At 40.4% G+C, this 72,089-nt stretch overlaps 2 protein-coding genes and 1 long non-coding RNA gene across 3 annotated transcripts in view; 2 read left to right on the top strand and 1 right to left on the bottom strand.

Annotated features, from left to right (window-relative positions):
* Positions 1–3,536, top strand: part of LOC309503809 (uncharacterized protein) — an 8,618-nt gene extending 5,082 nt beyond the window's left edge. Inside the window, exons 3-6 of the mRNA XM_082176619.1 lie at positions 1–1,131; positions 1,235–1,349; positions 2,962–3,001; positions 3,215–3,536. The exon at positions 1–1,131 is cut by the window's left edge and continues 89 nt beyond it. Coding sequence (XP_082032745.1) covers positions 921–1,131; positions 1,235–1,349; positions 2,962–3,001; positions 3,215–3,277 — 429 coding nt within the window. The 5' untranslated portion in view covers positions 1–920 and the 3' untranslated portion in view covers positions 3,278–3,536. The remainder of the gene's footprint in view (positions 1,132–1,234; positions 1,350–2,961; positions 3,002–3,214) is intronic.
* A 5,908-nt stretch (positions 3,537–9,444) lies between these two features.
* LOC309503539 lies at positions 9,445–10,568 on the top strand. Its single transcript, XR_014207707.1, has 4 exons — positions 9,445–9,574; positions 9,679–9,858; positions 10,033–10,174; positions 10,459–10,568. It is a non-coding gene; the product is annotated as an uncharacterized lncRNA (long non-coding RNA).
* Positions 10,569–15,578: 5,010 nt separating this feature from the next.
* Positions 15,579–66,554, bottom strand: LOC309503495 (integrin alpha-6-like). Its single transcript, XM_082176335.1, has 25 exons — positions 66,272–66,554; positions 48,595–48,722; positions 48,299–48,378; positions 47,897–48,158; positions 46,381–46,512; positions 45,927–46,140; positions 33,231–33,424; positions 33,056–33,150; positions 32,600–32,727; positions 32,429–32,518; positions 32,265–32,326; positions 31,278–31,447; positions 29,607–29,750; positions 28,155–28,270; positions 27,749–27,908; positions 27,385–27,468; positions 27,230–27,309; positions 27,048–27,125; positions 20,518–20,620; positions 20,231–20,407; positions 19,183–19,284; positions 18,981–19,091; positions 18,792–18,890; positions 18,583–18,708; positions 15,579–16,268 (listed from the first exon to the last, which is right to left on the bottom strand). The coding sequence occupies exons 1-25, from the start codon at positions 66,451–66,453 to the stop codon at positions 16,104–16,106; spliced, it is 3,282 nt and encodes a 1,093-aa protein (XP_082032461.1). The 5' UTR covers positions 66,454–66,554; the 3' UTR covers positions 15,579–16,103.
* Positions 66,555–72,089: the final 5,535 nt, after the last annotated feature.

Raw genomic sequence — 72,089 nt, 5'->3', positions numbered from 1 at the left:
TTTACAATGCTTCTTCATGCTTCGATCATCCATGACCTTATCATTGGCTGCTGTCTACCTATATCAATCGTGGAAAATGAACATTTCAGACATTTTTTACACACCATGGATGAAAGATACACCCCAATCTCCAGAACAACAATAACCAGCAAACAGATACCTCAACTAGTGATGAGAGTGAAAGAGTGCATCAAGTCCAGTCTGGTAGATCAGAAATCAATCTCTGTAACTGCTGATATATGGTCAGATCTTACCTGGGAGTCACAGCTCATGTTCTCAACTCTTCAGCCAGTGGGTACTCTCTGAACGCCTACCTGCTGGACTGCAGGAGATTCAAAGGGCGTCACAGCTCTGAAAACATTTCAGCTGCATTTGATGAAATACTAGATGACTACAATATCAGTGATAAGGTAGATTTTATCATCACTGATAATGCAGCTAACACCAAGAAGGCTTTTAAAGTCATTATGGCAGACCACTCAGATGACAGTGAGGATGAGGAGGACATGGTTGGGGAACAGTTAGATACAGACTTTCTTCTTGGTTCCCGTCAACGGCTATCCTGCTTTGCCCACAGTCTTCAACTGGTTATCGGGGATGGGATGAAAGAAGTAAAAGTGATGTCTCGGGCAATCTCAAAAATGGCCAAACTTGCCAGTCTGCTGCACAGTGGCACGATTTGAGGCTGTTTTTGGAAGTGGTAAAAGCATTCCAGTCTCAAATGTCACGAGGTGGAATTCGCAATTCAGACAAATACAAGCAGTCATCGAATTAGATCATACTGCACTAACTCAGATGTGCTCAGTGGACTTTGAGAATGTTGTCCTCAGCTCACGTGAATGGGCCCAGTGTAGAGAACTTACACAAATTCTTGGACCGTTCGCTGAGGCCACTGAATTGACCGAAATTGTTACATCAGCATGGTTGTCCCTACTGTCCTCGAGCTACATTCTCATTTAACAGAAATGGATAGTGAAAAGAGACTCTGTAGGCCACTGACCAACATATACATGCTGGGAGCGATGCTGGACCCCCAGTTCGGGATGAACTGGGCTGAGATGGATGTCAGAACCAGTGGCAGTGCTACCACCATACAAAATACTAAGAAGGAACTGCAGAAGTCACTAACAGGTATTTATTTCAAAATCCCCCCTTTAAAGTACAGTGTATTTGCAAGGTTATTGAAGTGGAAGAAGAAGTGAGTCAAATTTACTTCTGTTTTCTTTTTTTCCAGACAGCTTGATCGCTCAGGCTAAGAAAGTGGACCTGGACATCTGTGAGGAACCCACAGAACCAACCCAGGATTCTCCCCCAAACGCCAAGAGTCCACGGCTCCTGGCAAAAGTGAGGTACATACATACCTGGAGGATATTCAGAGCTGTCCGGCAGAGCAGGATGCCCTTGTATTTTGGTTGAAAAACAAGGACAAAAACCGTCATTTGCATGCCCTAGCTGTCAACGTGCTTTCTGTACCTGCTTCTTCAGGACCAGTTGAAAGAGTGTTCAGTGCTGGAGGGCTCATTATGAGGCCCCATAGAGCCAGTTTAGGAGCGGAAATGCTCTCCTTCCCTCATATTTCTCAAGTGTAACAAAACACTTTTGTAAAACTGAATAGTTGTACTTACCTCACCTGCAGACAGAATGCTACACTCTAAAAGTCGATAATTTACTCAGATTTGTTTTTCCTGTTATAGTTCATGTTAAAAAAGCTTTTGAAGAATACACCGTTGTACAAATGCTTGTACAGTTAAGTATAGACCTTATGTAGCCCCGCCCCTTTTCAGCGCTGCGCTCATTGTCTTTTGACTTCCGGTCTGTATTTTCACAGTGATATTGCGTATTTATGGATGAACGGCTCGTTTTAAAATCTTCCCGGTCTACTGACATTTGTTAAGACATCTGCTTTAAACATTACAATCCTCATGATAACTTTCATTAACTTTACATTAAGTAAATCCACTTCAAAAGCTAATTACTCCTGGACAGCAATGCCATAGAAATATACAGAGCGACCGCAAAAACAGAAGTTAAAAGACAATATTCTAAAGATGGCGGCGTCCTCGTTTCTCTGGCGCATAAGGTCTATACTGTGAAAAATTATTCTTATGAATTTCTTAAACACCTGATGAATTTATTTTAAAATTCTGCAGTTTGTCCTCAAATAAAAATAACATATGTTAAATTACACTGTGTTCATTGTTGTTTAAAAAAATACAATGTCTTTCCTATTAACCCACGTCCAAATAACAATATAATACAATACAATATTTTTTTCAGGGAAGGCATAAACCAACCATATATATATATTTATATATACCAACCACAATATAGCTTCACTGCACATGAAGACACTTCTTTTCTACACTACTGTGTACATCTGCAGTGAAGCTATATTGTAATTTAGTTGCTCAAATGCTCAGTACTAGTACCTAGCAGTGGTAACAGTAGTGGGTTGGTGTTTGTATATCAGTTCTAACACTGATATTATGAGGTATCACCATATGTCATCATTCTGTTTTCTTTAGATAAGAAGATTATATGATATCAAGGGGAATTTCTATACTTAAAAATCCTGGGTGTTGTGACACTGTTTTTGCTTTTAGATCAACAAATAATAACCCAAAATGATTGTCTTGATAATGTCATGCATAAGACTTTTTTTTCCTGTCCTGGACTCGGCCTTGACTTGGACTCGAACCTCTTTGGACTCGGTCTTGACTCGGACTCGAACCTCTTTGGACTCGGTCTTGATTTGGCTCGAACCTCTTTGGACTCGGTCTTGACTTGGACTCGACTAGTCCTGGTCTTGGACTCGACAAAGGTGGTCTTGACTACAGCCCTACCAAGAGGCATTTCAAAGATGGCCACTGAGTGAAATGACTTTGGCTAAAGCCAGTACAATGAGCAAGGAACAATGTGAACTTGAACTAAGGCTAAAAAAAGTTTTGTTTTACTTCACAGCAAGTCAGCTGTCAACATGGCAGCAAAGAGAAAGACACAGGTATAAAATGTTATACAATACAGTTAGCTCTTTGCTAGTCTATTACACATTGTCATCCATTTGGAAAGTTCTCATAATACTGATGTTTATATTTGTTTCAGTGCTGTTTAGATTTTTAGATGTTTAAAAATTGTTTTGCATTTGAACTTTTAGACATTCTCTGTCCAAGTTAAGTAATTAATTCATTTCTAACCAGATTTTACATTTGTACAGAATGTCCATTCCATGCGTCTCTGGACGTATTTCCAGTGGAATTTGTACCCAAGATGCGTCTGAGAAAGGTTGGCATTAATCTGTATTTCAATCTGTTAATGTTGTGTGTTAATAATACCGGTGAAGTTTTCATGTACAGAACATTAATTTAAATAATTTATTAAATGTCGGCGCCAATGGCCTCGTGGTCAGTGCAGACATGTAGCGCCTTTGCGCTCGGGCGGCCCGGAGTCCCGGCTCGTGGACCTTTCCCGATCCCATCCCCCGTCTCTCTCCCACCTCGTTTCCTGTCATCTCTCTACTGTCCTGTCACAATAAAAGGAAAATCACCCAAAAAAAATTATAAAGTCATTAATTTATGTTTTTGCTCAAACTATGAATGGATCAGTATCCCAAAAATATTTAGCTCTGTTGTAATGTTAAGAACTCCACATTCAGTGTATGCTAATGTCTAGGGTACTTTATTGCAAAAAATAAACATCTGGAATGGAATTCATATTTGCTTACTGATTACAGTATGAGTACAGGCAGTGCAAAAGAGCATACGGTTAGAAGATCACACACCAATACACAAACAATGATTAATAAGGTGAAGAATTGTAAATTCATATTTTAATATAAAATATTCTGTACATTACTACTGTGAATATAACATATAATCTAACTATATAACATGTAGAGTTCAGGTGTATATTTCCATTACTTCTGAATATGTTAACAGCAGTTGTTGAAGTTGCTCTTCAGTCTGAGTGGCATTTATGGGTCAGTTTTGGTTAAGATGATAAGAATCCTAAATGATGAATTGGAATTCAAATTTCAGATTTCATGCTTTGATGACAAAACCTGCTGTAGTGCGGATATGCTGGAGCTTTGCTTGTGGAGAAAGGTCTTTTTAACTGGTGGTGAAAGCTGTCTGTTAAGGTTAGGGGTTAGTTTCTGTTGTAGTAGCATTCACCTTTCAGCACGCCACCTTTCGTTACGTACATCCCTCGACCTGCAGCTTCCCCTGTCTCTGTCTCTGTGCTGGGGGTGTTGCTGGACCACAGTAATGACACATGAGGATGGAGGCTTTCCGTGGTGCTTTGTTAAAAGTTTTTGATGAGTTACGTTAAATGCTTTAAAAAATGTAGTAATGATATGTAATGATATGTAGTGATATGTAAAAATTGAAATGTAATGATGATTTGTTTAGTAATTGGCTCTTTATTTTTACCTAATTCAGAGGGACATAAAGAGGTGTTGGTGCATTGGTTGTCTTGTCCATCCTGGTAAGAATAAGTAAACCGACATGGCAACTTAATTCACCTCTGTACATTTCTCATTTATTGATTGTTGTTTTTACTTTTTTCCCAGTAAGAGGACATGGCCACACACCCGGCAGCCTGAAGATCATGTTCAAATTACTCTCACTCAATGTTAAGTACATTACCGGTACATGAAGACAGTCTTTTGTTTGTTTGTTTGTTTTTGAACCACAGTTTCTGTTATAGTGGACAAATAAAGGTTTGTGTTTTCACTATGTCCAATTACATCTTTTGACCTTTAAAAAAACACCACATTTGTATGCCTGAAATATCCAGGAGCTGGAGCTAATCCCAGCTAGCACAGGCCAAAGGTAGAAAATCCCCCTGAACAGGTGACCAGTCTGTCACAGAGATGACACACACAATATAGCCTCTAGTTCCTGATTAACTATACCTGCATGTGCGGAGGACACTGGTGAAACCCACAGCAACACTGGGGAAACTAGCAATCAGGAAATATGAAGTCATTTTTTAGTCTTACATAGTCATTTTTGAATGTAAGCCCATTGTGTGTGTACAGTATAATATATATATACTGTATATACTTGTCTATTCAGTAAATGTATGGATATGAACAACCATATTCTCTCTAGACTAGAGGCTAGATGTATATTATATTAGCACATAGACACAGATTGCTCCAAATGGGCCCAGTGAGTTGAGTCTAGAGAAAGTGAAGAACCACTACTGCATTAATGCATAAGAACATTTGGTAAATACCATAGTAGAATGATCAAATATTTACCCTTGTATAGTCAAACAATGCTTTTAATAATACAAAACAGAGAAGTTTTTCAAATAATAGTGCTTACACATCCCTTCTGATCAAATTCAATTGGGTGAGAAAAAGTTATAATATATATTTAAGATGAGAGAAATTGTGGGAGGAAATATTATTTGCAGTCTTATAACATTGTATATATGTTATTATAGTTTTTATATATGCTCATTACATATATGCTCATTATAGTTCAGCTGGTGAGATAATAATGGACAGGTTGAAGGGTCCATTTCCAGGAAACACAGAAGTGATTAAATGTATACCTTTAATACACTATAGATACACTAAATATTACAGAAGCACTTTGGTCAAGAAATACTGCAACGCTTTAATAATTATCAGACTTTTTTTTGTAAGCAAAGAAAAAAAAAGTTTCACTGTAATCAACAAATCTTTTGCTGCATCGAGGTTAAACCCACAATGCAATCTGTCGTTTTAGTTTGATATTTAATGGGGGCAAATTTAGTAAGTTTATATTTAACAGGGTAGCAATTGTGAACAATTTTAATAGAGAATTAATTTGGATTTCTTCACCACTACTACTAACCGGTTGGATGACGCATTAGTGATACTGAAAGCTGATTGGCCTTGATGGTTATATATGCGGAAAGGGGCCAATTTAATTAATTTATATGATGTCCGATTTATTCTCCCTTGTGGCTTTTTCCACGGGTTTTAATAATAAAACTGGTCTGAAAGAATGAATATCATATTAAAGAAAACGTCAACATTAAATTTTAATAAATCAGAGTCGATGTGCGCGTGCGTGATTCGAATTTTAGTTGCTAATAGTAACGCATTTTATGAATTCTGCAATCTGCATGTATCCGCACTTCACGATCGACCGCTGTCTGTTGATTGAGAGACGAGGAGAATTAACAGACTTTTTGCTGAGACTTTGCTGACACAAAACTTGATCTTTCAAAGCTATTTTCTGGATTTCTGAGGAGACTTTTATTGTAGAAGGACATCGGGGGATATATCCTTTATATAGAGTTACATTTTTGAAAGCGTTATATAATTTCGGAGAATATTTTTATTTGTTTGTTTAATATTTTTTTCAGGGGTGAAAATTTTTATTTCTGAGGAGATTTCTATTGTGTTGTGTTGTGTTGTGTTGTGTTGTGTTGTGTTGTGTTGTGTTGTATTGCAGTTTGGAGGATATACGTTAACTTAGATGGCTCACATGATGGGCGAAGGAGGTGAGTGCTTTAATTGTTCATTTATGGTTTATGGTATGATGTTGTACAATGACTGACGTTACATTAATTTGAAGAACCCATTTGATCACATTTATCTGATTCCTTGCATGCGAAATAAAGTTTTGAATTTGAGTAACTTAACTGAAGTAAAAATTTGTAATTGACCACAGACATTGATTACTGATTATTATTATTAAAATATAACTAACTATGTGATATGTGAAATATCCATCCTAAGATCACTCCAGATCCAGGAGAGCTGCTTTCCCTCAGACGGCTGGTGGTCAGGAGGTTTGGAGACCCGATTCTGATGACCGTGATGATCAGGATCCGCTGCCCCGGGATGGACAAAGTAAGTTACACAATTTCCTTACTTGAGTGAAAGTAATATTACTCAGTTACAAGTAAAAGTTGAAAAGACTGATTTTTACTCAAGTAAAAGTACAGAAGTACTTGTTTTTAAAAGTACTTAAGTAGCAAAAGTAAAAAGTAAATGTCAATGCATTGTTTTATTATTGTTGTTTGTAATACTTACAGTACCTTATGCCTCTGAATCTATGCCTGCCTGCCCTCATATCAATATGAAATGTATTTCTAGAACACAGTTCCTGTAGTGGGATTGAATGAGAGATTGAATAAGTGCTCTCAATAACGTCCACAATAGTTTCGGACACCCAGTTTCGGGCTGTTCCCTCAAATAGTGCCCTATTTAAAGTTTTTGGGCTTTTAGTATGAATATGTCAGCCACTGTTATAAGCTAGTGTGCTCCAAAACAATGACATTTAGAAGACCAAACCCAACGTTGAAAATGAAAATCAGATTGATGTCAGAATCCAACTACTTTCTACTCAAGGACCTTGACAGAAATGTAGTGGAGTAAAAAGTACGATACTTGACTTTCAAGTGTAGTGAAGTTAAAGTAAAATGTTTCCAGGAAAAATAATACTCAAGTAAAGTACAGATGCTCAAAAAGTGTACTTAAGTACAGTACTCAAATAAATGTGCTTTGTTACTGTCCACCTCTGTCAGACCCGACCCAGACACAGAGTCAGGATCTTCCTGGATATCTGAGTTTTCTGTTTCTGTGTCCACAGGTCAGGCTCACGGGACGAAGGCGAAGGGGAACCCAGATGATGGACGTCCGTCCACTTCATCTAAACACACTCGCAGAGGTCAGAATAGGCTTTTAATAAAGAAGTTTAATGGCTTAGTTTGTATTTCTATTTTCAATGTCTGATTTGTCAACTAAAGTAACGGTAACACTTTATTTTGATGGTCCCTTTTGAACATTCTGTCGACTATAAGTAACTTTGCAACTACAGACGGGTCTAATAGTTGTTTTCATTTGTTTTTTCTTCATTTCACCAGGACGTTGGAAGAGGCCTGATTGTTTCCTCAGGTTCTGGAAGGCTTTTAAGGCTGTTTTCTGCTGCTGTTCCAGGAATGTTGTGGAGCCTTTTATTCCTCCAGCTGATCCTGTTCCTGAACCATCATCACCCTCTCCAGATCATAATGGTAAATCATTATTTCTCCAACATTATTTTAAACAGTATTATCTTGTTTTCCACTCAAAATAAGGCTTGTTTTTACAGAATATTAAAATGATTTCCCCCATTATAATATTATTTTCTCGACCTGCGCTGACAATTTTTAAATAAAACAATGGATCTAGCAACAGTTTTTGATGTCTGAAATGTTCCATCCTCAGGCTGGTCCAGATCCTGGAGAACTGCTTCCAGAGATTCTTCTCCGTGTTTCACGTCATCCTCAGCTTGGACCTCACCCTGGTCCTCACCCCGCCCTGAGACCCATGTTGAGAGGATGTGTAGAGAGTCGCTGAGTCTGAGCAGCCGAGGCTCGTACTGCTCCGAGTGGAGGTGGAGTGGCGATGGATCGGAGAGCCCAAAGCAACAGGGTTTGTCCAGGTCCGACAGCCTCGAAGGGTTTCTGTGTCCTCCGCTGCCGGGTCAAGTTCCTGTCGAGCCAACAGGGTGCCGAACTGCTCAGGGTGCCGTGGAGGCTTCTCCAGTGAACAAGAGCTCAATAGGTGAGACTGAAATAAGGCCGGGCAGTGTAAAGTCTACAGATAGAGATTTTGCTATTTCATGCATAACTGAGTCAAGTTAAAACAATACAAATAACAATAAAACAATGGATCTAGCAAGCTAATAATTGTCTCACATTTTTCTGTTTGTTTTTCAGAGTCCTTTGAGTCTTTCTATAACGTGGAAAAGATGATTGGATCCGGAGGATATGGCAAGGTGTTCCTGGGAACACGCAAATTTGATGGCAAAAAGGTAAATCTTACTGAATTGTACAAACATTTTGCTCTTGCATGCATCAAAACACATTTAAAACAATTTACAGATGGTTTAATAAGATGTTTTTTTTGTGTGTGCAGGTTGCCATCAAGCGGATGCGCAAGATTGACAACGATCTTTATCTTAATATTGTAAGTTGGCCAAAACCTGAATGTGTATGGAGTTGTTTAAGTGCAGATTACTGTAGTTAATACACCCGTAGGAAGCATTAGGTATAAATGTGATCAACAAATAAGCCTAGAGGCACCAAATAACTTTGAGCTGAAAAGGCTCTTTTGAACGCATCTAAAAAGATCAAAGAAAAGTACATTTCAAAATGATGTTTTCTTCAGATTTTTACCCAGCTAACCTTCTGTCTGCTTCTTCTCTTTAGCCTGGGAATCCCGAACCTCTCGTTACAGAAGTGGCGCTGCTGATGATGATGAGGCGAGAATCCATAAGCCCCTTCGTCATACAACTGTACCAGTGGTTTGAAGAGCCTAGAGGATTCACTCTGGTTATGGAGTATCCGGAGCCCTGCGAGAGATTGCTGGACTCAATCACTCGTGATCCTTGGAATGACAGGTTCTCACAGGTCGTCATGAAACAGGCTGTGCAAGCAGTGCAACACTGCATCCATCATGGTGTTTTCCATAATGACATTCATTCACAGAATTTCCTGTTGAAGAAAGACACGCTAGAACTCAAGCTGATAGACTTCGGCTGCGGTCAGCTATTTAGTAGTGAAGGCTACGAGAGCAACATATACAAGGGTGAGCATTTTGGGAGTGTGGAAACCTGAAGCTAGTGACTTACTAATTATTTGATGATGCTTAAAAAAAAAAAGCTCAACGATGTGCAAATGTGTTTCTTACAGGAGTTCCGGATTACTGCCCACCTGAAGTCTTGACAGAACCTCGATTCCACGCCGTCCCTGCAAATGTCTGGTCTCTAGGAGTGTTGATGTACGAGGTGTCGAACGCATGTCTTCCTTTTCTTAATACAACGGAAATCATACAAGCCAAAGTAACATTTGAGAACCGCAACTTTTCCAAATGTGAGTGAATAATGATGAGAACATTGATAAACACACACATAAAGCAAACAATTTGTATAGAAAGTTTAACGGTTGAAGTGTGTCAGAATTTTTATATATAGCTCAACGTATAGCGAAAATGCCAGGTCACATGGTCATGACTAACCAGCTCTCTCCTTATTAAAATGTGTACAGACTGCAGGGATTTGATTGGACAGTGTCTATCCCGGGATCCAACAAAACGCCCCAGCTTAGAGCAGATGTTACAACATCAGTGGTTTGATCGTGATCTACACTAGATTGGAGAAGCTGAGGAGATTCACTCGATCAGTTTCAGGTGTGTGGAAGTGTAACAGGCAGAGTAGGATTATTATCTTTTGTCTTAGATTCTGGATTATTTGTAGTGAGATTTTCAAATTTGTGTTCATTGTAATGTTCTTGTTATAGTCAAATCACCTTCATTTATATAGCGCTTGATACTATACAGATTGTTTTAAAGCCGCATCCCTGTAGTAAACAGGAAAATAACAGAATCAGTAAACCAAACAGAATTCAATTCTGTTCTAGCTCTAAAAAAACATTCATGAGTTGACTTGTTCTTATAATCTTTGTTTTGGATAGGAAATAACACACTTGCTGAGAGCTCTGAGCTGGAGACTTGACCCGAAGCCAGAAGTCCAACACCAACCTGACAGAAACTCAGAGCCTGTCCACGTCTGAGCAAGAATGTGTTTATTTTGTTTATATTTTATTTCACATTTGTATCTCTTGAATTGGAAATGTTGCATGTATATTTGTAATAAATGTTAAAGAAAATTGTAAATGGGCTTTTTCAGTTGGACTTGTTTTGGGATCCTCTATTAATTTGGATGTATTTTTTTTATTATTAATATGGATTTATTATTATGCAACAATAACAAATACAAAACAGTAACAAACAATAATAGACAAAATAGATACAAATTAAATGAAAACAATATCACAGGCAGAAAAATGGCACATCTTTCACACTGTTTACATGTCTGACATTTATGTATATTGTGACATTTGTTAAACATTTATGATGGTTTATTTGTCCATCCTTGTGATATATTGACTCACTCACTCATCGCCATCTACTGGTGTAATGATGGAACAGAGAGGAGAGGAGGAATCAGGAAAGGACTCTGAAATATGAGTGTTTTTGGTGCTAAACAGACACTGAAGAGGACATAACTGGACAACACTATTATATCACATAATAAACTATTATCTTAAGTCATTAGTGCAGTTCATGATAAGAATCATATTAATAAAAATAAGCGTTACACAACTGGCTACTCGTGCCCACACACAGATTGGCATTGGATGAGTTTCACTTTTATATTTTATACACTTTTTTTATATTTAGTTTCAACAAAATATCCCTACAAAGATGACAGTTTCGGAAATCCTTTTCCTTCTAGAACCATTTTTTGGTCCCCATGAGGAAAACAGCTTAAAGGCGTGGTATAATGGCCTTTTCACAAGATGTAAAATAAGTCTCTGATGTCCCCAGAGTGTGTATGTGACGTTTTAGCTCAAAATACCCCACAGATATATTTATATAGCATGTTAAAGTCAAAAACCAAGCGGCAACCTCCCTGTCCCAATTCGCCTACTTATACTCCGCCCTAAAAGTATGTACTCTTTTTGTGAAGAAAAAGTGCATACTTTTGAGTGTGTAGCAAAAGAGTAGGCAAGCTTTGGGACATACTACTTCGTCATCTTTAACGGACAGACCTGTGTCGCGTGCGTCCTGTCACCGTAAACTGCCCTGTCAATCATCTTGTCACAGTTAAAATCCTCCATTCAATCTAATTTAATTTCTTATCGTTTCGGAGAGAAATGTAGTTGCACGTTGATCTGCCAGTCGTGGGTCTTTCATGCGGAGACTCTCCTCGTGTGTTTGCAATTTGAATATAATGATGCATTTAAAAGTTATGGCTAAACATATCTTTACAAAAGTTCACAATGCCGCTGCAGATGCAATATAATGTGGACAACATTGAAAAAATACATTTTCGTCAGGTTAGATACTGATCTTTAATCACTCAAACCCCTTTATCTAAACCTCTCTACATAAACGCCGGACTCGCGCGTCCTCCATGTCTGTAGTTTTTTAACACTTTTCACTCGTGTTTGTAGTTCTAACTGAATCCTCGTCCAACGCGCGATGGGTTGTGGGCAATATTAGCCGTGCGCATCGATCAAAAAAAATATCAAAAAGTAGTCTTTTAGAATATCTAAATATATATCTAAATAAAAAAAACGAGATAGAGAAATCATGTCTAAAAAAACAATGGGAATCAAAAAGCCTCTCTATGTATTTAAATAGGGAGCTGTAGTATAGCCTACAGGCGCTTACAGGACATTACACACATTTATATTTTTTAAAGCCACTGGATGGCGCTTTTCTCACTTGAAAATTTATTTTTTAAAGGCCTGCACTCTATTTTAGTGTGAAATGTTGCATTTATAAAATAAATACAAATTATATATATATATATTATTTATATTATGTAGTATTTATGCGTATTTGGCTTGCTGTCCAGGGGAGGGCTCGGAATTTTGCCCGAACCCAGAGTACTCCCCCCTATACTGGGGTAGACCCAGCCGAGTGTGAGGTGATGGGGTGGTGGAGGGATGCTGAGAAACTTGTCGTGAGACAGAAGGTGAGGAAAAGCTTTATTTATACCGGCTTCCTCTTGAGCTGATTGGTTGATTACCTGAACGTGCTCCTCCGGAACTTTGTTACATAAAACTTCATTTAGGATGCAGGCGTTCATGTTTTTGAATGAGCCGGAATTGGATATTTCTTTCAGAGTATGGCATGAAGGAAAGGCGTACATGGTGTATGCAAACTCTGGAAGTATGAAGTGTTTTGAGTGTGGAGATGTGAGCGATAAAAGGATGGCGTGTCCACATAAAGCTCAGAACAGTGAGGAGGCTGCAGGCCATGGCCGCCTGAAGGTCCTGCTCCGCCATGCCGCCTGAACCAGCACTGCCCTGGAGGCTACATGCTCCATATGGGCCACGACCTCATCAGCCTCCAGGACGCCCCCCCTCCCAGACACTTTTACATTTACGGATTTGGCAGACACTTTTATCCAAAATGCACTTATTAGATTGATGACCCTCCTGGAGCAACCTGGAGAAAAAGTGCCTTGCTCAAGGACACACTGTGTCACAGATCACCCTAGCCACCATCCTCTTCACTACACTTTCCAGCATCCCTCCTGATCCCCACCTGCACATCATCTACAATCACACACACCTGCACCTCATCATCACCCTTATCACTCCCACTGTAAAGGCACACTCCTCACCACAGCTCCTTTTCCGACCTTGTTTGTTTGTGTTATGTAGACTCATCTCCCTGTCTCCAGCGATCTACCTCGATCACACTTTGGACTTTCCCTACCTGCTCACCTCATCCCTGCACCTTTATTGTCAATAAATTCACTATTCACCATCATTCTTCCTCTCCTGTGTCTGTATCCGTAACACACTGGTGGTGGCGACTGCGGAGATCGAACCAGCAACCTTCTCCTCACCAGTTCAGAGGTTTAACCCACTACACCTGTGAAGGCCCTTGAGGTTAGCGGAGAAGTCTCTCCCTATACACATTTCCATAAAGCACACACGGAGATGCAGTTGTAACAACAACAAAAAACGTGGTTTATTAATCACAATCTCAGGTTTACATTCTTGGAAGTTTAATTTTGTATTTTTGTTTGGAAAACTGCCACTGTGAAATGCGATACCATTGCATGCAATTGAAGAAATGTCTAATTTCTGTAAGAGGGAACGGAGACGTTATGTCAGAGCGACTGATGAATTGGGATCTAGCCAATGCACACTGGTGTGCGAGATTTGCATCACCCACTCTGCCCTGCGATCCCACTTCAAGTTTTCCGCTGAGGAGCCGAGACGGTGTGTCCCGGCCGTTCAGCGGTGGTACAACAATTGTGGCAACGGGACGTAATGTCTCCGTTCCCTCCTTCAGGGAACGAGGGTAACAATAGTAACCTAGATGTTCCCTTTCAGTCAGTCACGTTTGACGTTATGTCAGAACGACTGACGAATTGGGATCCCAACTAAAGCGCCACTATTGCTGCCTCTTCCAGCGCTCTGCATAAGCCACCTGATACCCCGCACCTACTGGGGGGGAAGATGGGCCGGGGCTTTACGCATAGAAGATCGAACACTGCTGCTCCTCTGAGACTATTGGATAACACTGGGAAAGCCTGCCTCTTCCAAGCGGAAAGGAACGCTACAGAGACTACATCTGCCCGCAGGGAGGTAACATGTGGAGATTAGGGGGATTCAAGAGATGGCAGAGTGGACTCTGCTAGGGAAAGACACAGGCTTGCCGACAGGGAAGACATACCGTGGAAGAATACACATTTGTGCACCGCTAGCTGTGGGTCCAGTGACGGAACAGAAAGAAAACTAAACAAAGAATTCTCCGCCCGGCCCTCAACCGGGGAATACTAGGGAATACCAATATGGCGGCTTCAGTTTTTATGATTTCATGAGCTATCCTGTCATTTATATAGATCAGTTATCAATATACATGTTAGAAGACCATATCATTAAAAGATGATAGAATTGCTTATGAGTTCCTGTGAATACATTTATCAATTGTGACAACTGGTGAGATATGCATATTTAATAAATATAAAAAATTACTGTGAATCAATGTTTGTGTAAGATGGTTTAATTTACTATGCAATGAGTATTTTAAATATAAAAAAAGAAATAAATATATGAATAATACAAATTTAAAATTATTTTTTCTCGTTTGTAGAGCCAACAGAGAAACAGAACATGAGCACAGCTATGAGGGAATCACAGTTAATTTTGTTTTAAAAGTTTTTTTCAAGGGAGAACTTCAGGACGTTCAGTAAAATACATCTGTGTGTGAATTTCATCGTTGCACAAGGTTTCATCTTTGAACAAGATTTTTTTTTAAATAACTCTAAAAAAAATAATGTTACACCTAGGATGGTTTGAAGGTGAGTAAATTATGGGCTAATGTTCATTTTTGGGTGAACTATCCCCTTAATACATTTTTAGCTAACTGTGATTTTGTATATGTACATTTCTGAAATACATAATTTGGACAGTTACCTCTGAGAACAGATCACTCTAAATTTGAATGTGGACTCATGTATGTTCCGTAAAGCTGCTTTGAAACAATGTGTATTGTAAAAAGCGCTATACAAATAAATGTAAATTGAATTGAATTGAATTATGCAAGCATAGTCAATTGAGCTAGCTGAGCCATCACTCACAATGCACTCTTGCAGTAAGGCACACTCTTGTGTGTGTGTGTGTGTGTGTGTGTGTGTGTGTGTGTGTGTGTGTGTGTGTGTGTGTGTCATTAGGTGGGAAAATGTGTGCACTTTAGCATTTAAGCTGACTTTTGCTAAAAGTCGTCAATCAAATTTTAAAAGTAGCTAAAACATTTTCTAGGTGCTTTTTAAAAAATCAGTTGATAGTCTGAAAAGTTGATAGCAATTTTGTTAAATTTAGCAACTTTTCAGACTAAGTTGGCATCACTGCTTTCACGTTTAACGCCAACCAGCAGGGGGCAACAAAGCTAAAACATGCTGATTAGCAAGAAAATGGTTAGTTTTGTGAGCATTCTAGAGTTGAGAAATGACATGATAATAGTCATCATCCCATGCTGATATGTTGTCATGGGTTTTATTATGTGTGTCTGCTCATATCTATAACTGCTCCAGTGGCATAACTGATACATTCGGTCATCAACATTTTTCAGTAGTAATCGTTTATTTTCCCGCCTGAGATTCATCTGACAGACCTCAAAACATTCAATCTAATTTACAGTTACCGAAAGACATGAAAAATGATCTTTGGGCAGTTCATGCACAGTAGGCATCTTAGTACAAAATTACAAGACAAAATAAATAAACTGCATTGTAAAATATTTACAAAGAAAATCAAGACAATCCATTCTTGGCATCTCATGCATCTTCCAAAAATATACAAACGCTTTTTTTAAGGGGTGTCATTGCAAACAAAAAGCCCAGAGATATCCAGGCGTTAACAGTCAGTCTTTACCCTTTAGTTACCAGAAACACACGGATGTGTAAAGGCATCTTCATGTCAAACGCCTCACGGCTCACAGACCGTATAGAGTTAGACTTCCTCTGAAACTTTTCACAACCGAAGACGCCCGATGGTGCAGATTGTCCACATCAGATGCAGAGACAGTCTCATGAGTAGCTCTCGTTCTCATCCCATGTGGTCATCCATTGCTTCTTCTCAAAGGGATCTAACATGACCTTTCCGTCTTTCAAGAGACGCGTCTCCTTACGAATCCTCACCGCATGATATTTCGGAACGCTGTCCTCATATTTGGAACGTTTGAAAAATCCACACTGACAGAGAAAGAAGAAAACCTCATTAAGAATAATAAAAAAAATGGGTACATTTAAAAAAAAAAATCACTCTGAGTGTGTATGCTTTGGAGAACACTGAGAGACGGGACATGCTTGACAAAACAGGACACGTAGAAGCACATCCATCGACACAATACGAAACAAAACTGAGCTTCACACGGAAAGAGCGAAGCACGCTGAGCAACATGAGTCTTTCCCTTGCTTTGGTCAGAGCAAAGGATGAGTTAGTGAGTTAGGCCACACGTCATGCAGACACCAATCTGCTGCAGCGATCGTGTTTTACCCGGGTAAGGAGAGCTAGGCCTCAGTGGACAGTTTGTCTGAGGGCTGAGTGTGAATCTCAGCTTTGTGAATTGCGGCATCATACTCGTCCTTCTTGGCCCGCTTGAAGAAACCGCACTACAGAGGGGGCAAATTCACGGGTCATTGCAAACATGTCATGAGAAGGTTTGTACTACATTTGTACTAACACAAATGTTCATGGAATTAATATGCAGTGGCCACAAAAAGCATTTGGGCAGTAAAACCTGAATAAAAATGTGTGAATGTCATTGAAATTAAAATATTAAAGCCAGTGTCATCTGCGTCTCACTCATCATTTTTCCTTCATGTCTTTAATTGTGTGATTTTTTGTAGATGTAAGAAGATCGTTCTCAAGTTTACACACTATCAGCATGATCCACAACTAACCCCTTGTGAAAAAGAAGTGCATTTAATTGTTTTAAATGTGCACTTGTGACGTACTTCAAATCCTAAAAGTAAAAAAAACTTGCAGATAATACAAAATTAGTTAAATAAAAGGTCAATTACATTTTAATAATGTCAAAGTAAACCTTTTACTTTAAAATAATTTGTTGTCATGTTTTAAAGAAGTATATATTTTGATGTGTTGACTAAAGCACATGTAAGGAACTTGATTATATATATTTTTAACTGTAGTGTTATTTGATATTACAAATGTACTACATTGCAACATCATCATTGCAAATGTCTAATTGTAAATATATTTAAATATGACCAGTTTCAATAGAAAGGGCATTAAAGTATGACATGCAAATAACATACAACTGGCAATAAAGTATAGGCCTATTTTAGTTTAGATGTTTGGCAGTACACTTTACCATATTTCAAAGACAGTATTACAAATATAAAGATGTACTTTATGTCTTACTTAAGTGGCTCAAAAGCAGTCTAAAGTTCAGCTAACTGCATCTAATATAAATTTAAACTATAACGCATTTTGATATAATTGCAATTAACGTGCAATTAAGTGTCCGAAAACATTACATTGCATTTTTTTTAAGTATATTCTTTTAAAGTATATTATTTCTGTAATAAGTAGCCTCCTCTTTTAAAAGTATGTGATACTTCTTTTTCACAAAGGACACCTGATAAATCAATGTCACAATATGATTTATATCCATTGTTTTGTCTTTTAAAACTTTATCTATCTCCTACCTTCCTACCTATCTTGGAACATGACCATGACTATATATATATATATATATATATAAGTAGATAGATAAGATAGATAGATATCAAGGCCATAAATTAAGAATTATTTATCTTGTTTTAAGTAAATATTGCACACGATACAATATGTTGTTCCCTCGATTTTATACATCGTTTTTTCACGCATGTCTTGTGCGGTGCTACGTATTTTTAGGTATCTTTCTTGAATAAAAATAAATATATATATATATTCTATTTGATTTTAGTTTTATTTAATGAAATGACATTCATTCAAGTGTACAGTACAGGCCCGTTCGCACCAAGAGCGATAACTATAGAGATAACTATATTAGCGTCCACACCTGTGATGATATCATTGTGTTTTTCGTGTGTGCTTGTCTGTCACTTTAAATGCTCGAGCTAATTACATCAGGATGGATTCTGATTGGCTGTCAATTATGTTTTTATAATTCATGAGCTGGGTAACATCATTCTGAAAGTGATTCCAACGATATTGTTTCTCTTTGCCGTTATCGTTATAGTTGTGCTGTGAACTCTGCTATTCTTTAATATTGAGAACTATATCTTTATCGTTCTCTTTATAGTTATCATCCTTGGTGTGAACGGGTCTTAAGTCTCCAAATTCTTTTTAGGGCCATGAAAATAGTAAATACCAGAATAAATAACATTTATTAGAAAACAAAAACAAATTCAGAACAGAGAAGTCCACATACAATATGAGCTTTCTACCAGAAATACTCCTTAAGGAACTCTTGTCCATGTGGCTGATGCCCTTGGGTTTTTGTTAGCTTTATGTTTGGGTGTGTGAGTGTTTTATTACCTTCCAGAGTAACAGAACTAGGAGAGCCAGCATCAGAATCCCAGCTAAAACCGCCACAAGAATGATCCACCAGGGAACTCCTCCGAACGGAGTCGCTGTCGTCTCTGGGAACACGGTCAGCCTCACCTGGGCATCAGACGTACAGGTGTTCAACAAATGTCTTTAATGTCACAGACTTAAATGTGTTACACTTTAGGAAACTGTGTTACCTGGGTCTCAGCATTTTTAAGGACAATGTTATTGGCGGAGACATCCAGACTTATGGAGGCTTTCACTATTATATCAAGGTAATTGTAGGACGCATAATCCTGTTGTTGAGAGGAAAACAAAACAGATTGCTTTAACAACCTCAGGCATTATTTCAAGGGAACAAAATAAGCCCTCGTCATTGTCCTTACTTCAAGGAAAGTGGAATTCCACAGCCGGGATTTTAAAACGATGACTGCAGTGCTGTCCAAGCCCTGAAGGGGGCACTTCATCTCCACACATCTGGCATCGCCACTGCATGACTATGAGAAATAATAAACTTCACGTTGTTTTGGTCCAATCATTCCTAAAAATTAAAGTTCACTACAAATATAAATAACTAAATCTCATTACCAGAATCTTGTGCTTGCGTTTGTCAGTGAAGAGGGATACTTTACTCCCGTCAGATGGTCTCCTCTCCTCCAGCTCACGCTTTCTCCTGGTTGACGTCGACTCCTAAAAGAGTCACAGATGTGTCTACTTTTTGTCCATGTTTTCAGCATCAATCTCAGCCAGAAGGGTTAACACTTAAAAATGTTTTCTTGATCTAGCATTATTTTTTATCAGGGGTCATTTTGACCCGAAACAAATTTTTTAACATTTGTTTAAAATTGAGAGGGGTCCAAGACCTTAGGACTTTTGTCGCACTTCAACCACGAAAACACACAGAAAAAAAATAATATTTTTTTTACAATAATAATTGAATGGATTCGAGGAGTTTTGCGGAGGAGAATTAAAAAAAGTAACAAATCCTTCCCCCATGGGTCAATTTGACCCCCTTAGGAATTAATGGAATGCGAGGAATGCTTCTGTACACATAGAAAAAAAATGCTTAAAATTCAAACTAAAAATGCTAAAACTTTACCAAAAATAATTGTATAATATCTGTATCTGAATGCATACTGAAGAAATTGACTTTAGGACCCAGCGGAACAGCTCATTCCCTCCATATAGAGCTATAAGGCCGTCAAGTCAAGTCATCTTCATTTGTATAGCTCTTTTAACAATGTAGATTGTTCCAAAGCGGCTTTACATTAATAGTGGCAAGAGTCATGAAATATCATGTTACATATATTTTTGTTCCACAAGAGGTCGGCAAAGACAAAGACCCAATGTAAGATATTTTGAGCTGAATTAAAAAGGTCATGCATGAAATTGTGAGTTATTTTGAATTCAGGTTGAAATATTGTGGGGAATGTGTTTAAATTGCCATTTATTTATTATGTATTGATCAAATCTAGTAATTTAAAGGTAAATAAAAAAATTAAAAATCTCCCACAAAATTACATTAAATAATAGAAAATATGTGGAATCTATGTGTACCAGATGTGGGCCGGATCTGGGCCGACGTTATGTTGGTGTCTAAGTCAGATGTAAACTAAGACAGGAATATATCTGGTACCTCACTCAGTCTGAGAGGGTTTATCTCTCTCTCAGGTGAACAGGTGACTAACTGCAGGCCCTTGGTGTTGATCTTCATCAGATACAGCAGCCATTTTCCCACAGAACTTTCTTTAGGCCACTGGATGTTTAGGGATGCAGTGCCAAAAGACTTCAGAGGCTTTCCCAAATTAATCACCTGCAAAAAAATTCATAAAAAAATCTTAGGCTAGAAGTAGTGCTTTGCAAAAATGGCTGAAGTGATATCTATAAATGTGTATAATTCTTTAAAGTTATTTTGGCATTTACTCTGAATTCATATTCGATCAAGCTGCCGACTTCCTCCTCTGTCTTCATGGCACTCATGCCTCTGATTCGACCTCCAAAATAGACCTGAGACGGCTTGGCAACCCTGATACACAACAATCAGCAATCAGACACTGTATAAACATATCGGCTGACATGTGACAGGACGTTACACAACTAAGACTGAAAAAGAAGGGTGCTTAATTGTGTTGAATGTGCACTTACATTTTTTAAGTATATTTAAAAAAAAAACACTTGCATGAAATAAAAGGACACTTAAGTGTACACTTTCATGATTGTTTCTTAACAATTAAGTACACTTTTAAAAAGTGTGCTTTGTAATATTGTCAAATTCAATGTTTTATTTTAAAGTGCATTTTAAATCATTGTTTTACTGATCTTTTGTTAAGCTTTAAAGTGCACTTATTTTGATGAGTTGACTAACATACTAAAGCACATGTAAGGTACTTGATTATAATTTTAACCTTAGTGTGTTATTTGATTTTACATTTAAAGTCAATATATTTTAAATGTATTAAATTGCAATTTCATCATTACAGATGTGTTTTCAAATATATAAAAATATGACAACTTTCAATAGAAAGGACATACTTTGCCATAAATGCCTGTCAGCCATACACTTTAACCATATTAAATACTGTATTTCACAAAAGTAATTATGAAATTACATAAATATATATTTAAGTCCAAGCACTCTAAAATCCAGCTAATTATATGTAATACAAATATAAATTCAGTTTGCACTTTTCTTTTATATTCTTTTAAAGTATATTATTTCCGTAATAAGTGCGCTTTTTATCAGTATCCTAATGTGTTCTTTTTCAAAGGGGAGTCATTCTACTAAGTTTATGGTGGCAGAGATACAGTACACTAGTAGTTCCCTTTCAAGGGAACTCCCGTTGCGTCGAAAACTGACGCTATGGGAACGCTTTGCGTGATGACGTCTTGAAGCACATGTAAAATCAGTCCAATGGTGTGGCGGAACGTCAGAGGCGGGTGACGTCACGTACCAGGAAACTATAAAAGCCGGCCCAAAACAGAAAACGAAAGCTTTCTGAGTCTTCAGTTGCGCTCTGTGTGAAATCTGTCTGTATATTTGGTGTTGTCTGTCTATATCACATATATATATTCAGTATGGCGAGCAAGCAGCAGTTTAGAGTGTGTGTCCATCCCTGCCCGCGTTATTTAACGGGAGGTGATACTCACACTCTTTGTGTTGTTTGTTTGGGTGAGGAGCATGCCCAGTCAGCACTCGAGGGTGGTGACTGTGTGCATTGCGACGCGCTTCCATTGCGTTCGCTCCGATCCCGCTTGGCTCGGTTCACGATCGCGATCCCGCGATCGTGATCCGATCCCGATCGCGTTCCCCAGGGCTCTGGTCCCGCCGCTGCCGAGGCACGGCGGCAATCACAGACCTGGGGTTCGCAAATGGATCTATCAGTGGATGTTGAGACGGGCTCTGCCTTATCTCAGCCTCCTTCTGATAGATCCAGTGCCTCTCATCAGGGTGTGGAAGCACGCGTTGCGGTTTCTTCCCCCCCGATGGAGGCACCAATACTGCAATTGTCCAGCTCTGAGGAGTTGGACGTTGTTAGTATTGACGCTGAGTCTGAGGATTCGCCACCTCAGTATCATGCGTTTGAAGAATTGCTTGATGTTATCACTAGAGCTGTCGAGCGATTATCTATTGAGTGGCCAGAAGATAGGCAGGGCGCTCGTTCGAAAAGCAAGCTCGACGAACGTTTCCTGCCATCTCGTGCACAGCCTCAGTGCAGAAGCCTTCCGTTTTTCCCCGATCTCCACACTGAGGTGTCGAGATCGTGGGGGAAACCAGTGTCATATCGAGTGTATACTGCACAAACATCACACTATTCATCCATTCACAATTATAAAGAGCATGGTTATGGGAAGATGCCGAGGGTGGAAGAGACGCTCGCGAGCTATCTCTCTCCAGCAACGGCATCTTCTCTGAAGGCTCCTGCACTTCCATCCAAGCCAGTAAAAGTTACATCTTCCCTGGTTCATAAAGCTTATGCCGCCGCCGGACAAGCTGCAGCGTGTTTACATACAATGTCCATAATGCAGGCTTACCAGGCTGAGTTATTGGGTGATTCTGAGGATGGCGGGGGTATTAGTGCTGATACGGTGTCTGAACTGCGTAGAGCCACAGATTTGTCTCTCAGGGCCACCAAGGAGACGGCTAAATCCATCGGCCGCTCTATGGCAGCCCTGGTGGCCACTGAGAGGCATCTGTGGCTCAACTTAAGGACAAAGGACATAAAGGACAAAGAAAAACATGTTCTTTTAGATGCACCAGTATCCACGCAAGGGTTATTTGGAGACGCAGTTAATAGTGCTGTAGCGAAGTCACAAGAAGCTTCAAAACAGGCAGCTGCACTTCAGAATCTTCTCCCCCGCCGTTCTTTCTATGAGGCTGCTGAGCGGGAGCAGTCTAAAAAGAGCGCTGAGCACCGCGCCACTCAGAAACAGAGCGTTTCCTCCCGTGCTCCCCCACAAAAATCTCGGGGACACGGAGGGCGCTCTCAAACCCAGCAGTCTTCGAGGGGTAAAACGGATCTGCGGACCGTTATTACCGCCAAGAAGGCTGCTGGGGAAAAGTCCTGATGTCTGAGGGCTCAGGACAAATGAGGGTAGTCCCCCCGAAGCAGAGCGGTTAACACCTCTTTTCACGGTGCCCGTCTCTCTTCGGTGCCCTCAGGGGACCGTTCTGCCAACCCTGCCACCTCTGGTGTTACAGGGCGCAGCGGTCTCCGGCGAGCACATATCTCAAGGTCCACCCGGAAACGTAGTGGCCTCGGGATGCCCGCCCCCTCTGAGGAGGGTGCTAGAGCAGTCTGTTTGGTCGTTCCCTGCCGGTGTGCCGTTACAGGGCGACGAACCGACTACTCAACAGCAGGAGAAAAATACGGTGCCGTCTCTCTTCGGTGCCCTCAGGGGACCGTTCTGCCAACCCTGCCGCCTCCGGTGTTACAGGGCGCAGCGGTCTCCGGCGAGCACATATCTCAAGGTCCACCCGGAAACGTAGTGGCCTCGGGATGCCCGCCCCCTCTGAGGAGGGTGCTGGAGCAGTCTGTTTGGTCGTTCCCTGCCGGTGCGCCGTTACAGGGCGACGAACCGACTACTCAACAGCAACAAAATCCAGAAACCAGTCTCGAGAGACTGGTACCTCTAGTAGAATATTTGACAGCGTGGAAGCTACTGTCAAATGTTTCTCGTTGGGTCCTGCAGACCGTGGAAAAAGGGTATTAGATACAATTCTATTAACGCCCACCGCGGTTTATGGGGGTCCTGCCCACAGTGGTGGGCCCCGAGCAGGTTCTGGTTGTGGAACATGAAGTAAACACTCTGTTAGAGAAAGGGGCCATAGAATATGTACCCCCCTCCAACAGGGAAACCGGGTTTTACAGCCGGTACTTCATAGTTCCAAAAAAGGACGGGGGATTGCGTCCCATTTTAGATCTTCGAGTTCTGTACGAGTCAGCCATGCAGCTCAAGTTCAAAATGTTAACCTTGAGACAAATCGTGCCACAGATCAGGTCCGAGGACTGATTTGTCACGATAGACCTCAAGGAGGCATATTCCATCCGTCCGTGTCATTGGAAGTTCCTGAGGTTTGCTTTCGGGGGCAAAGCATACCAATATCGAGTTCTTCCATTCGGCCTGGCTTTATCACCCCGCACTTTCACCAAATGCGTGGATGCAGCTCTGGCGCCTCTGCGCCTCCGGGGTATTCGCATCACAAACTACATCGACGATTGGTTGATTTTAGCTCAGTCGCATTAGATGGCGGTTCAACATCGAGATGTTGTTCTCGCCCATATGAAAGAGTTGGGGTTACGGCTGAACGCCAAGAAGAGTGTGCTTTCTCCATTTTAGAGGACCACTTTTTTAGGCATGGTTTGGGATTCAGTGTCGATGCAGGCGCGCCTGTCATCGCCACGCTTCGATTCCATCCTGGCAGCTGTGAGAAGTGTAAAGCTAGGCCAGCTACTCACTGTCAAACAGTTCCAGAGACTGTTGGGTTTCATGGCAGCAGCTTCCAACGGGATACCTTTTGGACTGCTGCACATGAGGCCCCTGCAGTGGTGGCTCAGGACCAGAGGGTTTTTCCCCGAGGGGCAACCCATTTCGCACAATCAAGGTCACGCGGTGATGCCTACGTGCCTTGGTTATGTGGAAGAAACCTTGGTTCCTGTCCCAGGGCCCAGTGCTGGGAGCTCCTTGTCGTCGCAAACTGCTAACGACGGATGCTTCCCTCACGGGTTGGGGAGCGATCCTGTGGGTCGCTCATCTCAAGGTCTGTGGGAAGACCATCATCGTTCCTGGCATTCTATAGCCTAGAGATGTTAGCTGTCTTCCGGGCTCTGAGGAGCTTTATCACAGGTCTCAGGGGACACCATGTGTAGTACATACGGACAACACGTCGGTAGTCACCTATATCAAGGGGGTTTGCGCTGGCATGCCATATCCTCTTGTGGTCCCAGGGGAAGTTTCTGTCACTCAAGGCAGCCTACATCCCCGGGGTCCAGAATATAGGAGCAGACACTCTGTCGAGACAGGGGCCGAGGCCCGGGGAATGGTGGCTCCACCCCCGAGGTGGTGGAGCTGATATGGAAATTATAAGTGGATCTGTTTGCGTCTCGAGAGACGTCTCACTGTCCACTTTGGTTCTCCTTCACGCATCCAGCTCCTCTGGGACTGGATGCTATGGTACAGACGTGGCCGAGGCTACGTCTGTACGCCTTTCCCCCAGTTGCTCTGCTCCCGGGAGTTCTGGAAAGAGTTCGCAGGGACCGGGTTTGCCTGCTTTTTATAGCCCCGCGCTGGCCGGGCAGAGTATGGTTTCCCAATCTTGTGTCCCTCCTCGACGGGCATCCTCTGGAGCTACCCGTCAGGAGGGACCTTCTGTCCCAAGCAGGGGGCTCAATATTTCACCCCCGCCCAGAACTGTGGAACCTGTGGGCTTGGCCTCTGAGGGGGCCCAGCTCATAGAGTCAGGTCTCTCAACTGAGGTTGTTGAGACCATTCTACAGTCCAAGCTCCCTCCACGAGGAAACTTTATGCCCTGAACTGAAGAGTATTCACCTCTTTGTGTAGTGACCGTCGGTTGGATCCAGTCAACTGCCCAATTGGTACAGTTCTGGAGTTCCTGCAGGACCGGTTCACTGCAGGTCTGACCCCGTCCACTTTAAAGGTTTATGTGGCGGCCGTAGGTGCTTACCACAGTCCTTTGGGTGGAATGTCTGTGGGGAAAGACCCTTTGGTATCTCGTTTCCCTCGTGGCACTTGGAGGTCCTCCTCCCTTTCGAAATCGGACCAGGAGGCGAATAATTTGCTTTGCCCTGTTCGGGCGTTAGACGCGTATGTCCACAGAGCTGCCCTGTGGCGTAAAAGTGACTTTTGCTCCCCTAACAAGGGAGGTCCAGTGTCTAAGCAAAGGATGAGCAAGTGGGTGGTTGAGACTATCTCACTGGCTTATGAGGCGGCCGGACAGCCTTCTCCTTTGGCTGTCCGGTCGCTCTCTACTAGGAGTATGGCGGCCTCTAAGGCCCTTATATCAGGAGTATCGTTACAGGACGTCTGTGATGCGGCAGGCTGGTCCTCACCGCACACCTTCGTCAGGTTCTACTCTCTGGATTTAGACTCTACTCCAGGGTCTCATGTTTTGTCTTCTTAGTGCTGCTCACATGATTACACACAGGACAGACATTTGTAGCTATGGAGGCGTTGGTATAGACGTTCCCATAGCGTCAGTTTTCGACGCAACGGGAGTTCCCTTGAAAGGGAACGCCTCGGTTACGACTGTAACCTCGGTTCCCTGAAGAGGGAACGAGCGTTGCGTCGCCCTGCCATATCTCCTTCATGCCTGTCAGCTCGACTTCAGACTTTTACGAAGCTTTCGTTTTCTGTTTTGGGCCGGCTTTTATAGTTTCCTGGTACGTGACGTCACCCGCCTCTGACGTTCCGCCACACCATTGGACTGATTTTACATGTGCTTCAAGACGTCATCACGCAAAGCGTTCCCATAGCGTCAGTTTTCGACGCAACGCTCGTTCCCTCTTCAGGGAACCGAGGTTACAGTCGTAACCGAGGCGTTATTAGCAGCTGCTTTTAACCTGGGGTTAAGTGCTTTTCTCAAGCGTACAGTGCTGACATATTGATTTCTGTATTTCTACAGCTTCATGGTAAACCCTGCTTGAGACTTCACCTTTGAATCAGAAGCCTTGACCCTTAAACATAAGAGTCCCAGAGGCTCTGCATGTTCTGCACAAAACCTGATGTTTAATATTACTTTAAAATGCAATGGAAGTCAGAAAAGATCTCCTTAATGTCTCTGCTCACATCTGCAGCTTCTGTTACTGCTGAAAAAAGACCCTACAAATCTTGTGTATCTCCTTTCGAGATTCAAAAGAGATCTCAAAAATGTCTCAAACTGTGCTTAGATATGCAACGATCCCACATGAGATGAGAAATAAAGTGATGATACGCACCCTTGTACAGAAAGAAGAAGTTCAATCACCACTTTGGCTTTGGCTTTCACTTTGGTCAGGCCCTCCTGTGAACTCGTTCTGTATGTGGATGTCATAAACATCATATATACATTAATCATACAATTAGTTCATATAAACATGCTTAAATCAAGAGTGTTTTTGATAGTTTTAATATTTCATACGTTTCCAGCTGAAGGTTGATCTCAACTTCTTTGGTGTCGAGTGATATCTTGCCAGTGCTCAATATAATATAGAATTTTACCTGCAAAACAACCATTTTTATTAAAATGACAATTCATGAAATAGATTAATACGGCATTGTTGAAGTATTACTGACCTCTGAATCCCGTTTAAAAGGGTTTCCCAGCTCACAGTCTGCCAGAGAGCCATTCTGATTGGCAGCACAGATCACATGTTTATCCTATAGGATATAAAGTATGGATCGGTGGTAATTGATTGAATTAGCATTATTATTGAAATGTAAAGTTTATGCATTTAGTTGCTGAATCTCTGACAGAACCAACTGAACAACAATAAGAGAAAAAGAGTTCATAGAAATATAGCAACAACATTTTTGTATCAATGGTGAAATAATGAATAAAACCTTAAAAAATAGTTAAATGAAATTCAGACGAGTGCCACAACGGAAAGGTTCAGGTCACGTGACTCAGATATAGACTTTAGATGTGTGATACACTTACAGTAGTTCTCAGAGATCTGAATCCAGAGTATGAGAGAGATTCATCAAACTGCCCCACCAATTTGGCTTCATGAGCATCATCTCCATTTCTGTTCCTCACTGTGACCTCCAGAGCAATGTCCTTCTGATCACTCAGAGAAATCACCGGCACACCATTCTCCCTGAGAGACGGATTTGAGCATTTAACACACTGCACACCAACAAAGAAACCTTTTATACTGATATATGCTCCTTAAATGACAAGCAATCTAGTCAGTAGTCATTTAATGTAATAAACAATCTAATTATATGTATTGCTATTTGATACATTAAGATTTCTCAATTTCCACTTGTGATCGGCTATATTTATAGATGTAAAGAGAGCTTGTGTGTGTTGGGTTTATGTTGCATGTATTGCTGGTACACACAGAGGTAGAGGAGGGAACACATCTTGTTTGGACTCCCTGTAGCAGAACCTGTACTGCAGATGTAGGTTACTCTGACAGATGTTGTCCGTGCCACAACCCTCCTTCAGGAAGTTCACCTACAGGCCAGGAAACAAGGTTTATTATATCACTTCATTTATCAGCCTTTTACATTTTTTGCCTATGCAAAAATAATTGTTGATATTGATTATATAATATTCCATTTACTATATTGCATTATATTATATAAGTTATAAAAAGTACTGTTTTATAAGGTACTACAATACACTGAGGAGCAAATAATATCTGCCACTAAGTGCAAATATAGTGATAGATCCGATTTACACTAATTGAAAATAGCAGTATTTTATTTGCACTAAGTGTAAATAGTAGTTAGATGCTATTTATACTAATAGCGAATTATACTATTTATACTAATAGCTATTTATGCAAATAGCAAAATATATATTGTATTGTAGTACATTATAAAACAGTATACAATAATAACATATTCAGTGTCTATTAAAATAAAAAAATGGATGCTTTTTTATTGGGACATTATTTACTTTATTCCCTTCCACTTTTTGAACATTTTCTTTATTTTTATTTAAAATCAACACCTCTCTGAACTGATTTATGATGGGAAAAAGGAAGAATGAGTTTGGAAAAAGGTGGATTCAAGCTCGGTTCGGTCAGCACATCCTGATTTTGCAGAGTTAGACGCGTTCCTGGGTCAACATATTTTGTTGATCCTAGTCCTAACCCTATCCCTACACTAACCTAACCTAACCCTACCCATAACTTATCCCTAAAATCAGAGGGAAATGATAGGTGAATAACACTGATGTAGAAGCACCTAACTGTGGTTGTAAGCCTAAATTTGACATAAACTATAAACTTGTCCCTCAAACCTGATTGGTTGATTGGATTGTTGTTCCAGGATCAACAAAGATGTTGACCAAGGAGATCACTGTGATTTTGCCAAGTAAGACATGTTCCTGGATTGACATATTTTGTTGATCCTGGAACATTATTGTCCGAAAAATGTAGTCCTAACCCTATCCCTAACTGAGGGAAATTATAGGTTAATAACACTGATGTAGAAGCACCTAACCCTGGTTGTAAGCGTAAACTTGTCCCTCAAATCTGACTGGATGATTGGAATGTTGTTACAGGATCAACAAAGAGGTTGATCCAGGAACATGCTGTACTTGTTCTGCGGTTGGTTGCACCAAAAGCTAAGGCCACTTGCCTTACTCTTCACGACAGTGATCTGTTATCAGACAGGTTTCTTTTGTAATCTTGTCAGGCTCATCTAGACAATGCTGTGCAGAGTGAGTGTAAAAGCCTCTGCCAACAAGGCAAGTAAATAGACACTCCGTTATGTTTACAGTGAAGGATCTAAAGATGCATTGACTCTTCATTAGATTTCTGTGTAGTAAACTGTGAGTATACCTCAGTGATGGTCTTGTTGGGTACAGTGGAGTCCAGTATTGGCACTAGTTGTGGCAGCGAGCTCTGCCGTTTGCCTCTCTTAGCACTCTGAATGGCCACAGACACCTCGATAGGAATCGCTCTGAGCTTATCCCTGATGCCTTCCTGAAAACCAGAGCACAGCAGATCCCACTCAGTCAGTGTATCGACATAACATTTCATTCATGAGAGCTTAGACAGAGGCTGAATGTCATAATAAAAGTCCCTAAATCCAACAGGAGAATTATAGGAATAGTGCATCCAGAAATTCTAATCTTTTTACAATACTTTTATGGTGTAACTTTTGAAGCTTGAAAAATCCAGTCTCACATTCATTGTAGTTGCACAGAAAAGCACAACCATTACAAAATCCATTATAATTTCTCATTTTGTGTTCCACTGAAGAAAGAAAGTCATATGGGTTTGGAACAACATGAGGGTGAGTGACAGAATAAAAAAATTTGGACAAATTGTTACTTTAAAGTTGGCATGAAAATTCAAATTCATCCTATCTATTTTCTAAGTGCATGTTATAACATATTGTGAACGATAAATCCGCGCATATGCTTCGTTTTTTAAAAGTGTTTTGACCTTGTAATGTTCAATCAAACTGTCAGACTTCTCTCAGGTGACGTATGCAGAATTTCTATAATCATTTAGTCTGCTTAAAGAGGACCTATCATGCTTTTTTACATGTTCAACTTTCTTTAGTGAGCATAAAAAGATCTGCAAAGGTAAAAAGCACAAAGCCACTCCAAAGGGAGTTATTCTCTATATCAGTGAACACTGTTGAACTCCCTGAAACGTCTTGATTGTTGTCATGAGTTTTCTTCTGAGAACAAACACATCACCATTTAAATAATGCCCCAAGGCATACTCAAAAAAAGGGAGCGAGGCCTGGTTGAGCTAAGCCGTGAGTTAAACTGTGCATCAAATCAAGGTCAAATTTGATAGCAATAGTTACTAATCGGGTGTCGTTGAACATGTCAAACTAGCGATCAAAGACTTCAGATTTTTAGCCTAGGATCAGAAGAATCTTTTAGGAATCAATAAATTAGTCTCAGACAGCTAAATCGTGGCTAAAATCATACAGTGTGCTTAAAACGGAGAAGTTTTTCCTTCGTACAGACGACACCATTGTCAAAATGATCCCCATTCATACGAATCCGTGAAAACAACTAAAAACGCGTAATTCTGCTGCCAGGCCATTAGATGGCGCTGAAACATATAGACTGAACATGTAATACGCATGTGGATGACATCATCGGCTTCAGAGATTTGCGTTTTTGTTGTTTACATGGAGACCGTTTTCAAAAACTTGCACTTTGAAACCCGTTTTCAAAAGTTCGCATTTTCAGGAACCCAAAACTCTGTTGTCGTGTAAATGAATGGCCAAAACGCATTAAAAGTTTTACGTTTTTAGTTGAAAACGGTGTCGTGTAAACCTTAGAAAAAGGGCATAATATGGCCTCTTTAAACTCGCCCCTGCAAGCATCCAATCAACAACCGATGAACCAAGCGCCCTATACCCATATTTTTTGTTTATTGACAAAAAATATGGAATAAAATATGGAATAAAATGGAATAAATATGGAAATTTATTTACAATATGGAATAAAACGTCTATCACTAGGACTTCAAAGCTTTATTTACTTGTAATCTGAGTTTGGTCTTGTAACAAGCTTTTTTGTTTTGTCCTCGTAGCTCCAGAGTGCCGGTCGACTGGAAGTCCTGATCCATCTCGTTCTTCTCCAGAAACACAACTCTAGATGGGAGACCCAGCTTCCTGCGGTGCCACTCTGCCTCCAATGTACAGGAAATGGCTGGAAAACAAACAAAAACTGGTTTAGAATGTGTGAACCTTTAGACCTCAGAACAAAGAAATGCACTCATTTACTCCAGTGAGCATATCTAGTCTTCCGTAACAGAATACAATTGGATTAAATCTTAAAGTCCCCCTGTGGTGAAAATCAAGCTTTTAATGTTGTTTATATGTCTATGTGGTATTTTTAATATGCTTTAAGACAAACCATGTGTAAATTCATAATTCAACACCATTGCTGAGTATTTTCTCCTGCAGTGAACCAAAGACAAAAACACGGTTTGAAACCACTGGTGTTTCTGACGTCACAAACTACCTTGTAACCAATCAGATCAACGTGTGATCGTCAATGAGTGGATCTCTGAGCTGCTGTGAGTGAGTGGAGGCGGGGCTCATTTGCATATTCATAGAGCCACACATTTTTTTCAAGGAAAAAACATTTAAATATGTCATTTTGGTAGATGAGTTTTAAGGGATAAAATGATTGACTACAGGGGGACTTTGAGGCACGCTCACACTACGAACATAAAGAAAATGATAACTATATCAGTGTCCACACCAATAGACGATAAAAATCTATTACAGTATAAGCGCGCTCTACCGCTTTAAATGCTAGAGCTCTTTAAAGTCCCTTTGATTTCTGATCGACTGTCAATGTTTTTATGGTTCATCAGCTAGAAAAAAAACATAGTTGTAGACTGATTCCAACTTTATAGTTACAGTTATCGTCCTTGGTGTGAACGGCCCTTTAGACTAAACAATAAAAAACTGTAATAGATAAGGAAAGTTTCTCATTATAAGAGCATAAACAGACTTACTGATCTTAGGGTTGTAGGTGTGAGGGTTTGCTCTATATGTGAAACAAGCTTCCACAGTCAAGCTGTGAAGAAACACAAAATTATCTTCACACAGAACAGAGTTCAAAATGTCAAGCACATCTATGAGCGATGCTTTCTAAGTTCTTGTTTGGTCAGTATCTCACCAAATACTGTTGCCACACGTTTTCTTCATCAAGTCAATTTCCTTCGGTGTCACCTTGATGTCTTGCTTGATACTAATAACCGCTTTGGACCTGAACACAAGACGGATGTTGTTATAGCATCTCAAAAATCTCCAGGTAACAACTTTGATATTAGAAGTGACCTATCAGCACCTGTAAATAAAAACTGTGTCAGAGAGCGACCCAACGGCGAGATCAGGGTAAGAGTTCTGATCCAGGTCCATATTTCCGGCCAGAGAATAGCCAAACATCTTAATATTGTGCTGTTTGCCCTCCAGTATCTGCAAGATAACATTGGATGTCTTAGTGTTTGTTGATAAAGGCTTTATTAATTTGTAGAACACACTGTGTATAGACTAAAACCATATTTTGTTTTAAAGGTCACAGAGTTAGTACAAAGTTACATCAGAAGAATGTCAAAACTAAAGTACAATCAGATGTTAAAATATGTAAGTATCAATTTTTTTTCACCAATGTTTTATCCTGAAAATGGAAAACCTTTTAAACTGAATAACACTGGAAAATGAATCAATTTCTCACTGATGTGTTCCATTAAAATGGCAGACAGAAGAGAAAACGGAGAGAGACAGAAATTGGAGAGTGTCTAACCTGAGCTGGTTTGGTATTGATGCCGTCAGCAGACCCGTGGTAGATGTACACGCTACCAAACCCTGAGTCTGCATATGGAGCTCCTACTGCAATATCTGAGAAGCAAGCAGGAAGAATATTAAACAACCTTGAACCTGAACAAACCAAAACTATAAAATCAACTCCTGCATCCAACCTTCAAAAGAATCCAGATTGATGTCTCCAATGTTCTCCACAGCCAGTCCAAACATGGAGTCTTTGGTTCCGTTCAGGCGAGTCGGAGTGACGTCCTTCCACCTTCCAGCTTTATTGATGTAAACGTACACAGCTCCACCCACCTCCTCGTCTCTCTGGTAGAACTGGGGTGCACCAACCACAACATCCTGCCAACTGGAGGGACAATACACATGATTTAGCTGCCCACCCTTGTGAAAAAGTACAGAGCCCCTAAATGTCAAGTCAAGTCACCTTCATTTATATAGCGCTTTTAACAATATAGATTGTTTTTATAAAGCAGCTTTACAGTGATAATAGGAAATTAAAGTAACAGAGATTGTTTTGGTTTTACAGCAGCTCTAGAATAAAGTTATTGTCCAGATAAAGTTAGTTTTTGATTGATTCACTTCCATTGCAAAGATCATTAGTTATTAACTTAGGGTCCGCTTACACAACACCGTTTTAACTGAAAACAGAAAACGCCTCGGTTACGACTGTAACCTCGGTTCCCTGAAGAGGGAACGAGCGTTGCGTCGAGAAAATGACGCTGTGGGAACGCTTTGCGTGATGACGTCTTGAAGCACATGTAAAATCAGTCCAATGGTGTGGCGGAACGTCAGAGGCGGGTGACGTCACGTACCAGGAAACTATAAAAGCCGGCCCAAAACAGAAAACGAAAGCTTCGTAAAAGTCTGAAGTCGAGCTGACAGGCATGAAGGAGATATGGCAGGGCGACGCAACGCTCGTTCCCTCTTCAGGGAACCGAGGTTACAGTCGTAACCGAGGCGTTCCCTTTCAAGGGAACTCCCGTTGCGTCGAGAAAATGACGCTGTGGGAACGTCTATACCAACGCCTCCATAGCTCCAAATGTCTGTCCTGTGTGAAATCCGTAGAGCAGCACTAGGAAGACAAAACATGAGACCCTGGAGCAGAGTCTAGATCCAGAGAGTAAAACCTGACGAAAGTGTGCGGTGAGGACCAGCCTGCCGCATCACAGACGTCCTGTAAAGAAACTCCTGAAATAAGGGCCTTAGAGGCCGCCATACTCCTCGTCGAGTGCGACCGGACAGCCAAAGGAGAAGGCTGCCCAGCCGCCTCATAAGCAAGTGAGATAGCCTCGACCACCCACTTGCTCATCCTTTGCTTAGACACCGGGCCCCCTTTGTTAGGGGACCCAAAGCACACAAATAATTGATCACTTTTACGCCACAGGGCAGCTCTGTGGACGTAAGCGTCTAACGCCCGCACAGGGCAAAGCAAATTATTAGCCTCCTGGTCAGCATTTTGAAAGGGAGGAGGACAGAAAGCCTGCAGAACAATAGGTCTAGCCACATTAGTGGGGACCTTGGGGACATAACCCGGTCTCGGATGAAGGAACGCTTTAACCATACCCGGAGCAAACTCTAAGCATGACGGAGCCACCGACAATGCTTGAAGATCCCCTATTCTCTTAAGAGAAGAAATAGCCAGAAGGAAAAGAGCTTTCAGAGTAAGAAACTTCTCAGGAACCTCCTCAATGGGCTCAAAGGGGGCCTGGGATAAGCCTTGTAGCACAAAGGACAAATCCCAAGGTGGCACCCTAGAGCGAACTGCAGGCCTCAGCCTCCAAGTGCCACGAAGGAAACGAGATACCAGAGGGTCTTTCCCCACAGACATTCCACCCAAAGGAATGTGGTAAGCACCTATGGCCGCCACATAAACCTTTAAAGTGGACGGGGTCAGACCTGCAGTGAACCGGTCCTGCAGGAACTCCAGCACTGTACCAATTGGGCAGTGGACTGGATCCAACCGACGGTCACTACACCAGGAAGTGAATACTCTCCACTTCAGGGCATAAAGTTTCCTCGTGGAGGGAGCTCTGGATTGTAGAATGGTCTCAACAACCTCGGTTGAGAGACCTGACTCTATGAGCTGGGCCCCCTCAGAGGCCAAGCCCACAGATTCCACAGTTCTGGCCGAGGGTGAAATATCGAGCCCTCTGCCTGGGACAGAAGGTCCCTCCTGACGGGTAACTCCAGAGGATGCCCGTCGAGGAGGGACACAAGATCGGGAAACCATACTCTGCCCGGCCAGCGCGGGGCTATAAGAAGTAGATGGACCCGGTCCCTGCGAACTCTTTCCAGAACTCCCGGGAGCAGAGCAACTGGGGGAAAGGCGTACAGACGTAGCCTCGGCCACGTCTGTACCATAGCATCCAGTCCGAGAGGAGCTGGATGCGTGAGGGAGAACCAAAGTGGACAGTGAGACGTCTCTCGAGACGCAAACAGATCCACTTGTGCTTGGCCAAACTCCCTCCATATCAGCTCCACCACCTCGGGGTGGAGCCTCCATTCCCCGGGCCTCGGCCCCTGCCTCGACAGAGTGTCTGCTCCTATATTCTGTACCCCGGGGATGTAAGCTGCCCTGAGTGACAGTAACTTCCCCTGGGACCACAAGAGGATATGGCGTGCCAAGTTGGATAACGGGCGCGAGCGCAAACCCCCTTGGTGGTTGATATAGGCGACTACCGATGTGTTGTCCGTATGTACTAACACATGGTGCCCCCTGAGATCTGTGATAAAGCTCCTCAGAGCCCGGAAGACAGCTAACATCTCTAGGCGATTGATATGCCAGGAACGATGATGGTCTTCCCACAGACCTTGAGCCGAGCGACCCTCCAGGATCGCTCCCCAGCCCGTGAGGGAAGCATCCGTCGTTAGCAATTTGCGACGACAAGGAGCTCCCAACACTGGGCCCTGGGACAGGAACCAAGGCTTCTTCCACATAACCAAGGCACGTAGGCATCGCCGCGTGACCTTGATTGTGCGAAATGGGTTGCCCCTCGGGGAAAACCCCCTGGTCCTGAGCCACCACTGCAGGGGCCTCATGTGTAGCAGTCCAAAAGGTATCACGTTGGAAGCTGCTGCCATGAGACCCAACAGTCTCTGGAACTGTTTGACAGTGAGTAGCTGGCCTAGCTTTACACTTTTCACAGCTGCAAGGATGGAATCTATCCGTGGCGGTGACAGGCGCGCCTGCATCGACACAGAATCCCAAACCACGCCTAGAAAAGTGGTCCTCTGTAATGGAGAAAGCACACTCTTCTTGGCGTTCAGCCGTAACCCCAACTCTTTCATGTGGGCGAGAACAACATCTCGATGTTGAACCGCCATCTGATGCGAATGAGCTAAAATCAACCAATCGTCGATGTAGTTCATAATGCGAATACCCTGGAGGCGCAGTGGCGCCAGAGCTGCATCCATGCATTTGGTGAAAGTGCGGGGTGATAAAGCTAGGCCGAATGGAAGAACTCGATATTGGTATGCTTTGCCCCCGAAAGCAAACCTCAGGAACTTCCAATGACACGGACGGATGGATATGTGGAAATATGCGTCCTTGAGGTCTATCGTGACAAACCAGTCCTCGGACCTGATCTGTGGCACGATCTGCCTCAATGTTAACATTTTGAACTTGAGCTGCATGACTGACTCGTTCAGAACTCGAAGATCTAAAATGGGACGCAATCCCCCGTCCTTTTTTGGAACTATGAAGTACCGGCTGTAAAACCCGGTTTCCCTGCTGGAGAGAGGTACATATTCTATGGCCCCTTTCTCTAACAGAGTGTTCACTTCCTGTTCCATAACCAGAACCTGCTCGGGGCCCACCACTGTGGGCAGGACCCCCATAAACCGAGGTGGGCGTTTCTTGAATTGTATCTGATACCCTTTTTCCACGGTCTGCAGGACCCAACGAGAAACATTTGACAGTAGCTTCCACGCTGTCAAAGATTCTACTAGAGGTACCAGCCTCTCGAGACTGGTTTCTGGATTTTGTTGCTGTTGAGTAGTCGGTTCGACGCCCTGTAACGGCGAACCGGCAGGGAACGACCGAACAGACTGCTCTAGCACCCTCCTCGGAGGGGGCGGGCATCCCGAGGCCACTACGTTTCCGGGTGGACCTTGAGATATGTGCTCGCCGGAGACCGCTGCGCCCTGTAACACCAGAGGTGGCAGGGTTGGCAGAACGGTCCCCTTAGGGCACCGAAGAGAGACGGGCACCGTAAAATGAGGTGTTAACCGCTCTACTTCGGGGGGGACTACCCTCATTTGTCCTGGGTCCTCGGACGTCAGGACTTTTTCCCAGCAGCCTTCTTGGCGGTAATAACGGTCCGCAGATCCGTTCTACCCCTCGAAGACTGCTGGGTTTGAGCGCGCCCTCCGTGTCCCCGAGGTTTTTGTGGGGGAGCACGGGAGGAAACGCTCTGTTTTTGAGTGGCACGGTGCTCAGCGCTCTTTTTAGAGGAGTGAGGCTGCTCCCGCTCAGCAGCCTCATAGAAAGAACGGCGGGGGAGGAGTTTCTGCAATGCAGCTGCCTGTTTAGCAGCTTCCTGAGATTTAGCTACTGCACTGTTTACTGCATCGCCAAATAAACCCACAGTGGAAACCGGAGCATCTAAAAGAACATGTTTTTCTTTCTCTTTTATATCACTCAGGTTGAGCCACAGATGCCTCTCAGTGGCCACCAGGGCTGCCATAGACCGCCCGATTGATTTAGCGGTCTCCTTGGTGGCCCTGAGAGACAAATCTGTGGCTCTGCGTAGTTCAGCCACTGTATCGGGACCAATTCCCCCGCCCTCCTCTAAATCCCCCAATAATTCTGCTTGATATGCTTGCATAATGGACATCGTATGCAGACACGCTGCTGCTTGACCAGCGGCTGCATAAGATTTATGAACCAGGGATGAAGTATATTTTACTGGTTTAGAGGGAAGTGAAGGAGCTTTCAGGGAAGATGCCGTTGCTGGAGAGAGATAGCTCGCAAGCGTCTCCTCCACCTTCGGCATCTCCCCATAACCATAATCTTTATATTTCTGAATAGATGAATAATGAGATGTTTGTGGTGCATATACTCTGTATGAAACCGGTTTTCCCCACGATCTCGACACCTCGGTGTGGAGATCGGGGAAAAACGGCAGGCTTCTTCGCTGAGGCTGAGCACGAGATGGCAGGAAGCGTTCGTCGAGCTTACTTTTCGAGCGAACGTCCTGCCTATCCTCTGGCCACTCAATAGAAAGTCTGTCAACTGCTCTAGTAATAACATCGAGCAGTTCCTCAAATGCATGAGACTGAGGTGGCGAATCCTCAGACTCAGCTTCAACACTCACAACATCCAACTCCTCAGAGCTGGACAATTGCAGTATTGGTGCCTCTATCAGGGGGGAAGAAACCGCAGCGCGTGCTTCCGCACCCTGATGAGAGGCACTGGATCTGTCAGATTGATGCTGAGATAAGGCAGAGCCCGTCTCAACATCCACTGACAGATCCATTTGCGAACCCCAGGTCTGAGATCGCCGCCGAGCCTCAGCCGCGGCGGGACCCGAGCCCTGGGGAACGTGGTCGGGATTGAACCGAGCCAAACGGGATCGGAGCGTACGCAATGGAAGCGCACAGCAATGCTCACAGTCACCACCCTCGAGTGCTGACTGGGCATGCTCCTCTCCCAAACAAACAACACAAAGAGTGTGTGTGTCACCTCCCGTTAAATAACGCGGGCAGGGATGGACACACACTCGATACTGCTGCTTGCTCGCCATAACTGAATCAATATATATATATAGAGACAGACAACACCAAATAACAAGGACAGATTTCAACACAGAGCGCAACTGAAGACTCAGAAAGCTTTCGTTTTCTGTTTTGGGCCGGCTTTTATAGTTTCCTGGTACGTGACGTCACCCGCCTCTGACGTTCCGCCACACCATTGGACTGATTTTACATGTGCTTCAAGACGTCATCACGCAAAGCGTTCCCACAGCGTCATTTTCTCGACGCAACGGGAGTTCCCTTGAAAGGGAACTTTTAATGTGTTCTGGCCACTCAACTACTTACTTGAAATAAGTAATAAAAATTGACCTTTTCAAAAATAAAAATAAATATATACAGACTTTTGTGTGCGCATGAGAAACATTCGCGAATTGTGAAAGAATGGTTGGGAGGAGCATGAAGAATCATTTTCACACATGAATTAGCACCTCTGAATCCAGACCTTAAAATCATTGAAAGTCTTTGTCTATACAAGATAAAAAATTTATTCTTGTCTTGATGGAAATAAATGTTGTGATGTTATTTCCATCAAGAGGTGCATCAGTCTTTGGTCAAGATCTTGTATTGACAATGCAAGAGTCCAGCACTCTGTAAAGTCTCCTCCAGCACATCCCAAAAACTTTTAATGAATTTAAGGTCTGGACTCAGAGGAAATGAGTCATGTCTGATGAATCCTGACATGGTCATCCTGGAATATGGCCATGATGTGTCTTCCTACATGGCTGTTTAAGAAATGAAAAGCTATACACTCCATCAATTAGGGCTAGAAGAACTGTTGCCAAACATATAACATGCTAGAAACTTAATATTCACTGTAATAATGATCCAATCATAGACTGTTAAGCACTTGCCTATTTAAATCCAAACAATTACTTTTTTTGTAAAGAATATACTAAAGTGCAAACTGAGTGCAATGTTTTTAGACACTTAAGTACATGTTATGTACAATTAAATGAAAATGTATTATAGTTTAAATGTATATTAAATTCAATTAGCTGAACTTCAGAGTTCTTTTGAGCCACTTAAGTAGGATTTAAGTACATCTTTTAATAATTTCAATTTAATAAAGTCTTTGAAAAAAGATTAAAGTGTACTGCCAAATGTACTGAGAAGCATTTATGGTAAACTAAGATATAGTTTAAAATACATACTAATTTCTTTTGAAACCTGTAGGTCAAGTATTTAATTATATTTTAGATGAAACATTTATAATCATGAATTTACAATTTAGCACATTTAAAATATATGAACTTTAAATTTTATATAAAACACACACTAGTTAACTTCACACACACATGTGCTTTAGTATGTTAGTCAACACATCAAAATCAGTGTAGTTCTTCTTTAAAACATGACAAAAGATTGATAAAATAAATGATTTAGAATGTGCTTTAATGTAAAACTTTTAATTTGACATGGCACTTAATAAGTCAAGTCAAGTCAAGTCAAGTTTATTTGTATAGCGCTTTTCACAATACAGATTGTATCAAAGCAGCTTCACAGTATTAAATTTAAATAATACAACAAAGTTTGTTTCAAGAGGAATTTATTGATTGATAAAATTAAATTAAGTATCCCCAAAATATCCCCAACTGAGCAAGCCAAAGGCAACAGTGGCAAGGAACCGAAAAACTCCATCAAGTGACCTAATGGTGTCCTAAAACTCCATCAGGTGACCTAATGGAGAAAAAAAACCTTGGGAGAACCCAGGCTCAGTCGGGGGCCAGTTCTCCTCTGGCATTTATGAGCTAGAGGCCGGATTGTAGTTTGAACTGTGGGATTATATGAATGCCTGGCTGAAGAGATGCGACTTTAATCTAGTTTTAAACTGGGAGAGCGAGTCTGAGCAACGAACAGTATCAGGAAGACTATTCCAGAGTTTTGGAGCCAAATGTGAAAATGCTCTCCCTCCTTTGGTGGTTCTGAATATCCTAGGTATGACCAAAAGCCTTGAATTTAGTGATCTTAAAGAGCGCGATGGATTATAGGACGATAGAAGATCCGTTAAATAGACTGGAGCTAAGCCGTTTAGGGCTTTATAAGTCAGTAGCAATACCTTGTAATTAATACGGAACTTTATAGGTAACCAATGCAGTGATGATAAAATCGGTGTTATATGATCATATTTTCTTGATCTCGTAAGAACTCTAGCGGCGGCATTTTGGACTAACTGTAGCTTGTTTATTGAGGATGCAGGACAACCAGCTAATAAGGCATTACAGTAATCCAGTCTCGAGGTCATGAATGCATGAACTAACTTTTCTGCATCAGAAACTGATAGCATATTACGTAGCTTAGCAATGTTTCTAAGGTGGAAAAAGGCTGTTTTTGTAACATATGAAATATGATTTTCAAAAGACAGGTTGCAATCGAGTATAACACCCAGGTCTTTTACTGTAGAGGATAAAGTAACAGGACATCCTATGATGTTAAAGTTGTATTGTGCGAGGTTTTGTGGGTGGTTTTTTTAACCGATAAGTATTACCTCTGTCTTGTCTGGATTTAATAAAAGAAAATTACGCGTCATCCAATCTTTTATATCTTTAACACACTCTGTCAATTTGGAAAATTTAGCGTTTTCATCCGGCCTTGATGAAATATATATTTGAGTGTCATCAGCATAACAATGGAAACTAATTCCATGTTTCCTTATAATATTTCCAAGTGGCATCATATATATTGAAAATAACAGAGGGCCTAATACAGATTCCTGCGGCACTCCATAGTTTACTGGAGTTATGATCGATTTTTCTCCATTTAAATAGACAAAATGGTAGCGGTCAGATAGGTATGATTTGAACCAGCTTAGTGCTTGTCCTTGAACACCAGTATAATTTTGTAGTCGATCTAAGAGTAATGTATGATCTATAGTATCGAACGCAGCACTAAGATCAAGTAAAACTAGTATTGAGATACAGCCTTGGTCAGAAGCTAAAAGTAAATCATTTGTGATTTTAACGAGCGCAGTTTCAGTGCTATGATGCGGTCTGAATCCAGACTGAAACTTTTCATAGATATCATTTTGTTGCAAGAAAGAGCCCAGTTGAGCGGACACCACTTTTTCTAATATTTAAGACATAAATGGAAGATTTGAAATGGGTCTATAATTTGCTAGATTATAATGATCTAATTGTGGTTTCTTAATGAGAGGTTTTATAACTGCCAGTTTAAATGTTCTTGGAACATGACCTAGAGATAAAGACGAGTTAATAATATTGAGGAGAGGCTCTTCCACTACAGGTAACACTTCTTTCAGTAGTTTAGTTGGTATAGGATCTAATAAACATGTTGTTGTTTTAGATGAAGTGATAAGTTTATTTAACTCTTTTTGTTCTATAGTTGTAAAGCACTGTAATTGTTCTTGCGGGGTGATAATTGAAGCTGAATTATAAGGCGCGATTGAAGATTGAACGTTTACAATTGTGGTTCTGATGCTTTCTATTTTCTCAGTGAAGAAGTTCATGAAATCATTACTACTGAACTGTAACGGGATATTTTGTTCGGGTGACGTCTGTTTATTTGTTAGTTTAGCCACGGTGTTAAATAAAAACCTTGGATTATTTTGGTTGTTTTCTATTAGTTTGCGGAGGTGCTCAGCCCTGGCCGCTTTTAGGGCCTTTTTATAACGTGACATACTGTCTTTCCACGCAATTCTAAAGACCTCTAAATTAGTTTGTTTCCATTTACGCTCTAAAATACGGGTTTCTCTCTTTAAAACATGCGTAGTATTGTTATACCATGGTGCTTTATTTTTCTCTCTGACCTTTTTTAATTTAATAGGTGCAACCACATCCAATGTTCTAGAGAGAATGGTGCTCATAGTGCTAGTTAGTTCTTCTAGTTCATCTGTTTGTTTGGGTTCAGGCAGCAGCTGAGACAAATTAGATAAGCAATTTGAGAAATTATCTATGGTGGATGGGAGGATTGTTCTGCCTGGTCGATAACGCGGCGCTGCATGACATATTACAGCAGTACGTAATATGCAAGTTACCATGTAGTGATCAGTGACTTCATCACTTTGTGGAATGATATCTATATCGGTTGGATCGGTTCCATGTGATATAATTAAATCGAGTGTATGATTAAGACGATGTGTTGGTCCGGTGACGTTTTGCTTGACCCCAAATGAATTTAATAAATCTGTAAACGCAGCTCCTAACGCATCATTTGGATTATCTACGTGTATGTTAAAATCTCCAACAATTAATGCTTTATCGACATTGACTAATAGGTCTGAGAGAAAATCTGCAAACTCTTTTAGGAAATCAGCGTAAGGCCCTGGCGGTCTATATACGGTAGCCAAGGCTAGAGATAATAGTGATGTTTTTCTAACATCTAAGAGCGTAACATTTAGTACAAGTACTTCAAATGAAATAAACTTATAACCCGTTTTCTGAGTAACATTTAGAATATCTCTATAAATGGTTGCAACACCTCCGCCACGACCAATCAGACGGGGCTCATGCTTATAACAGTATCCAGGAGGAGTAGACTCATTAATACCGAAATAATCATTTGGTTTAAGCCAGGTTTCAGTAAGGCAAAGTACATCGAAGCTATTATCTGTGACTATTTCATTTACAATAACTGCCTTAGGTGTGAGTGATCTAATGTTTAGAAGACCTAGCTTTAGAAATAGTTTTTGTTTACTAATAGCAACATTTTCTGTTTTAATAACAATTAGATTTTTCCTAGATCCTGCATTAGATTTATTATTTGATCTCACTAAACGAGGAATAGACACGGTTTCTATGCAATGTTCTACACTAGTATTTATATCAGTTGAATTGGTGCAGCAGAGACTATGATTTGGACTTTTGGTTACTAGTCAAAGGGTATTTAACATTTTGGAGATGTTATCTGACAGAAGAGCCGCTCCGAATCTGCTTGGGTGTAAGCCATCAGCACGGAAAAGCCTAGGACGCTCCCAAAACAGATTCCAATTATTTACAAAGAGCAGTTTCTGCTCATTGCACCATGACATTAACCATTCATTTAGCGCAAATAATCTGCTGAACTTTTCATGCCCTAGTCGGTACGTGGGAAGCGGTCCTGACACAATGATCGTTGTTTCAGGCGATGTGCTGCGTACCATATCGAATAGATTCCTGAAGTCTTTCTTCAGAATCTCCGTCTGGCGCAGCCTGATGTCGTTCACTCCCGCGTGCAGGACCACAGTTCCGACGCGCTCGTCACCGTTCAGGATCTCGGGGACGTGAGCAGCGATTTCAGAAACACGAGCACTAGGAAAGCAGTGACTTTGCACCTTACTTTTACCTAACGTAGCGTGTACGTGCCGAACGATGGAATCGCCGATGATCACAGCATCGTGTTCTGTTTCGCGTAGAGGGGAGAAGCGGTTTTGTGTGGATAACTCGAAAACCGGGAGGGTCGGAGAAAGTCTTGGTCTAAACCTGACTCGCGTCTTCCGCTGCGGAACCACCCAGGCTTCGTGGTGGCGTGTTGGAGCCGGAGTGAACGAGACCATGGCTGATTGCGACCGATGCTGAGGAACGCACGGAGTAGACGCAGTCGGAGTCAGCGGGTTAGTAACGTTAAACACTGATTTGTGTGCATCGGCACGTGATGTTTCAAGAGCCAAACACCGGTCTCTCAGCTCGGCCTGTCTCAATAAAAGGTTGTGGATCTGTTTCTCAACAGCTTCCAGCTCAGACTGCAGTGCGTGAAGCTCAAATGTGTCCTCACCTGCACCAAACGGTAGACTGCTTACATCTGATATATTCGCCATTTTAACAGATGGACAGTGAGTTAGCAACGAAGCTACCTGTGATGCTATCAATATTAATACTAATTTATATTATAAGTTTGTTTGTTTGTAAGTGAGTGTGGAGAAGACGCGTTCAGCCGTGATCCACGGACGTAACCTTTAAGAGTATGCAGCGTTGGATCATTAATAGGCTTGAGACGCGTCTGCTCAACAGTCCGCGTTGTAACTATGAGGGTTTTTTTTAGGTTTTTTTAGTGGTAGGGGTGTAGAGTAGACGCACGATAGGCGAAAAAATAAATAAAAAATGTTTGTTTGTAAGTGAGTGTGGAGAAGACGCGTTCAGCCGTGATCCACGGACGTAACCTTTAAGAGTATGCAGCGTTGGATCACTAATAGGCTTGGGACGCGTCTGCTCAACAGTCCGCGTTGTAACTATGAGGTTTGAGCAGTAGTGCTTCTCAGTGAGGAAAAGTAGAAAATCTTCGTTGTAAGCGAGTTTAAAGAGAAAAATCAAAAAATTATAAATCAAATCGATAGAGCTCCAAAAACAACAACGCATTCAGACGCGACGCATGATAATAACAGGACAAGACATTACTCACCGTGTTTGTTGAGTGATTCTTACTCACCTGAGCTTTTATGAACTCAAAGGCGCGAGCGCGCGAGAGAAAATAAATAAATAAAAATAGCTGAGCGCACGGGTGGCGCTAACAGGCTAGCGAATTACCAGCGTGTTGTGTTAGTAGTAACGGAAGCCAGCGATGTTGGGTAAGCTGTATTTAGTAGTAATATAAACAACTAGAAATTGTAGTAAATGATGGTTCAAAACAAGGAAATACGAGGCTAATACGAGGCTAATACGGAGCTTACAGCACCACAGCAGACAGCGAGGCAGACCGTGTGTTAGGAGACACAGTCATGAAAGTGTACTCTCTTTAAGTACACTTAAGTGGCCTTTTATTTGATTAATATTATATTATCTGCAACTATATATATATTTTTAAAACTATACTTTTAAGATTTGAAGAGCACTACAAGTGCACATTCAATACAATTATTGGTAGGATTTTATTTTACAGTCCCGTTTCGCATGAACATATGTACTCATTGTAGTAATGACACTAACCGGGTAATAACTAGGTACTAACCTGGAACCTACACCTAAACCTTAACTTAACCCATGCAATTACCTTATATTACTCAATTCTTTCTTAGGTAAGAACACTGTAAGTACACATACTGTAAAATAAAGTGCAACCCAATTATTGAGATTAAGCAGACTTCTTATTCACAAGGGCACTCACAATCTACCCACTCCTTTTCATAATAAACAACATTTATTTTCTACAGATCTTGTGTCCCTCACCCATCTCCATTTAGGTCCACCACAGCAACATCATATCCAAACGAGGACGCGAGTCCTGGTCCTTCCAGAATGTGTTCAGACATGAGCATGGTGGAGGCTTCTTCTTGCTTGCGCAGAAACACCACTGCACCGCTGTGATTGGCTCTCGGCGCTCCGGACACGATGATGAGTTTCCCTTTTTCTGTGATACTGTGGCCGGAATCCAGAGAGAATCCTGTGCATATGCAAGATTCAGTGTCACAAAAAGCACACACACACACACACACACACACACACACACACACACACACACACACACACACACACACACACACACACACACACACACACACACACACACACACACACACACACACACACACACACACACACACACACACACACACACACACACACACACACACACACACACACACACACACACACACACACACACACACACACACACACTCACCTAAGTAACTGTTGGCTGGTACTGGCACTAGACTTGGATCAAGGCGGTTTTCATCCCCGACCTCATAAGGACCATCATCAAACAAGCCCATTTCCAGCAGAGTGTTGTTCTTCTGCTCGACGCGCACTATACCTAGAGAACAGATGTGATGGGGTGAGTGCTAAACAACAAGATTATTGTGACACAGGAAAACAAATGAGTTCTGGTAATAAGAAACATGTATTTAATTGTGCAAATTCCCAAAAAAAAAAAAAAAAAAGTGGTTAATTGTATTGAATGTGCACTTGTAATACAAATCTTGAAAATATATATTTTTAAAAACTGTAATGTGGATAATATAATATGTATGAAATTAAAGGCCACTTAAGTGTATTGAAAAAGAGAATAGTGTCATGACTGTTTCTTATCACACTTTTTTTTCTTATCACACTTTTAAACAGTGCACTTTGTAATAATGTCAAATTCAAAGTTTTATTTCAAAGTCATTTTTGAAAAGTAATTTTGTCATGCTTTAAAGAAGTACACTTATTTCAATGAGTTGACTAACACTACAGAACATGTTAAATACTTGATTGTAACTGTACAGTGTTATTTGCTATTTTATTAATACATATTTTGAATGTACTAAGTTTTAACTTCATCATTACAAATGTGCAATTACATATATTTTTAAATACATAGCATATACATTTCTATAGAAATGACATGAAAGTATATTTCAGTTAACCTTATAATATATACTGTGCGTATCAAAAGCACTCAAAAGTTCATCTAATTGCATTTAATATAAATTGAAACTACAACACATTTTCATTTAATAGCAATTAACATGCTATTAAGTGTCCAAAAGCATTACATTCAGCTTGCACTAAAGTATATTCTTTAAAAGTGTATTATTTCTGTAATAAGAACTATTTTTTAAAAAGTACGTTACACTGGAATAAAACTGTGAATTAAGAAAGTAGTGAATGAGAAATGTTGCAGTGCTCCTCCTCACCAGTGGGGGTCCCTATGCATTTAGAACATAATGCATATAAATGCATATAAAATGTAAGTAAAGACACTGACTATTTTTATTGATCACTCCATCATAATAAATAAATGGTAGCAATATGATCATGGTCATGAAGTAAGACCATGCAAACAATGACTAGTGAGTCACTTCTGACCTGCTCTCAGCCTCATTCGACACACCCAGACCACACACAGTCTGTTCAATAACGCCTGATGTGTACTCTGCTTTGTTCTGTGAGTATTTCTGTTAGATAACCTGTACCTTTTAACGTTTTGATGGACAGAATGCACGTTATTTTTCAGTTTCACAGTTGACCAGACTTTATGCCTACAAAGTCTGAATACATGAGGCTACTTCTGGTCTTCTATACCTCAAAGTTACCACAGAATCCTATCAAAAGTGTGTGTGTGTGTGTGTGTGTGTGTTTCAACATCGCTCCTAAAGCACACAAAAACACAATTTTGAAACATTTTGAAAAAACACATCAAATGTCATTCCTACCTTTCCAGTTGTACGCCCCTGGCGCTCCAAAGATGACATAATGGTAGTCTTTAGTGAAGGTGGCAGCCAAGCCTTGCTGACAGGCCCCGAATCGTTCATGACCCCGAGTGCGGCCATCACAGAACTTCCAGTTCCCCCCATCCTCGTCTGATTGGCTGTCGATGCTCAGGTCTTGACTGAGCATGTAGCAGCGTCCAGTGATGTCACGCGCCTCCTGGGGTGTGTTCGGGAACAACAGACGCTGGTAGCGATGGGCACATGTCTGACACAGAAAGAAAGATAAAGTACATGTCATTGTGACATTGTGTGACACAAATAATAAATCTAAAATGTCAAAATGATGACAATGTAACTGGAAGTCAATTAATGGTCCATTAGCATTCAACTCTGTTCTTGACGTACCACAATCTTGCCTCCAGGTCCTTGGCTCTGAACCGTTACACCCATCCACTGGTTCTCCTTATTCTCCACAAGAACATCAACTGTGAGAGTCACCGTGAACAGAAACCAAATCACGATTAGAATTTCAAGATCTATCAGAAAATCCTGGCACTGCTGACTAGATGAGCATTTAAACCAATAAAACAACACATTATATTCACGATAGCAGTCATCTACTGCGCCTGGATTCTCATGTGATATTGTTAAATCTCGGGTACACAGATTTTTTGAAGCTATAAGATGATTTTTCTGCTCACCATCATTGTCAAAGTCCACTCGAGTACAGTCATCAGGATGGGTGGTGATGTCACAGCTGTACAACCCACCTGTGATGTTTGCTCCCTGATTGGATAAAGCCCTGGCTGTGGGAGCACCAATCAACAATCTGTGCAAAGAAAGAAAGCAAGAATATATGAATATATATATATTTATTGAAAAATATTGACTATAAAGATAAAAATATAATTAAAACAGACTATTTATGATATGCATTTTTTGCACTTGCTAGAATATTGCATCATGCTAATACAGTATATGTCTACTGGAATTAAGGGTGTTGCAATATACTGGTACTGACAAAAACTGTGATATTTAAAACTTAATTACTGATACATCACATATTCTAATATCATAAATAAACCAGCGACAAGTAACTATCTACTTGATCCTCCAACACAGTAGGTGGCGGTATTGCACATGTCGCTGGTTGTCACTCATCATAAAATAACAAAAAAGTCGACGACGCAGTGGCTGCATCCGAAATCGCACTTCCCTACTTTATAGTAGGTGAAAAACAGTATGTGACAAAATAAGAATGTCAGATTTCACAATACTCACAAAAGAGAAGGAAAAAAGTACCCGGATGACTTACTATTTCGAGTGAGATTCTGAAGTGTGCATACGATGGTCACGTTACTATCCCATGAGGCCACAGGAGAGGATTTATGATTGGAGGTGAGGCGACGCAGCTTAAGGTCTTTGCACACTGAGTCCGAAATGTTTGTATGCGTTTTTTCGTATTCGTCATTCGGTGGCTCTGAATTGTCAAAACACCTCTCAACAAAAATGCAGAGAATCAAACCCGATCTAATTATTTTTTTGATGGACAAAAGTTTCGGAGGCCGTGTATAAAGATGATTGACACAACATCAGGTCGTATTTGTTTTTTAACGTGCAAAAATTTCGGACAAGAATTTCGGCAAAATGACAAATGTGCGTCTGGATAACATTCAGACTATATAGAACGTACTTTTTAGAGATCGTGATGTAAGTACATACTCAAGAGAGTACATTTCAGACGTAAGCCTGTGTGTAGCTACTACCACCGCACAAAACCATGTTGAGAGATGACAGATGAAAGAGAAACACTCTACCCGCCTCCGAAAAAAGTTAGCGCGCCAGTGTGGGAATGTTGTAAATACTGTAAAAAAGACGGATTTAAAGTCCGGCAGATTTAAAGTTTGCATTCTTTTAATTCAACTGAGAAATCACACCGGTCACATGATATGAATTTGCAGGGAAGAGTTCACCAAACTTGAACTTTGGAACGAATGCTGCAAAATTCGCATGAGCTTGTGTTTCCTCCTGAATTTGGATGTGTATGAATGAAAGACAATGTAGTGTGACAACTCCCTAAGTTGAGTAGCAGCACTATTTAAAGTTGTATATTTACTAGTTGAGAAGCGCTATTTGCTTCTATAGATGATTTTGGAACAGAGCCTTAGATTGGTAGAAAGACAAAATACAGGAAAGACCTTGTAATTATGACATGATTATCAGTCTTTCATAAATGAGACTGGTGCTTTCTGATGAAGAGGATCTGACAGATTATTTCATCAGCGGGTGTCTTCCTGTTTCCACGGCCATCAGCCAGCTGCAGAAAATCTATTATTTACACACACACTGCTGTCATCACACCACAACTAAACACACATTCATTAGTGTAGATTTTGGGGGAAACCCTAATCATGTGTCTTTTTATAAATCAAGGTTGAAAAGAACTGAGTATGTGACGCTGGTAAATGAAGCAATGACCTCAATATGGTTTCTCATGAGTCATGCTGCACTCTTAATGAAATTGTGAAAAAGTGCTTGTGAAATCTGAAGAGAAATCACTGAATATACAGGAAATCAGTAACTGTCTCACTCAATGTCTTCATTGTATTACAGCACATACATAAACATTATAATAAATATGATCCATCTGCTGCGTAACCAATCCCTTTTTTTCACAATTCATTCCAGACACACCTTTCCTGAGAGAAGGAAAATTATTTCCCTGCCTACTATCACATCCATAGCAGATTACTGTAAGTTTTTCAAAGAGTAGTCTTTAATAAAAAATATACCAGACAGACATTAAAACGGCATGGCAGTGAGGCACACAGTGGCAGTTTGCTCAAGTTCTTCACACACACACACACACACACACACACACACACACACACACACACACACACACACACACACACACACACACACACACACACACACACACACACACACACACACACACAGCGGTTGAGAACAGCTGGCTCAGCAACTGTTATTCTGATGAAACGCTTCCAGAACATTCTTCTTGTTTGACAGCCCTTATGCATCAACAGTTCTGGGCACTTCAGTAAATGAAAAAATTAATAACTGGGTTCTGTCAGACTTACAGTCAACACAGGGAACTTATTGTAAGACAAAAAAAAAAAAAAAAAAAAAAATGTTGGCATCCATTTTTTTTCCAGGCAGAGTTCTGAGCATGTGTCTGACTTTAGTGACGGGAAAAATGGCTGCATCTGAAAGCTGTAAAACGTTTCTTCTACTGGCAGGATACAGAGCTGGGAAGGCAACAAGGCACATCCAAATCCAATCATCGTGTCACTTCCTGTCTCCCGAGATTCCTTCATCGGAATGATTTTTGAAGGCAGAATAGATGTATCCTTCGCTGCCTTTGATATCCCACAATCCTGTGCTTCCCATTCTGTGACATATGAGCTAAAAAAATAAAGATGGCGCCTGAAACAGTCTTCCTAACATTGTCCGGGAAGCAGACACACTCTGTCAGTTAAAATCTAGACTAAAAACACATCTCTTTGACCTAGCATACACATAACACATTATAAACTTCTATAATTCAATGTTAGGCTGCATAGATTAGGTCAGCCGAAACCGGGAACACTCCCCATGAATCCTGATGTACTCGTTACATCATAAGAAGAATGGCGTCTACGCTAATATTAGTCTCTCTGTTTATCCCGAGGTTTACCGCAGTCTGTCGGATCCAGGCTGTATCCAGATCTGATGAAGGACCTGCGCCTGGACACGAAGGCAACGTAGTCCTGAAGTGTCAACTATTCTCTCCCCTGTGAAGGCCTCCTTCTCCTTCCCTTTACCTCTGTACAGATAAAACGATGTCGGGATAATTCTAGTTCACATGGATACGCGGAAGCGATAATAATTCTGTATTATACATTTTAAGGCCAGACAAGTAATTTGTTGAGGGTTGGTTTGTAAAGAAAGACTACACGCCAGCGCACATATATATTCAAAAGTGCAAACCTATAGACTAAACACGTAATACGCATGTGCACGCCATCAGCGTTTTCACAGGTTTGCGTTTCTGAAGTTTGCACAGAGAGAACTTAAGGGTTTTCTGTTAGAGCGGTGTCGTGTAAGCGGCCCCTAAGTTAATAACTAATGATCGTTGCGACGGAAGTGAATCAATCAAAACTAACTTTAGCTGGACAATAACTTTATTCTAGAGCTGCTGTAAAGCCAAAACAATCTGTCACTTTGATTTCCTATTATCACTGTAAAGCTGCTTTGAACAATCTGTATTGTTAAAAGCGCTATATAGATGAAGGTGACTTGACTTGAAATTTGCAGTAATTATAATTTGTTCAAACGAGCGAATTAGTTCAACATAACAAAGATTTACTAAAACGAGAGAACGAACTATTAATTTGTGGCCATGATATAGCTATATTTTTGTCCACATGTCATGTGCGGGTTCCATATAAAATAACTGAAAATTTTACTTAGAAGTTTGCTATATCTGAAACAAACTCTTTTGGGGATGTCAAAAAAAAAAAAAAAAGGTTCATTAAGAGACTTCAAAATGTCTACAAAAATTATATTTTTACAAAAATATTTTTGGGTCTATACTTCTACATAAGTGAATCAATCACGATAAAACTAAATTGTCACCATTATTATTGACAATGCTGTCTGCACTGTAAGTGTGCAATGTCAGATTGCAAATTAAATTGAAAAACAGTAAACAAGTAAAGGAAATGTCACAGTCAGCTGATCATTATCACAAATTATTACATGGCTTGGTTGAATTCTAATGCTAAGTATAACACACCTGCTATGGACGCAGGATTCTTCTAACCGTAGAGACGGAACAGACTATTTTCTTTAGCGGAAGCAATACAATCGTTTTTAAATCAATAAACTCCTTTTTAAATCAATATTTTGTGTCAAATTATTGATTTATTTGGTAGGTAGCCATGTAATAAGTGGGATAATGCAGAGCGAGGCGGTTATTATAGCGAATACAACCCCTTCAGGCTGATTCAAGCTCCGCTTCGCATCGGGATCCTGATCAGCCTGTCGGGGTTGTATGCGCTATAACAACCGCCTCGCTCTACATTATCCCTTACATAATCTCCAGCAGGGTGATCGGGACCTTGACACAAAGCATGCACAAAATCAGCTGCTTAGCACAACAGTCTAATAAACAGAAATAAATGCAGAAATAGATATATGCAAACCAGTGTCATTGGAAAAGCATGCCTGTGGTGAAATTTCTGCAAAATGATGCGTTGCTTCTTGCATGTTTCGTGACATTTTGTTCAGGTTTATCTGAAACAGATGAATGTTAATCTGTCAATGTTTTATAACATTGGTTGTTCATTCATACCTTGGCCGTTCAGAAATTAAATGTCCGGTAAGTGGCACTCAAAAGGTTAACACTCAATCGTATTTGAAACTAAACCTGACCAATAATGTTTGCAAAAGATAAAAACACATATGCTGAAGCAACCATGTCATTTTGTCTTGGTTCTACAATCAGTCTTATCTTGACTCGTACCCGAGAGCTTCACATCGCAAGTGCAGTGCTGTACCAGGTGAGATATCAAGCAAGTTTACCATGTCAGAAAAGCTGTACATATGGAGCTGGTTTTGTGATGCAAACATCAAAATGTATTAGTTTACAAATCATGCACATGGTAAAAGTGTTTTGAGGCCATAACATGGTATTGTGCAATGAACAGTAAGGTTTTTATTTATCGATAATCATGCCCCTGTAATCATAATATGAGTGAAAAGGAATAAAAGCTGTTGATGTTTTACTGCTACTAGTGTTCGTTTCAGCTGCAAACTGCAGTAAATTGTATGTACGTTTTGCAAAAGAATTATGAGGAGGCATGTATTTCCATTGAACCTAGATCAATTATTTTATTAGCTTAATAGTATACCCTTGTTTTTTTCCCATTTCCTTTTCACAAAGATGTGGCAGGTGGACAGAAAAGTCTGGAAAGCTCCAGCTTTCCCCTCAAACATGGTTGAGAAATTCAACACGTATCTGATGAACAGCATGGGGATTTACATGCCAGAGCTGGAGTTTTTCTACATGGGAAACAGGCCAGCCATTATGGTGTTGAGAGGTTTCATCAGTGTTTCATCTGTGCACCCAGTGCCCCTTAATCTACTTTCCATGGCGAGTCCATTCAGATCAGCGTGTAGGCGGACTGTGGGAACTCAGGAGACCACCAGTGGCTTACGACTGGGACGCTCCACCATACAGATGAATCAAATGTTTCATTGTAATCACAAGATAATAGGCACTGTCACTCAATTGTCTAATATGAACGTCCACAACAACACATGAGTCTTTAAGAGAAACTCAATAACATCAAACAACATTTACCACAGTAAAATTGTGGTTTAACCCACTACTATCAAAAAAATGTGTCACGGCTAATGTGGACTTTGGTCTAGTGGTCTTCGCTCATGCGCATCTGTGAAGTCCACGAAGTCCCATTTTTATTGTATAGCTTTCAAAAGTGTGCTCACTTGCAGCACCTTTGTAATCATAGACTGCACTGCAGACTATTACCCAGAACACCATGTGTCAAAAAGTATAGATTCAAAAGAGGTTAATTTTGGACAAGGTCAAAGATTCTGAGAGCTATTTTACACTCTTTACAGAAGATTCACAGATTATGGTTTCACAGGATTAAAAAAACTTTTGACATGCACTGTTAGACTTTTCTGTAATTTCTACAGTTATTTACTTTAAATCCCCCAGTATTATACTGCTATTTCTCTTTACAGTAAATAACTGTGATTCCAATTGCATCATGGGAATTTTCTGTGACGTCTAACACCACATACAGAGACTTACTGTATTTTTTAAATTTGCTGTATACTACTGTATTTGACGTAACTGCCTCTCTGGCTGGCACCATTCCACCGTGCTTTTTATTTCCTAATTTTTGCCTTACACCACGTGTCTACAACGCTATAATAGCCAGAGGCTGTCTATATTGGACACATTGAAGCGACCGGACCTTTAAATGCAAACCTGTTTATCCCTTGTAAGAACTAGTGCGAGCGCTTGGACTCGTATCGGACTACGTCTGAAATATAACGGCCGCGGCGCATCACTACACTGTCTGGGATTTGTCGTGTCGCGTCAGACAGACATCCAGTGTAGGTAATGGGGTCTGTCTTTTGTTGGATCGCGACGTTCGTGTCTGGCCCGGGGAAGAGACGGAATTCACTTCACCGAGAGAGAGATCAGCAAGCAAGGTAAAAAAATACAAAAAAAAAACATTCTGTGTATGTTGACAGGATTGTGCCCAGTTTAACGTATGTTATAACGTTAACGTTAGCCTAACGTTACTCGTCGTCAACATGGCGGTAACGAACTTTACCATGGTAAACTGAGCTAACGTTTCATTTTACACACTTTGTTAGATTATTGAATTGTCGAGTTAAAATGCCATCGAGCAACGCGTTTACATTAACAATAAATGTGAATAAACTAATGTGAAATTCTGTTTATATCTTAATGTTGGCCTACTGATGAGAACCTTTATAGTTTTTGCATTAGTTTGCAAACTATACCATATTATAGTTTTTTTTTTTTATGGAATTTAACATTTACTTCCATTTTTGTGTTTAAAGGCAACTGCAACAAAGCGCCAATTCGCGCCAGTGACTTAGCAAGATTCCAGAGGTAGGCCAGCCCATTTGTGATATATTTTGAGATAAGTTTGCTGAAATGATTAGCATACACTATGTGAAAATTGCTTTTGAGCCACTGGTGCAGACTAGGTAGCTAACAATATCTTATAAAATCTCTATAAAATTGGCTAACTTTATATCAAATAAGTGACCTTTGCATTATGTCTAACTTTATTACACAGTAAATGAACCAATCAGAAGATGGACCATTGTCTTTGTTCAGTCTCACCAGATTAAATGTATCCAGGTAAGCACTGTAGTAAAACTCTCACTAAGACCAAATCTAGCATTCTAAACAACTTAAGTTTATATTTTTGCATTATTTTTATATTTTATTAGCCAGCGACTCTACCATTGCAGTTCCACCTGACTAGGAAGGTCCTAATATCAGCGCACAGGTGGGTTAACTACTGTAGGAAGGAGAACGATCATCACACAGTGATTTCTTGCATGTATCTTACTGTGTATTTGTCTCAAACAGGTACTCCTTCACTGCAGACAAGCTGAAATGGGCTAAAATCATCTATTTCAGTCGTTCAACTTCTTTCTATGCATCTCAGCATTTTTGGACAGAATTTAGGATTTGTAAGTATTAAAATTTAATCTGGCATAATTTAATTTAGTTCTTTTGTATGCTATTTATTGACAAAAGCTGTTTACAAATATATATTCTTAAGTTTTTGTGAAAATAATAATAAAAATTAACAAAAAAGGAGGTTAAAAATAATGTGACACTAATATTCTCTCTCTCTCTCTCTCTCTCTCTCTCTCTCTCTCTCTCTCTCTCTCTCTCTCTCTCTCTCTCATATAGTTTTGGAACCGGGATCTCCTCTGAAGGACTGAGTACATTTGTGTTTGTGGGCACGCATGCAGACCAGGGAACACTCTGATGTTGTCAATCAAGTTCTGAACAGGAACCAATCTTTGGAGAAGTTCATTTATTCACAAAGGTGGACAAAAACATTGTGTTGGCTTTTTAAAGATTATTTTGATGACTTTTACTCCTATGCTGTAGAAAAGATGGAGTAGACAGTCAGACATTGATAATAATAATAAATGTTTCTTGAGCATCAAAGAGACTTCTTTCAAAAACATTACGCCACTTAAATACTTCTTTTGGCCACCAGTGTACATGAATCCAACACATTTTTGGAAATAAGTGAAATTATTTTTAAGGTGGGGTTATGTATCTTGTATTGTGAAAAGAACTGTGTTTTGTCCTGTTTTGGACATTTCCTTTTTGAATGCTTAATGTATTTATATTCTGCAGTTTTATGAATGTAATGGTTGATATTTCATTATAATACTTGTATAAGCTAAACAACCAATGACTCTACATTCATTTAGTCAAATGCTAATGTTTTGTTTATGATTTTATGTATGTTTTCAAAAATGTTTGCAGTGAAGGACAGCACATAATGTGTTAATTTAACACGTTTACACATCTTTGTGCTAACCTCTCTGACATATTTACTTTGTTAAAATCATTAACACAATGAATGAGTTAAAATTAACACAAAAAATGTTGTCTCTAAACTTACCCATTAATGTGTAAAAATTTCACACATCATTTCCAGCATTGGCATGTTTATTTTGTGATATATATGAAATGTTTTAAATAAAAAAATGGTATTTTGTGATAACTTTGTCTAATTGGTTTGTATGAAAGTAGTACTTATGTAGGATAAAAATAAAATTAATCATATATCAAAATTATCAAATCTAATTTATATTTAGTACAAATAAAAAGAATTACAGTAGTGTACTGATTAGCTTAGTTTTTACAGTAATGCACTGTACTGATTAGCTTCGTTTTTACAGTAATGCACTGTATTACACAAAACTGAAATACGGTTTGGTACTGTAACTCTTAATTACAGTAACTTACTGGCAACAGTGTTGCCAGTAAGTTACTGTAAAAAACCCTTGAAAAGTCTAACAGTGTGGTAAATTGTTCTTCCTTGGGATTTCGTAGAACTGTCCTTTTTGTTGTGATTACACAATGGTTGAGAGAGTTCATGAGACCAGTGTCGCCAAATCCAAGGTTTTCCCATGGAATCGGGCTACTTTTACACTGTTGCTGCAGGTTGTTTTTTTATTCTGTGGGTTAAAGCGACCCACCTATACACTAGGGCTGTAAAATAAAAATTTACATTTTGAATATTTGTTGAATTTTTTAACAAAAACAGTGCATTCAAATTTTTCGCATGTCAAGAGGCTCGCATGATGATGGCGTAACTGACGCTCATTGTTAGTTTATCCAGTATACTTGACCATACCTGGCACATCAGTCAGAGCTGAGCGTGTGTCTTCATCAGCTGAAACACTGGCAACAAAAAGCGCTTATAGCACTCGCTGCAGATCAAGTTGACCGTCTGGTTTTTGCTGAACAATATGTAGATGTGTAGTGATCTTTGCAACGGAAGTGAATCAATCAAAACTAACTTTAGCTGGACAATAACTTTATTCTAGAGCTGCTGTAAAGCCAAAACAATCTGTTACTTTAATTTCCTATTATCACTGTAAAGCTGCTTTGAAACAATCTATATTGCGCTATATAAATGAAGGTGACTTGACTTGTAGTGAGTGAGTTGAAGTGGATTGTTTCTGAATGGCAGTTTGCTATTTTGTGTTCATGCAGTATTACGCTGTCTGTTGAAGCGTGTTTTCTCAGGTTACTGATGCACTTTACACAGTTTTATGCACTATTGTAACCTAATTTTCCTGCATGCACATTAAAGAAATTATATTTTATTTAAGAACATTTGTTTCAAAAGTGAATGTACTTTAAAAAGTGAATGTCTTTTCATTTCAATAAAATGTGTGATGCTTGATTTGGTTAATTTTTGCTTATTGCTCTTGTGGGCATAGGAGACAATATAGTACTTTTTTCCTCTAACGTTAAATATCGCCATTAGAATTCGAATGTAATTCAAAATTTGCTAATATTTAATAGCTTTTCAGCCATTTTGACAGCCCTACTATACACCCTCCCCCAACAAACTACATTTTTAACGTGATTGTGCTAGTCTAGATTTGGCTGATTGAGTGGGTTTTGAATAGCAATTGGGCTGGTTTTGCTACGCAAACCTGTCAACCCTGGCCAGCATGCTATTGTTTTGGCTATTGTCATTGGGTTTTAGTCACAGAAAGGGTAGAGGAGACTGGCCTTGGGTCATTATTGGACAGAGCGACTAATGACTGAGACAAATCATTAAAGATGAATGTGGAGAATGTGCCCAGTCAACCTGACACTCCCCATTTCCAACCAATATAAGGAAGGACAAAAGATCTCATTAGAGATATGATGGGAAAACAGCATTTGACTTAAAAAGCCAAAGAATGTTGCTCTGTCTTATTTTCAGGAATGAAAGGCAATTCATTGTTCTGAGAAAGATTTGAGTTTGATTAGTCTAAGCATGCCACAGTAATCAGGGTCGGCAGGTTTTAGATTGAGCACAATTCCCTCAAACAAACAATGGACATTAAACATAGCTTTCTCGAAGGCAGAATGTGCATCTATGATTATCTTTATACTCAATCAACTAAACAGGTTTATTTTTTATAGAAAAGGTAAATACTAATTCTAAATCTACATTGTCAATTCATGCAGTTGTTATACACTAAAATGAAATATTATGCACAAAACAAAAGCATTATTTTTCCTTATTTTATTTTCAGATGTTATTTGGCTTAACTTCTATGTGTGTGTTAACATTGTGTGTGTGTGTGTGTGTGTGTGTGTGTGTGTGTGTGTGTGTGTGTGTGTGTGTGTAGCTGTGTCCTCGATGTCGTGGCAGCTGGCTGCAATCTGTCACTATAAAATTGCTTCACCTCTGCTAGAAAAATGTTTTTACTACTAAACTATTTAACAATTTACAATAAAAATGACAGTGTAATGATGGACAGTTTGACTAAATTCTTATATCACAATATGAATAATTTTACATCACATTAATGTTATCACATTTTCTTTTGTTGGAAATTGAACCCCAAATTCTTACATAACCATAAAGTAATGTTTATTTTTTCAATAATATAGTGATTGAATTACCTAAATGATTGCAGGATACTGCAGTCTACTACTACCACCACTACTAATACCAATACCAGTCCAGTACAGTGATACTATGTTCACAATGTAAAATATTCATCCTGTCAGTCCACACAAGTCCAATGATTGAGCTAATACCTGTTTCAGATTTCTGCTTCATCACTGAATAGGGAAAATTACCAGACTCAGCTGTTTCTGTTCGTCACTTTAGTCATGCAGAAGTTTCCATCTTTCCATTAGAAAATAAAGCACAGCCATAACCTTTCACTAATTCTCAAAGTGTTACACAGTCCAAAAGCATCCGTGCCAAAGCTGCAGCAGCTGCGGTGTGTTGCAAACTCTGCTCAGCGTGAGTTCATAATCATGAGCTGGGCAACTGTTTTAGAAGTTTATCTCTGTTCATAATGATTCAGAGCAATCACTCCAGTTGTCTGAGATGATACACACTGACAAAGCTTTATTGTGCCGGACGTCTTGTGTTGGGTATTGCACTGTGGTGTGATGTGTGCATTGGGGTGCGATGGGTGTGTTGGGTTAAATTGGATTGCAATGCGTTTGCTTCGGGTTGTGTATTAGGTTTGGGTTATGCTCAAGTGTAATGCTGGTGTGCTGTATTGTGTTGGGGTTGGGGGCGTGATGTGTTTGTTTTCGGTAGGGATGTGTCACAATGTCACAATACTCAATTAAAGGCAGGTGATTTGTTCCAGAAACTTTTTTTGTTATGATGGTTAAAAGTCTCTTCACATCCTGATCACTGTTAGTTAAGTGGTCTAAATGTATTTACAGTCAAACCTAAATTTATTCAGGCACCTTGAACATTTCTCACATTATCACAGTTTACTCACTATAGTTTAGAAAATGTTAATAAAATATGACAAGAACTTATCAAATCAGTTGATATTTCTCTGGTTTTGGACATCCTTCTGTTAGACTGTCTCACAAATGAATTATGCTGAATATCTGTCAGCTGTTAAATTTAACTATACAATTAGATAATACCAATTTGGATCATCCAATTAGTAAGCGATGCTTAATTTTGTTCAGTCTGTGGTGTAAAAAGGTCGCATTAGCAATTAAAGAAAAAACACTTCAGCAAATCATGGTCAGGTCAAAGTATCTGAATAATTTTTGGTCCCAAATTTTTATAAATTTGACTGGTATTCACTGTATGAAGGATTCTTGGGTATAATATGTTGCAGTTTTATTTTGCTATCCTCACTTACATAAATGAACTAAAGTGTCCTGCAGCCACTAGTAAATTATATCTGAATAATTTTTGGTTTGACTGTATAAGTATATATCGTCTGTGGAAGGCGTAGGACCATAAAATGTTAGTCCAATCATTCTGTCTGAATGCAATGATACGATGTCCTCCCTGCCTGTATTTCCACACCTCCACACACCAGCTCTCGCAGACATCACACGTCATCAGAGTGTCTCATGCTATGCAGAGTTAGACAGATGTCAGTCACCGAGATCCACAAACGAAACCGCAGCCGTCTTTTACAGTTCCTCCTGAACCAAAACAACCAGTTTATGCTGCGTTCACACCATAACTACTGTAATCTGGAAGAGATGGAAACCCCTGATGTTAAACTCGGAGCGGTTCGTGACTTGAATTGATGCGTTTCAATGGCAACACAATCAACACCGAAATGAATCTACAGCAGTCAGGTGGTACAAGAGCTCTTTAAGTTGTTTATGTTCATTATTATTGTAATGGTATGTGCTTTGAGACATGAGGTAGATTAACGCCGTCTCTCGTGACGCTTTTGTTTGCTCCTGCTGTACGTGTCCATGTGTTTTAAAGGAGGTGTGGCTTTGGAGACGCTCTGAAGGGAGGGTGGGATCTTATGCTAGCCTCTCCAAAAATTGCCTACCCTATATTTAACTAGCTATAGGCGTCCAACAACCATTTACATTTATTCATTTAGCAGATGCTTTTATCCAAAGCGACTTACAAATATGGAGAGCAAAGCAATTAAACTAACAATAGGATAACAACATGCGAATGCTGAGACCCTTCCCAGTTTAGTTTAACACAGTACTGTATATGCATTCTTTTTTACCAACTAGTTGAATAGTGAAACCAATTAGATTTTTCATAAATTATTATTTTTTTTTTTAAACAGCTATTTACATCTTTTGCTGTAGTGTGCCAGTCAGAAATCAGGTAACATTTCCATACATCAATTTTGCCATTACTTGTAAAGATCTAGTGGGATTTGTGTGAGTCCGGCACCAGATGGTATGATTCACTCAGAGATCTGATCTCACCATCATCGAGTTAGTCAAGATTACATGAAGAAACAGAAGAAACTGAGACTGCGGCTAAATGTATACTGTGGTAACATCTCTTTAAGCTGCTTGGAGAAACATACCTTAAAAACCTATATCTCGTCTGATATAGCACACATTTACCATTAATGAGACAAGTGCAACTGTTCTAATCAAACGCATGTGTAGAAATGAAATCCTGACGGACAAGCAGGACTTGATCTGTTTCAGTAAAGGCTACGGGAAGAATATTTCCATAAAAATGTAAACGTGTTTGCAAGTTCAGTTTACATTTGTTTTTTTCTAATTATACACGTACAATACTCATCTCTTGGATACTGACTGATTCCTATTCTCGAACAGATATGCAAGTGCATAGATGCACATGTCGGCCCCATGCATACAGACAGTGAGACTAATGAGACTAACCAACATCCCTTCAAATATAAGCAACAGATGTGTTTGTTTTATGCAAAAATGAGCTACAGTATTTTGGATATAATAGAGTTTCAGTTTCAGCCACAAATAAAAACCAGGTCTCATACATTACTCAAGAGAGTGTTGTAAACCATATAAACACATTGTCTTCTGTGTTAAAAATAACAAAATAGGGCTAAAAATATACCCACACCTGAGGAGACCAACACAAACACACAACTAGAGCCACCATTCTCCCAAAAAGAAAGGAAAAGGGGCCTCTAGTGATCTCTCTCTCATGTTACATGAGCACAGATGGCCGGTGTACATATTCCCTGATTTCTCCTATTCCAGCGTAAACGAATGCCAACCGATGTTCTAGATACTCACAGATCTCCTTATAACAGAGGAGTCGATGAGAAACCACAGGAAACTGTGTGAATGGCAGGAAGGAAGACCTTTTGTGTGGCATTAAAGACACGCTACTAAGTTTAATTGTGTCTGCTAGAAGTTCCAGAGATACAGGAAGACAAACACAACCACATAGAGAACAATTCTACATCTGTGCAACTGTGCACTTCTTTGACTTTTAACACATTTCTCATTTACCTATGTGCATGAAAACTCATACCCTATGTGCATGAATACTGAGTTACAGAGTTGAACTGAGGGAAATGCGGTCATGCAGCACGAATAGGCTTTCAACAGCAGAGCCCACTGCGATCTAACCACCAGAGTTGAGCTCCATTCAGAACGAGGCACAACTCAAACTCTGTGTACATGTCAGTATTAAAATGACAAAAATGTTCTAATGCATTCTCATATTAAATATGGGTTCGTCATAAGTGAAGCAGTAAGACAGATGCTCATCAGGCTCTCTGTATATTCCCTCGTGTCCTGTCCTTGGTAAACTCCTCTGTGTACCTAACCTTAACCCCACAGAACTGATCCTCTTTTCGGGGTAAACTGAGAAAATACCGGCAAACTGCTGAGGAATTCAGCCGATGCGCTGATCAAAACAAATCTACAATAGCAAAAAGAAGTTTGGAAACGCTCAGCCCAAGTCAAATGCAAACCGCAATTTATTTAAAAACAAACATATCGAGAAAAGCTTTGTGAGTTGTTTTGGTACAACATTAGCAACACTCTGCAGAAATATATTTTTTTATTTCTTTTTTGCATATTAAAAAATATTATTTTTAAGAAATTTTTAAGAAGAGAGAATAAATAGGTTCGTTTACATGCACTAATTTTCATAAACCTGAATGAATCCAATTCGATTCTGAACCTTAAACTTTGCAATCCGATTCACATTTTCATTGAGCCTATAAGCTTACAAATACGTCAGAAGGGCTTCTACATATTCAGTATCTTCCACTGACCAGTTTGTAAGCCATAAACATCGTGCACGTTCGTAAGAAAATGTACGTAAACAGAGGTCATATAATAAGAGGGCTGATGAACTCTGATGAACAACATACGCATCACTGGACGTGTGTGCAGGGTATTTTTAAATCCGATTGAGAAAACAGTCATATTCAAGTGTTTACATGCAGTTTTTGTCTTATTGATCATTGGTCTACACCATTCCTTTCAATCGGATTGAAATTTCATTTAGATCAAGCTCAATTGGATTGACTAAGGTGTTTATATGAAGGCTTTTCAATCTGATTGATTCATCAATCTGATTACTAACTGATTATTTGTGTGCGTGTATTGATGAAAAGATCTAATTCATGCGCATCGATACACCTTTGAAAACACAGACAGAAATGCACACACATTACTACACTCAATCGCACATGAGTAGTGATTTGAGAAGAACGTTATAGGAAGTGTATCAGATACCACTTTCACCCTGTGTGAGCCATTGTGCTGATAGCAGCAGCCTGGCAAACACCCAGAGATTAAGCGCCGTTCACATACATTATTCAGCCAACCCCACAAGAATCAACAAAATCCACATCACACGGGAAATAAATATGAAAAGCCTTACAGACAAACACATCAGCAGAGGGAAAACAGACAAGCCTGTTCACAGGTGCGGGACATTTTCATGGATGCTGTAAACAGGTGTCTTCCACCACACACAAGAAAACTCACACGTGTTCGTTTGACACAACTGTTTAAACACCCTGTCAAACACAAACAAACACACACACAAAATCCCTGTGTGTCCTATTTAGCCAGTGACCCCCTCACACTCAGACTCGAAGTAAATCATTCAGCCTTTTCGTTAATCGCAAATCGCAAACTCTTTTCAGTCTTACTGGTCTCTGCAAAGCAACACTTTTCTTTCCATCTTACCTCTAGACTCAACTGGACTTTCACGAGGTTGTTTTTTGACGTTAAACATAAGAATAAAACGATTTTACAAGATGCCAATTTGTATGATGTGATTAGTACAGAAACATGCGATTTTATTATAAAAAGGCCACACTTAACCGCACACCTAAACGGAGGAATATGAATTACATTATTCAAATTTATATGCATTAGTTTATAATTAAAATAGTTGCCATGTGGGGGTGTTGGCTTGTCCTTACATTTCAAACTAGTCCAAAAGTCATGACAGATGTTTAGACAATAGCATCCCATCTTTAATTGTACCAGGCAGAATACAGATCTGAGAGAAAGCTTTAAAGAACATGGGTAACACTTTACTTTACAGTGTCCTTGTTACACGTTACATCTTAGTAATAACGATAAATGATGCATACTGTAATTGCATGCAACTAACACTAAACCAACCCCTAATCCTAACCCTATAGAAAGTATATGTAGTTAATTATTATTAATCAGTACTTAAATGTATAATTACACTGTAACACAGACACCTTAAAATAAAGGGTTACACTGTCACTGGCGTAGTCACATTGTACTTATTCAAATAAGTACTGATTCATATTAATTAACTACATGTATTTAGAGTTAAAGTTAGGGATAGGGTTTGATTTAGTTACTTGTAATTATGCATAATTTACTGTTATTAGTAGTAAGTACATGTAGTAAAGTGTAACTATGTCACCTTAAAATAAAGTGTTACCAAATAAAGTGTAACCGAACACAGGAAAGAGGTGAAGTGACCAACCTGACTTGAAAACTATAAGCAAAGTTAAAAGGCTAACTTGTATCCATAATAAATGCATTTATTATAAAAGTCTTCCAGCACATACTACGTATATTTGAATCTGTTCAGTACAGATTTCCTTCAAGGCTGTGGTTTAGACAAAACAGCATCAACTACAATGTTCAAAATAAGGCTCATACAGTGCTTTAGAGATCAGACATGATCTGAAGAACCTTATTAATGTTGTAATAAAACATCAAGAACTTTTAAATCTCTGAATAACCACATAATCAACTCAAGAACCTTTAAAATGATTCGTAGCCTAATTGTTTTTTTTTGCTGAGTCTAAAGTGCTAAAAAAGAACCAGTGAAGAACCTTCACTTTTAAGAGTGGACTTTGTGGTTTTGCTCTTTGAATTCTTTCAGTGTGAAAGCCATTGTCCTTTGGTGACTTGTCGCATCACGTTGGGCATTGTTAACTTGTGTGTAAGAAAAGCACCAGCCTCTTCAAGCACAAGCCTTCCCCCCAACACACACACACACACACACACACACACACACACACACACACACATCTCTGCGTGCTGGACGCTTACTGGAGAATAACCCTTCGGACATACACATGCTAACACTTCACCATTCAGAGAGAGAAAGGGGTGTTTATTTCTTTATGAACTATTAGACAATTTAATGCATATGTTCATGATTTTACAGAGGAGATATAAGTAACACAACTGTTAATAAATGAACGCGGCACAGGTGCAGGATGAACGGAACGGAATATATGAAGGGGTCCGGAGCGCATAAATAAGCGGAGACTCACGATCTCGAATAATCGCACCGATCCTAAAGAATTCATTCAACTCACATTGTTTTATCCGAGGGCTGGAGCTGCCGGTGCAAGGCGAGGGAGAATCCGAAGAGGCTTCCCGGGTGACCATTCTTCCTGAGGACGTTTTGGGTGTCCAGGTTAAATGCACTTGTAGAAGTCCATATGAGCAACGAAAAGATGCACAGGTTCAGAGAGAGCCCCTCCTCAAAGAGCTCCATTACCTGCAATTAATGTGCTCGTATGAATATAGCCCTTGTTTGCTGTAGTTCCCGCTGCACTGAGAGGACAGAGTCTGTAATCCGCACTGCACTGCGCTCAATGAGAGAGAGAGAGAGAGAGAGAGAGAGAGAGAGAGAGAGAGAGAGAGAGAGACCCATGGCCCCTCCTCTCACTGCTGTCCCCTCAGAGCCCTACGTCACTACTGAGCGATGGACGCGTCTCAGCCGGACTCTCCACATCTTCTACACGGCTTGATGTTTTTTTATTTTTTTATATATATATATATAAGGGAAAGTTAATATTCGTAAGCGAAATTTGTGTACTTAGCTCCAACATTCTTGTTTCAATTCAACTTAATTAGCCTACTGCCTACATCTAAAAATATTACGAAATTAAAAATACAATAATAGCCTATATATAAATGTAATGTGTTCCCTAATCCTCATGCATGAAGCATGAACTTCTGTCTTGATCTACAATGAAATCTTTTAGGAACAACTCTACACACCCCTGTTAAAACTGCTGGGTTTTGTGATGTAAAAAACGAAACATAAATCATATCAGAACTTCTGCATGCTTGATGTAAAAATTGCAATCCATGCAATGCCACTGAGTCAGAAACGGCTTGTTTCTTGCCAACCTGCCCCATAGCCCATAGATGGACAATATCAAAGATGCAAAAATTCTGATATGATTTAATTATTTCTTTATTTTTACATCACAAAAAAACTACTGTTTCTAAACTATGGCGCCATTTTTGACAGGGCCAGTTTATTAATTAATAGGCTACACTGTAAAATCATCTCGTATCATTTTTATACTTAATCATGACTTAAATCTGTAAAATCTGCACTTTTTCAAAGTTTACGTCATAATTCTGATGAAAATAAGAGAAGAATCTACTCTTGATGCGACAAAAACGCCTTCATTAAATTCAATGAATCCGCTTACTGCGGTTTATGGCTACAAGTCTAGTCGATTAGGCTAATGAGAGCATTCTCGATTTGTGCATCTTATCATCCGCTTAAATAATGCAGAGCTGTGTTAGTCTCCCACATCTGCCTGGTTTTTAGATTTAAGGAAAGATCGGACACTGATCCTGAAATAAGATGCGCTTGAGTCCGCCTGAGAGAAGCATCGATCCCGCTGTGTCCATATGACGCTCGGTCGATGAAGTGTGAAGAAAATAATGTGATCCTGATCAACCAGCGCACAGCTGAACATCAACAAACTGTGGCATTAGTTACACTGGACAGTTCAAACATACATATTTTGTGTTAAAAGAATGTAAAAGGCAACGTTAATAATAGCCTATATAATTGCATTAAATTATAGAATAGCTAAATAAATGAGAAATAGATACAGGCTATATGGAAAATATATAGGCCTATTAAACAATAAATAGTTGATTATTCCAGGCGCCCAAGACTTTTTATCCAAAATCTTATTTGGAGACCATTCAGTACATAATTGCAAAAAAATCCATAACACTTCCAAAATTGCTTTATATTTGTAAACATATTGGCAGAGAGTAGGCTAGATAATAACTTAATTATTGTTTGAAGGTATTTGCTCTTCCACCACTAAAACCCCATTAGTGTGTGATGATGCACTTAACCTGTGTAGATTAGAACATTTAGATTTGGAAAAACTCTTAATGAAACAACATGAGATCACGCACACACACACACACACACACACACACACACACACACACACACACACACACACACACACACACACACACACACACACACACACACACACACACACACACACACACACACACACACACACACACACACACACACACACACACACACACACACACACACACACACACTTGTGTTTTTATTATGGGTACCTTCCATAATGATTTTATGCTGTACAAACTGTATATTCCATCCCCTAACCCAAAGCCTACAGAAAACTTTCTGCATTTTTACATTTTCAAAAAGCATTTCCTCTTATGGGGAACAAAAATGTCCCAACAAGGACAAGGATTTCGGATATTGCCATCTTTGTGGGGCCATTTTGTCCTCATGTGTCCTCATTTGGGTTTTATCAGGACACACACACACACACACACACACACACACACACACACACACACACACACACACACACACACACACACACACACACACACACACACACACACACACACACACACACACACACACACACACACACACACACAGACAGTCATCAGTTCTCATCCAGGCTGATGCATAAAGTGCATCATCATCATCATTTCACCACAGAGAGTATTACTGTAATGGTCTCTTTCAGGAAATTAATAAACGTCATCCATCACAGGAAAACAATGGCTATACCTCTACTGATCAATACCATAGAATCCTCCTGCGGTTAGGACATGGTTTGCTGGATGATGGAAGAGTCCAAGTGTTCCCTGTGTGATCCTCTTTAACCATTCTGTTACAGTATAATGACAATGATATTAATCCACAATCTGACCTGTGATGCAGCCTAGAGTAATATTCACATTATTTTGGTTCATTTGGCCAGAGGAGTTTCTCTCAAGGTGTTTTTCTCCATTCTGTCACAGATTAAGTTCAGGTTCCTTGCCTTTGGCTTGCTTAGTTGGGGACACTTATATTCAGCAATAATATTGATCTGACTGATCTGACACTATTTGACAAGAACTGAATTGAGTGGGAGGATGACATCACTTTTTTTTCAGAGATGCTTTATAGATTAATTGAACTAATTTCATAATTAATTAGCTTTTATTGTTATTAACTGAATTAACACTGAGCTGACTTCAGCTGAATAATGACTGTTTACAGCTGTCTTTTTAGAGCAGAACTGAAGTCTGTTTGCATTACTGAATCATTATTTTCCTGTTTATCACTGTAAAGCTGCGTCCAAGCAATCTGTATTGCATAAAGCACTATAGAAATAAAGGTGACTTGACAATCTCCAGGATGCAAGAATACTGAACTTTAAAATCCGTAAATATTTCTTAAAGGTATAGCGGAGGATCTTTCCAAATTTTAGATAAGACCCGCCCTCTCCACTTTTTGAAAAGTTTGATTGATTCACCAGAATGATTGACAATTAGGAGGACCAATAGTTTAGACTACCCACCAGGAAGTAGTTCACATCCTCATCCTCCGCTATACCTTTAACCATTAGAAATGTTTAAAAAATGATTAGGCCAAAAAAACAAAAAAAAAACAGTACAGAGAGAGTGTGAATTATGATCTGTCCTGCAGGGATGACGTAAGAACCAGAAGTCTAATTCACCGCTGGATGCTTCGAGATATTCCTATGGGGTTTTATTATGGAGTTTTTCGTTTTACGTGTAAAATAAAGCCTGTAAACATAATGACTATACTTTGACGTTTTGTTCTACAACATAAATTACACACACCCATAGCGAAAACTCACATTTTTAAACAGTTATGTAAATTTTTGAAAATGTAAATTTTTAATAAGTAACCATAGCCCTCTGGTGCTCTTTGGTCATTTTTGACCAAATAAAATGTTTTTATTTTTTATTTTTTACTTCATCGGAATGGTACGAAACTTGTAAATGTTTTGGCACTTGAACTAAAATCATGGACATGAATCGAAAAGTTTAAATGGTCCTGAAAAGAACTGTCACACTTGTGCTGCTCGCGGTCAAAAATGAGCGTATTCTAAATGAATGGGAAGCGAATTTCATCTAGTGGAAAATATTGGTACTGCGGCCAAACAAAAACGTACTGGGTTACTAACGTAACCTCGGTTCTCTCTAGAAGAGGGAACGAGTACTGCGTAAGATATCTTACGCTAGGGGAAAATCCTTTTTCCGCGAGATATTGAAGCCAAAAATTATCCTTAATTTTGTAATAATGCAAAACGCGTTGCGGCAGCATGCAGACATAGGCGAGGCAGCTCGCGCGCCTATTGGCTGCTCTGCGGCAACTGCAGCAGCCTATCGAGCGAGGCCTGGCGTGACACCAGACCCAATGAGGGTGCTTCGCGCCCGCTGCGTCACGTCCCGCCGAAACGGGCGTGGTCTAGGCCTATATATACCGCTAGCAGGCAGCTATTATCTGGTTTTTCATCATCGAAGCAACCAGAGCGTGCGCATGCACGGCAAGATACGCAGTACTCGTTCCCTCTTCTAGAGAGAACCGAGGTCACGTTAGTAACCGAGTACGTTCTCTTACGAGAGGTCTCTCGTACTGCCTAAGATATCTTACGCTAGGGGACCCAATGCAAAACGGCGTGCATGCTGAGATCTGACACCAAAGACCCAAGGGCGAAAGCCCGGGGTTCATATAGTGCACAATCACTCAGGGAACTCACAGGGAGTCTGGGAAGAGGGAGGGGCGAAGCCGCACTCTTCCACATATGGCAGCGTCGCTTAGACGCGAATTTCATCATACAGACAGGGCGGGGTACGGCCTGAACTGATGGGGAAATGTGGGTCTTACACAGTTTGCCCAGGCACATTTTGTGCTACTGCTTTGCACTGTCGATCATCGAGCTGTGCTCAGTAGACGCAGCATTCTGAGCTGATAGCATCAGGTCAGATAATACTGGTTAACTAGACCGACAGCAGCCTGGCCTGCAGGGCGGGAACCTCTAGGTTGTAAAACCTTATAAATGTAGACGGGGAGGCCCAGCCCGCCACCGTACAAATATCTTGCAAGGCAATCCCACTCGACCAGGCCCACGAAGAGGCCATGCCTCTCGTGGAGTGCGCTCTGACACCCAACGGGCACTGCATGCCCTTGGAGGCGTATGCCAGCGCTATAGCATCAACTATCCATCTGGATAGGCTCTGTTTCGACGCGGCTAGTCCCTTAGAACGCCCGCTAAACGAAACAAAGAGCTGCTCTGTCTGTCTGAAAACAGACGAGCGAGACACATAAGCTCGTAATGCCCTGACTGGGCAAAGGAGGCCCGCGTCTCTTTCCTCATCAGGGACCGGTAGGGCTGACAGGGAGATAACCTGCCCCCTAAATGGTGTGTTGAGGGATTTCGGAACATAACCGTGCTTAGGTTTGAGTATAACTTTTGAGTCATTAGGCCCAAATTCCATGCACGTCGCGCTCACAGAGAGCGCGTGTAAGTCCCCTATGCGCTTCACTGAAGCGAGAGCCAGCAGAAACACAGTCTTGAAAGACAGATGTTTCAGATCAATCGACTGTAAAGGCTCGAATGGTCCACCTTTCATGGCTTCTAGTACCGTAGAAAGGTCCCATACGGGGACTGAGGGAGGTCTTGGAGGATTCAGTCTCTTAGCCCCTCTAAGGAAGCGGATGACTAAATCGTTCCTTCCTATTGACTGACCAAGCGTTGTTCTTGAGAACGCTGCTATAGCCGCCACATAAACTTTGAGCGTGGAAGGGGTCCTGCCCTTATCCAACAGCTCTTGTAGGAAGGAAAGCACCTCCGTCACTCCACAGTCTGTGGGTGACACGCCACGGGCTGTGCACCAGCCCGAAAACACTGACCATTTCGAGGAGTAGAGCCGTCTTGTAGACGGAGCTCTAGCCTGCGTGGTCGTGTTTAATACTCCCTTAGGGAGTTCAACATGTACCCGTTGATGGCCCAGACATGAAGGGACCACAATTCCGGGTGAGGATGCCAGATCGAGCCGTGGGCCTGAGAGAGG

This window comes from Leuciscus leuciscus, assembly GCF_965113295.1.
Source record: "Leuciscus leuciscus genome assembly, chromosome: 7".
Lineage (NCBI taxonomy): Eukaryota > Metazoa > Chordata > Actinopteri > Cypriniformes > Leuciscidae > Leuciscus > Leuciscus leuciscus.
Note: the sequence above shows the minus strand (reverse complement) of the source record. Positions and strands in the feature narration are given on the sequence as shown.

Excerpts from the sequence above, each read along its gene's own strand:
- LOC309503495 (XM_082176335.1), bottom strand. The coding sequence starts at position 66,453 with ATGGAGCTCTTTGAGGAGGGGCTCTCTCTGAACCTGTGCATCTTTTCG. Across the intron at positions 48,723-66,271 it reads CAGCCCTCGGATAAAACAAT|ATTGTTGATTGGTGCTCCCA; the intron begins GTGAGTTGAATG and ends TTCTTTGCACAG. Across the intron at positions 18,709-18,791 it reads TTAAAAATGCTGAGACCCAG|GTGAGGCTGACCGTGTTCCC; the intron begins GTAACACAGTTT and ends TCTGATGCCCAG.